Source organism: Syzygium oleosum, unplaced genomic scaffold (assembly GCF_021117445.2).
Source record: "Syzygium oleosum isolate NSW1041296 unplaced genomic scaffold, Sole_v2.1 Sole_v2.31, whole genome shotgun sequence".
Taxonomy (NCBI): Eukaryota; Viridiplantae; Streptophyta; class Magnoliopsida; order Myrtales; family Myrtaceae; genus Syzygium; species Syzygium oleosum.
Window position 1 is genome coordinate 1,993,096 of NW_026607515.1, and position 70,014 is coordinate 2,063,109.

At 38.6% G+C, this 70,014-nt stretch overlaps 7 protein-coding genes and 3 pseudogenes across 9 annotated transcripts; 8 read left to right on the forward strand and 2 right to left on the reverse strand.

The window, feature by feature from the left end:
- Positions 1-4,671: 4,671 nt before the first annotated feature.
- Positions 4,672-5,897, forward strand: LOC115663896 (receptor-like protein EIX2; annotated as a pseudogene).
- Positions 5,898-8,088: 2,191 nt separating this feature from the next.
- On the forward strand, positions 8,089-9,141 carry LOC115663080 (heavy metal-associated isoprenylated plant protein 39-like). The gene is made up of 3 exons (XM_030585133.2): positions 8,089-8,228; positions 8,384-8,462; positions 8,689-9,141. Exons 1-3 carry the CDS (start codon positions 8,220-8,222, stop codon positions 8,922-8,924), a joined length of 324 nt encoding a protein of 107 aa, XP_030440993.2. The 5' UTR covers positions 8,089-8,219; the 3' UTR covers positions 8,925-9,141.
- Positions 9,142-10,471: 1,330 nt separating this feature from the next.
- On the forward strand, positions 10,472-17,039 carry LOC115666760 (protein SHORTAGE IN CHIASMATA 1). 2 transcript variants are annotated; one of them, XM_056304261.1, is made up of 8 exons: positions 10,472-10,826; positions 11,395-11,484; positions 11,585-11,668; positions 11,754-11,825; positions 12,384-14,066; positions 14,667-16,298; positions 16,375-16,499; positions 16,602-17,039. In XM_056304261.1, the coding sequence occupies exons 1-7, from the start codon at positions 10,527-10,529 to the stop codon at positions 16,456-16,458; spliced, it is 3,945 nt and encodes a 1,314-aa protein (XP_056160236.1). In that variant the 5' UTR covers positions 10,472-10,526; the 3' UTR covers positions 16,459-16,499; positions 16,602-17,039. The 2 variants fall into 2 exon arrangements, with proteins under 2 accessions (XP_056160236.1, XP_056160235.1); XM_056304260.1 differs by having other exon boundaries at positions 16,375-17,039.
- Positions 16,545-21,043, forward strand: LOC115683110 (uncharacterized; annotated as a pseudogene).
- A 5,164-nt stretch (positions 21,044-26,207) lies between these two features.
- On the forward strand, positions 26,208-27,939 carry LOC115667647 (uncharacterized; annotated as a pseudogene).
- A 2,925-nt stretch (positions 27,940-30,864) lies between these two features.
- On the forward strand, positions 30,865-33,026 carry LOC115683203 (remorin-like). Of its 2 annotated transcripts, none has more exons than XM_030607657.2 (5): positions 30,865-31,146; positions 31,516-31,566; positions 31,703-31,790; positions 31,946-32,027; positions 32,510-33,026. In XM_030607657.2, the coding sequence occupies exons 1-5, from the start codon at positions 30,978-30,980 to the stop codon at positions 32,711-32,713; spliced, it is 594 nt and encodes a 197-aa protein (XP_030463517.2). In that variant the 5' UTR covers positions 30,865-30,977; the 3' UTR covers positions 32,714-33,026. The 2 variants fall into 2 exon arrangements, with proteins under 2 accessions (XP_030463517.2, XP_030463518.2); XM_030607658.2 differs by having other exon boundaries at positions 30,868-31,146; positions 32,513-33,026.
- A 146-nt stretch (positions 33,027-33,172) lies between these two features.
- On the forward strand, positions 33,173-34,619 carry LOC115683202 (25.3 kDa vesicle transport protein SEC22-1). The gene is made up of 3 exons (XM_030607653.2): positions 33,173-33,660; positions 34,056-34,216; positions 34,447-34,619. Exons 1-3 carry the CDS (start codon positions 33,470-33,472, stop codon positions 34,617-34,619), a joined length of 525 nt encoding a protein of 174 aa, XP_030463513.2. The 5' UTR covers positions 33,173-33,469.
- Positions 34,613-35,416, forward strand: LOC130135341 (uncharacterized). Its single transcript, XM_056304262.1, has 2 exons — positions 34,613-34,758; positions 34,983-35,416. Exons 1-2 carry the CDS (start codon positions 34,653-34,655, stop codon positions 35,189-35,191), a joined length of 315 nt encoding a protein of 104 aa, XP_056160237.1. The 5' UTR covers positions 34,613-34,652; the 3' UTR covers positions 35,192-35,416.
- Positions 35,417-40,021: 4,605 nt separating this feature from the next.
- Positions 40,022-41,488, reverse strand: LOC115683223 (transcription factor MYB10-like). The gene is made up of 3 exons (XM_030607686.2): positions 41,257-41,488; positions 40,839-40,968; positions 40,022-40,672 (listed from the first exon to the last, which is right to left on the reverse strand). Exons 1-3 carry the CDS (start codon positions 41,390-41,392, stop codon positions 40,048-40,050), a joined length of 891 nt encoding a protein of 296 aa, XP_030463546.1. The 5' UTR covers positions 41,393-41,488; the 3' UTR covers positions 40,022-40,047.
- Positions 41,489-60,538: 19,050 nt separating this feature from the next.
- On the reverse strand, positions 60,539-61,983 carry LOC115683231 (transcription factor LAF1). The gene is made up of 3 exons (XM_030607696.2): positions 61,754-61,983; positions 61,315-61,444; positions 60,539-61,139 (listed from the first exon to the last, which is right to left on the reverse strand). Exons 1-3 carry the CDS (start codon positions 61,887-61,889, stop codon positions 60,539-60,541), a joined length of 867 nt encoding a protein of 288 aa, XP_030463556.2. The 5' UTR covers positions 61,890-61,983.
- Between the last annotated feature and the right edge of the window lie 8,031 nt (positions 61,984-70,014).

A 70,014-nucleotide genomic window follows, 5' to 3' on the forward strand; every position in this document is an offset into this window, starting at 1 on the left:
TCAACTCTCCATTTGTCACAATGCTCCCAATAACTTCACTATCACGATCCACAGATTCGTATAGTGAGTAATCACCACCTACTTCGCCCTTTTTAGGAAATTCATCCTCTAAGAATGTGACATCCCGTAATTCAAATTCAATTATACTTCCGCTTTCTTGCTCACCTATGAATACATATCCTTTTGAGTGCTCTGAGTATCTTATAAAAATACTCTTTTTGCCTCTTGGGCCTAATTTTTCATACTTGTGAGAAGACTCACGAGTATAGGCAGCACAACCCCATGGTTTTAGAAAACTTAAATCAGGCTTTCTGCCTGTCCATAACTCATATGGAGTAGAAGTAACTGATTTAGAATGCACACGGTTAAGTATGTAGGCAGCAGTCAACAAAGCATCACCCCAAAAGGTGATGGGCAAGTTAGCTTGTGCCATCATTGATCTAACCATTTCCATTAAGGTTCTGTTTCTTCTTTCCGCAACACCATTTTGTTGAGGAGTATATGGAATAGTCAGTTGTCTTTCTATTCCCTTTTCATCACATAAATTTCTGAACTGATCAGATAGATATTCTCGACTTCGATCGAATCTTAATGCTTTAATTTTCTTGTCTAATTGATTTTCCACTAAGCTCATAAATCTTTTAAAACAATTTAAGGCTTCGGACTTATGAGAAATCAAATCGACATGTCCGAATCGAGTATAATCATCAATGAATGTGATGAAATAAACAGACCCGTGCCTTTCTTTTATATTCATTGGACCACAGATGTCAGTATGGATTAATTGTAAAGGAAATTCAGCTCTTGTTCTTTTTCCAAATGGTTTCCGTGTTGTTTTTCCTTCTAGGTAATGCTCACATATGGGCAAATCAACCTTTTTAATATTGCCCAATAAGCCATCTTTAGCCAATCTATTCATTCTTTGTTGGCCAATATGACCAAGTCTAGCATGCCACACGTTCACATCATTCTCATAAGAATCAGATGATGTAAATAAGGAATAACTAACATTAACTTCACAATAGTCAACATCTAATGCAATGAAACCATCTAAGAAATATCCGGAACCATAATAACTTGTACCTAAATACAAGTCTATACCATTATTATGGAAGTTTACATTAAAATCAAGTCTAACTAAAACCAACACCGAAACTAAGTTCCGATGAATCTCCGGAGCAAATAGCACATCATGTAGGAACAATGTGCGTCCACCGCGCATAAGTAGTTGACAGGTGCCAATGCCTCTGACCTCCACTCTTGAATTGTTCCCCACGTATATCCACTTCGTTCCTTGTGGAACTCGTCGAACTCCACGAAAGCTTCTCTGTCTTCGCTACATGGTCGTGAGCTCCCAGTCTACTGATCCACAAAGGATTAGATTCGTTAGAAACACCGAACTAGACACATAAGTAGCATTTTCATGAATGCTAAGGGTTTCTACCTTCTTTGGCTCGCCACGATCGCGAGCAAAGTGACCCTTCTTGTTACGGTTGAAACATTTCACTCTTGAAATGTTCTTCTTGAAAGGACGCTTTCCTTTCTCCCCGTTGGTTGAGCCTCGGCTTCTTCCCTGAAGGACTTGGCCCTTTGCCTTTCCACTTCTTTGACCCAGTAGGGTGCTTCCTCTTGGAGCCCGAAACTCCATGCGAGCTAGAACCAGCAAAGTAAATATCGGTTTGGCTTAGCCGCCATGAGCGATCCTCTTTCAGCTCAAGATGCCGCATAGCATCCTCGAAGGTTTTGATACCCTCATTGTGGGTCAAATGGATCTTCATGTGCTCCCAGCTTTGAGGCAAGGAGCGGATTACTGCCTGCACCTGCTGTTCATAAGTGAGTATGTGCCCGGCATCCTTTAGCTCACTAATCATATTCGACATCTGCCTCAAATGTTGTTTCATGGTCTTTCCATGAGACATCTTGTATGAGTCAAAACGGATAGTGAGTTGTCTCAGTTTGGTCACAGAAGTTCGACCAAATCTTGATGCCAGTGCAGCCCACATGTCTTTAGCGCTCTGGAAACATCCGAACTCTCACATAATGTCATTGTCCATGCTACTTAGCAACGTAATGCGAGCAAGAGAGTTCTTTCTTTTCCAAACAGCAAAGGCATCTTTGTCCCTCTTGTGTTGGGCAGTTGTCCCATTCTCAAGTTCTTCCATAATCTGGTTAAGAGCTTCGAGTGCCTCTTGCTCTTCCAGCACATATTGAATCTTGAGACTCCAAATCTCATAATTGTCGCAATTCAATTTTTCTCCCTTATTTAGTTCAGCCACTATGTTCTTAGTTCTTTGAAGCCATCGTATCCGAACATTTGGACACATACACACGAGTTATTAAAGCCTATCTAAATGCTTCATCAGCATCATGATTACATAAACTAATCATATTAATGAATAGTTTCACAAAAGGTCTTAGAGTCGAAAGTTCACTATGTTCCCAATCATCGTCTGAACCTAATTTGAAATTACCATTAACATAATTATTTATGTAAAGAAATTAGTTCTTCAAAAGTTATACAAACTTTGAAGAACTTCCCACATATAAAATAACACATAATATGGCAATATAAAGTGAGAAATCACAAAAAAAAAAATCATAGCCATATATATATCATAACACATTCACAAATGTTTAAGAATATGTAATATCAACTAGAAACATGTACAGAATTGGTTCCAAATCTTAAAAGAACAACATCAAGTGTACCAATCCAACACATAGACAGGAAAGGACTCATAAAATTCTTTAGAAAGTTTTATTTTCTTCGGAACATAAACAGAGGCTCCCGGAAAACCCCTAGATCCTGGCCATGATTTGCGTTGAGACCCATTCAATGCAAGGGTTGATGTTCTTCTTGCCCCGACCCTTATGTATTCTTGCATAAAATTCTCCACAAGCATCTTATAACTTGGACCATTTAAGGTTTCTTTAACCTTATCAAGCATTCTTCCCAACTCATCGGGCATAGTGCATTTTAGGGTTCCGACCATTACATATTCCGGCATTACAAAACCGTTCCAAATGATATCCTGTATTATTTTGTTGACCTTGATGATGTGTGTCATCATATCATCTCTAGCGTCCCATCGATAAAGAGCTAGCTTGACTCTTAGGTTCTCAAGCTTCTCCTTTTGAGCTGCCGTTCTTGGGATTATCGGAGTGCGTCTCAAATGTACCATTGTTCCTGCAACGAATGCAGAACGAAGGATTACTTATAATCCATGATACATTAAGATAGGGAATGCTTATTCATATACATATGATCTAGCACTTGTATTTCAAAAAATTATAGAGAAATACTAGAGAAAATACCAAAGAATATACCCCTAAGTACGTGTACATAGGGTTTATCGTGCATTTTCACATTCATAAGTGCAGCAAAAATGTAATATGAATATATCATAATGTAGATCATTCCGATACGAGCACGTCGATACCAAGAACGCCCAAATCGGAGTTCAAATGAGCTCGAACAGGCCAAAAGAAATAACGGGCTCATTCTGCCCGGTTTGAACCGGTCCGGTTCGACCGGTTTGACCGGTCCGACAGTTGACCGGTCAACGGTCAACCGGTTCGGTCAATGGTCAACGGGTCGGGTCAATAGTCAACCTAGTCGGGTCAAGTCAACGGGTTGGGTCACCGATCAATCGGGTCGGGTCAACGGTCAATCGGGTCTCGGGTCGGGTCAACGGTTGGCTCCTGATGACATCACGATGACGTCATCATCGGCGGTTAGGCGGCAACCGACGCGCCGTTTCGCACGGCCGCGCGTGGGACTCACGCGCCGTCGCGCGCACGGCCTTTGCCGGCGCGTGAGGGCGCGTGCGGCGTCCTCCGGCGACGCACCGCCCATCATTTTGCTCGTCTCGACAAGCCCTTTCTGTTTATATAATAAAATTCAAGTTTTGACGAAAAAAAAAATCGAAACATGCATGAACAGTTCGGCGACGCGACGAAAACGAACAAAAATAAGGCTGAAACGAAAAAATAAGCAGTATACACTTCAATGGTAGAGACGGTACACATGCATGATCGGGAAACAAGTAAACGTGCTCTGATACCAATGTTAGGAAAATCTCAATCCCCGATCGTCGCTCGTATTTGTGTGCGTTCCAAAAGAAAAACAGAGAAGACAACGTATTCGAAGGAGTGTGTTTACATATGAAAATCACATCTGTTTTCCAAGGGGTGCCTTCTATTATAGATAGGCAAATACCTACCTCGTGGGCCCTTGTGGCTCACGGGCCGGGTTTGGCCCATCTTGGGCGGTCCACCCATTATGTCTTTCATCAACAATTCTTTGGGAGGAGTGATTTCGGAAATCCATTTTTCTAATCTGTCGAGGCTAAAGGATTTGGACATTGGTGACAACAAGAACCTGGCTTTTAAGGCGGAACATGGCTGGATACCACACGGATGAATTCCTGTAAATTCAGATCCACATTTCCCGAATGGATGCAGACACAAGTGGACGTCAATGGCATAGATCTCTCAAATGCTTCAATCTTGGGGGCTTTGCCTAAATGGTTATTAAACATGACATATAGCCGGTTCAGTCTCTTGTACAATCATATTACCGGACCCTTCCCCAACATATCTTCTCACTGTTCCATTTTAGATCTCTTCCACAACTTTATCTCCGGACCTCTTCCAACCAATATTGGCGAGATGCACCTGGAGACCTTGTATCTCAATGATAACCATATCAATGGCACGTTACCGTTATCCTTATGTGAAGAGGGTTTGTATGATTTAGGTCTTGGCAACAATTTGCTATCCGGCAGTTTCCCAACTGCTGGAAGGGTTCAAGTTTGTCTCGCTTGACTTTGTCATTTAATAAGTTGTCCGGAGTAATTCCAAGCTCAATGGGATCCTTACAGGGACTTTCAACCCTACACTTGAATGGGAACCATCTCAATGGGGAGCTTCCACTGGCTTTGGGAAATTGCACAAACTTGATTATTTTGGACCTTGGGGAGAATAACTTCTCCGGAACCATTCCGACATGGTTCAACGAAAACTTTCGGTATTTGCAGATTCTGAGGCTACGAGAGAATAGTTTTACTAGTAGCATCCCTCTGCAGCTTTGTTCACTCTCAGGATTGCAAATATTGGATATGGCAGCGAACAAATTGATGGGAACGATCTTGCATTGTCTCGGCTATATGGGTGGCCTGAAATTCTTCATTCAAGACAATCTACCTTATCTAGATTGGAATCGAGAGCATGTGGCTGAGATCATGAAGGGAAGTTATAATGAATATACCAAAATTGTTCTAAGACTTGTGAGCAATTTGGATCTCTCGAGCAACAACTTGATAGGGCTGATCCGCGAAGAATTTACTTTCCTCGCAGGATTGCAAGGTTTGAACTTGTCACACAACCTTCTCTCTGGAGGCATTCCCATTGGCATCGGGGACATGAAGTCACTCGAGTCACTTGATCTTTCCAACAGTCGCCTCTCAGGAACAATTCTGCAGGGCATTTCAGCATTAACATACCTAGCCCACCTCAACCTGTCGTGCAACAACTTCACGGGGCAGATTCCGAAGGGCTATCAAATCCAGACCCTCATCGATCCTTCCATTTATGCCGGCAATCCTCTACTCTGCGGCGATCTTCTGAGAAGAAAATGTCCTGATGCTGAGGCGCCTCAAGCACTGAAAATCTCTCAACCTGAAGTTATACATGACGAGGATAAGGCATTGTTCTGCGTGGTTGTAATGCTTGGATTTGCGACTGGGTTTTGGGGCTTTTTCGGAATATTGCAGTTCAAGAAGGATTGGAGACGTGCATATTTCAACTTTGTGGACCAAGCAATAGACAAGGCATATGTGGCTATAGCAGTGAAGGTAGCCGAGTTGAAGAGACTGAGACAGTCAAGAACTGCTTAAGTAATGAGCAATCCCGTGTCGTTCCTTGCCTTTGATTCTTCATTTTGGATGTATGAAACTTCTTGTGCTGGTGTGATCACTTCCATTTACCAATCTCTTCCCTTCCAGAAGTTTGCTCATTAATTTATTGTAATTAGTATGCTATGAGGTTTTCAACTTTGTCCTGCGCAGTGCGCGAGAACTCTTAATAAACGGCAAGGAAGACACCTTTCTTGTGTTACGGACATGTTGGAGAAAATATTAAAAATGATCGAGTCTAGGAATATCAATAGAAATATAATGATCCAGCCCGTTCCACGTGGCCAAAGCCCCAAAAGGAAAACTTTGAGTAAACGCACACGGTGATAATCATTTAGGGGTGGGTGTCGATCTATAATCACTCAAAAGGCTTTCTCCCATCCAATGCTCGACTCGATATATCACAAGAAGTCTTTTACTAGGGACAATCAGAATGTGCGGATGTTTGGAAAGGTTGCCCAAAGCGTCATCCAAAGGCACAATGTTCTGGAACTAAAAAGAGAGGTCACGAGGTGTGATCTATCAACTATCAAAACAAAGAAAGCACGTATTGGATTTCAGGAGGTTCTGATAAAAATAAAAAAAGCATCACGCGACAGGGAGCTTGCTTTGAGGAAGTGCACCAATGGCAATGGCTCAATCTCTGTGTTTCCTATCTTTTGTTTAGGCCAAACTTTCTGTTTCCTCTTGACAGGAGGTTAAATCATCTATAGAACTCATCTCGTTTTATAAGGTGGCAAAGCACAAGTATCTGCTAAACACTCCAAGAGACAATAGAAATGTTAGCTGAATTACAGAGATCACATGCTAAGAATGCATAGACATTCCGGCACACATCGGCGAATTTGTGAAGCAGAAGATGGACAAAGGTGGGCAGAGAATGTCGTGAAGAATCGAAACAAATAGAAAACAGACAGCAGTGGTAAGCGAACAATGACCCATTCTAGCTTAAAGGCCATCATTCAAGCACCAAATCTTCCTATCTTTTCAACTCCAAGAGCTTGTGAAGCATAAATTCAAACGGGTGGGCAAACAAGAATCTGAACTAGAAAGCCATTCATTTCCCACACAATCCCGGCATCAAAACAACACAAGCTCATTACCTGATTTTATGAAGTACCATCATAAGCCATGGAAGTGAGCATTATGAGCATTTCACTGTTCAACTTTCAGTTGAAAAAGAGAATGATGTAATCTTGGTTACCTTGGTCAAGAAAGTTGGCCCCGAATTGCAGTCGCTTTAGTATACTCATGCATGACCCATACCGTTTCTTTGGCGCTTGAACCCTTGCTTTCTGTGAAATCTAAATTCCTCATAGTGCCAGTCAACTCATTAGTGCCTTTGGCATTGATCTTCTTCTTTTGACCGGTTGTTTCCAATGACCGGACTGAGTTTGTTGGTCAAATTACTAGTGTTTGGAGTCTTGAACTGAAGACGAGACAAGAAGGATTCGAGCCGCAATATGAACATGGCCATCTGCATACTTTCCAAGTCAACTAAAAGATGAGTTTATTTCACGAAAAATGAATAATTTAATAAATATTTTTAAAAAATAATCGTTTATATTGTCAAAAAAAACTAATCAACGAAAAATATGTTCATCGTCCATGAAAATATTTAGACATAAATTATTATCGATAATAAAAATATTTTTCATTAACTAATTATTTTGATCGACATAATCAATCAGGAATATGTCTTTCAAGTCATTTATTTTCTACGAAACAATTGAAGCCTAATAAGATACAAAAACTAGTGGAAGTTGTAGCTCATCACAAATCATAGACTTCTGTTTCGATTGTTTCGGAATCGTATTGAAACCTTAGTGGTCCATACTATCGATGTCCCTAGTTATGACCACGGAATACCTCCCCGAAAGTTGTGCGGAACATGAGGACACACTCGCTCAAAGAGTGAAAACGAGCCGCATTCGAGTGATATCTCCAGACGATATTCAATATACATACACGCGTGTGCGAGCGCCCGATGGTTCGTTTCTTGGGCTATTGCTCCCTCTTTTTAATTGAGAAATCACCTGAACAAGGGATGATGTGACCTGCTCACTTTTTGGGAATTTCATGTCCAAGGAAAAGGAATGATGTGACCTGCTCACTTTTTGCCTTATATTCCTTGCTTGACAGGAACGTAATTTAGAAGATCGACCGACCTCAATTTGGACTTTGCGCACGTCTCTAGCCCAAGATAAAATGCTCGAATAATGCCCATATAATCTCCCCCCACCTCATCCATCACTCTACCTCCCCACCTTCGGAGTTCCCTCTCTCTAAGCTTCTTCGTTCCCCATGGCTCAGGTCATTCCAACTTCGTATATTCTCTCCATCCACTTGACTTTCTCGTCAGCTCATTTGCATGATCTCGTTCTCTTATGAAACTGCATCTTGAAACGTTTGATATTCAACTGTTTTGAACTTCATCTTTCCTTGCTGTTCTGAATTCATTGCTGCAGAAGGTGATACTGAAGGTGTTGACGATGGCCGATGACAAAACAAAGCAAAAGGCCATTGAAGCCGCTGCCGATATCTTCGGTATTTTCCCTTTCCAATGTTGGAATTGGCACCCTTCATCCATCGAGTGTCATCTAGATGAATAGCATAATCTGTTTATTTTCACGCTATCCTCTCATGCAAGTACTTAATATTACGTGAATCGGCTGCTGTTGCTGTTATCCTGGGCTAATTAAGTTGTCATTTAGTCATATAATGATTTTCATGTGGCTTGATGGGTGTTTTTCGTTATGCGTTATGAGAAAAGGGGTGGACTCGATAGCGGCTGATCTGACGGACCAGAAGCTGACTGTGATAGGGCAGATGGACACGGTAGCGGTGGTGAAGAAGCTGAAGAAGGTGGGGAAGGTGGACCTCATATCGGTAGGACCAGCTGTGGAGGAGAAGAAGGAGGAGAAAAAGGAGGAGAAGAAAGAGGACAAGAAGGAAGAGCCCCCCAAAGTGGAGAATAAAGCAGAGCAAAAAGTTGTGGAGAATAAGTGAAAATGAAAAGAGTGATCCTCATTTGGTCAATTGCATATCACAATATATTTTTGCTTTCTCTCTTTTGTTTTCTTCTTATGATATGCTCATGCAAGATAAGAATTTCAGATCATAGTGAGGTCCTCGTTGCTACTACAACTTAAATGGAAGTTAGATGAATGACATGTATTAAATTAAGGTATTGAATAACTTACTTCTACTATTGTTCGAACTTAAATTGTGTGACATCATTTCTTTCGGGAAATTCCAAATATCCTCGAATTTCGTCGGTTTATCACTCTGCATGTCTGAATTTTGAAACTTCTAAATTTGCGTGCCCTATAAAAAAAATTTGCATGCCAAACTAGCCCAAGAGAGCAAATCCACTTTCAATGAACAAGACTCAAAAGTTAAGATGCCAAATGAGAAAAGAGAAGTGGTAAAAACATTTTCAGAAAAAAAAGGTAGTAATTTGGTCATGTACTCGTATTCGAATGTTGGTACCAGCACTCTAGGTGAACTCGGAGTTTTTGAAAGTAGAAGTTGCAAATTGATATGTGTGAAATTTATCGAGAAAATTACCAAAAAAGTCGTAAACTTATTGGACGGTAGCTAATTCAATCATAAATTTTTTAATTTTGTCAATTTAATCCTAAATATTTTGAAGATTTACCAATGTAGTTACTTTGATCAATTTTGGCCAGAAATTGTTAATATGGATGCCAAACGTCTTAAGTGGCACGGCTAGAACTGACATAGATAATTTTTGCATACTTTTCCGAAATTTCTCTTTTTCTCCCTTTTTTGATTTATTTTTTCTTTTTTCCTTCATTTAATCTCCGGTCGGTGGGGCCCCAATGCCAACCGACAATGCCCTTGCCGCCCACAGGTGAGGGCCTCCATGCCCTTGCTGGCCAATAGGGAAGGGTTGTGGCCCTTGCTTGGATTTGGGGAGGATTCGACGCCCTCGCTTGTGGCTAGTGAGGATCATCGATCCCTATTGACCGAAAATCCGAAGGAAAGAAAAAAAAAGAATAAGAAAAGAAAGAAAAGAAAAAAAAAAAAAAATTTAAAAAAATCAACCATGTCAATGCCTGCTGTATGGCCATGTCACGTAAGACAACTAATGCTAACTGAATGGCCAAGTTAAGAATTTTTCGGTCAAAATTGATCGGAAGGATTATATTGACAAATTATTAAAATGTTTTAAAACTAAATTGGTAAAATTGAAAATTTTAAAATTAAATTGACCGTTTAAGATTTTTTGTTTAATTACCCAAATTAACCTGAAATAACTTGTACTTTTAACTCTTTGTTTCTTTAATCTTGCAAAACTCATGTTTTCTCTTTTATTTAATTTGAAGCACTCGAAACCTTTTAAAATATTTTAGAAAATGACTTGTAAAGTCGCATAATGTTTATTACTTTTTCATCGAAGGGAAAGTTTAATATAAAAGTAAGAGGTAGCTATGAATCGCCCCCAGCAACCCGTTGAGCCACTCAGCTGGACTCACCGTTGCAACTCGGCCAACTCGCGCTCGCCTTCCCCTATATAAATTCCCCCCACCTCAAAAACAGAAGCGCCAAATTCAAAAATCTCTCCAGAACCATCCGTTGAACGAGATGCGAACTCGCTTCCTCAACATCGACTACTTCAGCGTCGGACCTCCTCCTCCTCCTCCGCCATCTTCTCCGGCCCAAACCCTAGCCTTCTTGGACCTTCCGGTCCCTCGCCTCCCTTCGGCTCCACCTCTCGCCTCGGGGCAGGGCCTCCTCTGCTTCGGCTCCCTCTCCACGATCGAAGCCTCCCTCGAGCTCGGCAGGCTAGAGATCGGACCCGCTCTCTCGAGGTTCCTGACCGACGTCGTTCCTCGGTTCGTCGACGCCGGAGGCGGCGAAGGTTGCGGAAATGGAAGCATCGAGGTATGTGTGACTTTTCGGCCGGGGTTTTATGCTTGAAGTAATCGGTGATCTCGCTCGTGATGCTTCGCCAGTTTTGGTTAGTTGTGTGAGAGTGAAGCTGGTAGTGTTGAGCGATCTGATAGGAGTTTGAGTATGACGTGTGATTGGTTGGGAAGAGAAACTGAAGATCGAGCTCGCGCTTTAACCTGTTGATTTCAGTTTGAACTTGGTGCGATCCTGCCCTCTAAAGCACTGTCTGTTTAGATTTTGTGCCAGGATTAGCTCTGAACTTATGTAACCATGAAGACAGTTCATCCTCCATGAGGCGTAGTAGCTTGACTTGTCGGTTTCATTCAAATTGACATGTCATTTGTACTTCTGTCAGTTGGTTTTGGTACTCCCTCGTTCAACGTTCCTTCTCGTTTTGGTTGGAAAATGAAAATTTGGAAATTATGATGGGCGAGGAAAAGCTTCGTCGCGCTGGCACCTTTTGTTGTATCTTCTTTTGGCATGCAAATTAGCAGAGTTGTTGGTAGTCAGTATTGCCTAGTCGAGTTCCATCAAGCGGATTGTTCATGCTCACTTGCAGAAAGAAGGAGAGCTAAGTCCTGAAGTGAAGGAAAGGTTGGACTACTGTTCAACTATTAAGACTGCAGCTACGGAAGATGAATTTCCCAAAGTATGAACCGATGCCTGAGGAATTTTTTGTTTCTTATCTTTTCAAAACTCTAGAAAAGCTTATGTTTGTGCTCCTGATGCTATGTTACTGCAACCATCAGATTAGCGAAAGTTTCATCAATGAAAAGGGCACACAAGGCATTGCAGTATTCCAGCTTGAGACACCGGAGCTGGCTAATTGCTCGGTATGCTGAATATCATTAGAAAATTGCAGTGAATATGCCGGAAGTGTGATGCCACAGTCCTATGTTTGTTCATTGTCATCCTCAGGAGAATGCTCATTTACTTGAGGAAGAAGCAGTAGGCATCTTCTCTGAAGTTCTTGAAATTGAAAACAATGAGGTAAATCCCGCGCTCAACTTAATTCGTAAGATCATTCCATTTTATTGTTCCTCTGGAACTTTGGTGCATTTAAGCTGAACTTTGTTCTTCAAACTGCAAGCATTAGTTTTGACAGGTAGATAATTTAAGAAAACTGGAGAAAAGTGGCAAGTCTGATTAATGAAGGAAATCCATTTTGAATCAATCTTTGATGAGTGACACCTTGTGGTTACATATTGCAACATGTTTCTCTTTCTACATGAAAAACATTGAACCAGTTTATGAATGTTAGACCCTCCCAAATGATCATAGTCCATCCCTTTATTGATGATTGGGCATTTGATTGTCTGCAAGAAGGCAAAGTCACAACTATCATCCAAGTCTGTATTTAGAAATTTGCTATTGGCAGCCACAACACCATGACCGCTGGTTGCTTTCTATTGTCTCACCAAACAGTCGTCAGATTTAAACAAGATTTTGGTCCAAGACAGTAAGGCATTTGGTGGTTTGCTAGCAAATGGATCTTGATGACAAAGTTTCACACAAAATAGGTACTTATCACTATAGTTTTACCGACAGGATGCACCCAAGCTGGGCTTTTCAGTGAACTATACTTTGGAGGCTCAAGAAGTGGTTTCTAAATTTGGAGACACAAGTATACAGTATCTCATAGAGCCAAAGGCTGTCTTTTGGGAAGATGATGCTTATGTTGCAGGCCTGTCGGACTTCCCATGTACCCAATTTCCTCTTTTAGAAGTGGAGGAGATTAGTTTGGAAGTTTTGAAGAGCACATCCGTGAAATATGAGCTTGTAAAGCTTCTTGACAAAGTTGAATCACTATATCTTAGTCAAAATGATAATTTTTCATTTGACACCAAAGAAATTTTGAACTTGCTCGAGAAGGACCTTTTGGAATTTCCTTCACACCATTGTCTGTCTAAGGACTGCCTTGAATCAGACTCGGTAATAGGGGCCACTTTTCTGGAAATGGATTTTGTGAGCATTGTGGACAGACCTTATCTACGAGGCAACTCACCTTGTCAAGGACCATCAGACAGAGATTATATATCGTCAATTAGCCCAGTTGTCCTTGAGGACTTTCAGATACTTGACATGGGGACAGCTGTATTTTGTGAGGTCTTCAGCTTACAAGAAGTCCATGAACCTGAGTTCTGCAATGAGATGCTGCAGGAAAAGGTGAAGTTCAAGAATTTTGAGGAATTGGTAATCAGTCGGGAACTTGCTCTTGTTGATGAGATGTTCAAATCACTGCCCGTGCCAGTTCTCCCCGACTCTGTATTAGGAACTTTGTATGCAATTGTTGCAGAAGCACTGATTGATTTGAAGCCACAGCCTCCATTGGCATCTGATGGGATCTATTTAAATTGGCATCTATTGGAGGAAGACAACTGCAGCTCTGCAATCTATTCCTTTTATCACAATGTGGTAGCGGAGCTGAACAGGAGTGTTGACTTCGATTTAAATACTGCCAATTATGGGAAAGTCGTTCTTGACTTCATCCTTCTTGATCACACTCCTAGCAGGCCTAAATCCGAAGAAGGCAGTGGGCCATTGGACATGCTTTCTGACGGAGTCTCTTTGCTGAGGGAGGGACTGACTGAGGCTGCTTCCAGGACGTCTACTGATACTGAATACCAAAAGCCAGCAAGTCAAAGACTAGTTTCCGAGTATGATTCTGAGAGGGCTTCTTCACTATTCAAATCTATGTCACCATTTCATGACCTGGAGTTCTTCTTGAATCCTTCAAAAGATAGAGCTGAAGAAAATAGTGTACCTGCAGGCAAGATTCCCAGTGGAATGAACGATATACATGCAGTCAAGATTCCTGGTGATATTACTTGCAAGGTTTCGACTAGTAGCCCAGGGGCAGGAAATGCATCTTGTGAGCCACCTGTAGTAGGATCGGGCCATATCGAGCTAGGGATTGTTTCTTTTCCTGACTCGGTCATTATTGTGAACACACAAAACTCAAGTGAAGTAATGTTGGTGTCCAGAAGAAGTACATATCAAAAGATTTTGGCTATGGAGAAAGAAGGAATTCAAGTAATTGAGCGTGATACAACCCTGCCTGTTGATATTATAATCAGCGCTGCAGTTTGCCTGGTGTGGTATACTCGCAAGAACATTGGGAGAAAAGCATCTGGTTTCAGTGAAGGATCTTCAGTGTTACCATGTCATATTGAGAATATTGCAGCAAATATTCTTACGAACTTGAGCTTCGCTTTTAGGGCCTGCATTCTGGTAAATATCATACATTATTTCCTTGTCGTTAGACTTTTCTCAACCAGTTGAAAAGAAAACTTATTTCTCTCTAGGGACAAAAGTATCATTTCTGTATTTTTCTGGATAATTAAAGCAGGAAAAAGTCTAGCAGTTGAAAAGAAACATTCTGTATTTTTCTGGATAATTAAATCAGGAAAAAAGTCTAGCAGTTGCAAAGAAACATCTGCAGTAATTACATTTATATTCTAGCAACTACTGCTGTTTCAGCTCCATCTCATCCTTTTATTTGAGATTTTCTGTGTCATGTTGAAGATGAACTTAAATTGTTTCTGCATGCAAGCAGACGGTGTGATGATTATTTGCTATTATTTACTGTGCCCTGTGCATATTGTTATGAAGCCAATAGAGATGCATAAAGCAACTGTAAATTTGTTACTCTCAATGGGTTTTTGCATTGGGCTTCTCCCTTTTCATACTGTTAGTGTTCTTCTTTTGTCATGTTTGCTTAGCCAAGTTGGCAGAAGCATACAACTTATATCATTCCTTACAAGAGGAAGTTGGTGCAGGCCTGTGATTTTATACTTTTCTCATTATCTTATGCTCGATTATCTCTACCAGATATTTGAGGGAGAATCTGACTTCCTTGCTTCAGTAATGGAATCATCAGATGGACTTTATGCCGCGGCAGCTAGTCTGGGAATTGATTTGCAACTCTTTTGCTCCTTTTCACCTGTGTTGACCGATGAGATCATACTGAAATCTATTGCTAAGGAAACTAGGACTATTAGGGGTCTTTATACTAAACTTCCTGAATCAGAGACACTTGCAGAATCTTTCCTGATTAAATTTCCTTCTGTTAATCCACTATCAGCTCATGCAATACTGTCTACTGAAGGCATGCTCAGCAACTTTTTTGAATCATCTCATGAATGCAGAATCTCCACGGTCCAAAAATATCAAGTTCCTGATGAAAGTGTTTCCCTATTTAGTGCTTTATGCCAATTTGGGGAACGTGAGGATTCTCGGTCTATAATGACAGACTGCTCTTCTTCAGTGTCTTCAGGCCCTGACTCTAAACACTGCCATAGTAAGCTGGATTCTGGAGGGAAAAAATGTAAGTACAAGAAGCACCCTGACAAAGGTGATGTACCTGTGGACGACCAACTGCATTTTCAGCCTTCAAAACTATGTAACAACAGTTCCTCAAAACTTCCTGGGTTTATGAATCGATATGATTCGTCAATATTCAAAGATCAGGAGATACCCAATAAGTTTAAAGAGCCCAATTCGTGTCTTGATCATTTCCTAGGTCAAAAAGGAGGGATGGATGAGTCAATTACCACATATCCTGCTAGAGTCGGCAATCGATTTGATTCTCGGATCAAGAAAGGTGTTTTCTCCTCTGATGTGACTGAACATCAAAGCCTAGCATCTGATGATGATTTCCTTTATTGGTACGCAGGAGCACACCTAGATACAACGGACACTTTTGACTGGACAAATATCAAGAACTCTGATATTGTTCATGAGGAAACTAAAGGTGAAGCTGTCAAGCTCACCGATCCATCAACTGTCAATCCTTTGGAATTTTCATTTTCATTGCCAGATCTGGAAAACGATGCCAAGGGTCGATCCATTCATGCAAGTAGATTTTCCTTCGATCAACACAATTATCCAACTTTCCCAACAGTTGCTGAGAGCGATTCTACTTCTTTTATTCATAGTCCTGGGAATCATCAAAGACAAAGTTTACAGGAAGAAACTGATTGCTTCTTATCTACGGAGCTAGTAAATGACAAAATGCCTACAGATGATCGGGAGAAACTCTTTAAGGGGTTTTTGGATGGGAGAACCATGGAGAACTTACAAGGTATACCAGTACAGGCGAACAGGGCAAGGTATAATGGAACACCACTTAGAAATGCCATTCACATGCCCCACTTGCAAAAAGGTTCACCCTGGACAATTGAGTTTCTGAACAGAATCCGGGAAAAGAGCAAGTTGCGACAGCAATCTCTTCCATCCAGTGCATCTCCTTGTTATAGCAATACACGGACTAGATCAAATACAACAAGGCGAAGAAGTCCATTTTTTGAATTTTTTAAGTATCAAGGAGATAGCGCTGTCAGAAAAACACCTGAAGAGAAGAGGCAGAAGAGATCCGCACAATCATTTGGTTCATTCAAGAATGGAAAAATGTCAGCATCGCTCGTCCCTTCGTGGACTCCTGTTGATAAAAGAGCAAGACGGGTTTGTCTGAATTCCCTATTCGATCTTTCCAGTGCTTTCTACCAAAATTTCAAATAAATAGTTCATTTTCTTGCAGAAACTTTCCTTTGCGACAAATGAATCTGAGAGCCAGACTAAGCTGGTTTGGGGTGATAAAGCCAGAGAAATTCACGACCACTGAACAATGTGTCTCTTGAGCTGAATATAATATAAAGAATTAGGGTGCGTAATCTCTCTCTCAACAAGATAGTTTCACATTTTGCGAAGATGGCAAGGTAACTGGATTCCTTGGATCATATCTAATTTTTACATAATTTTTCACAGAACTGAACAACCATGAAGAATTTCTGGGATTTCCCTGGGGATTTTCATCAAGAAATTATGCACTTGGTGGGTTCCCATTTGCATTTATTTCCTCTATCACGTCAGACTAGGCTTATGGCCGAAAAAATGTCGGACTAGGCTGGCAACTTCAGCTGCACAGATTGAACATTTATAATTGTTATCTCTTGTTAGTCAAGCAAATTCCTTTGGCATTTTGATTAGAACTCTCTAGAGAAACTAAAGTAGTCACGAATGTATAGTTCATATATTCTTATTCAGTCGCTAATTCCGACAATCAAGCAGCTGCACTGTGAATTGAAGAGCTTATTTCTGAAATCTAGAGATGGTTTTAGAAAATCTTCTCAAGGAAACCATGGTTCTCCATTATATATGAATTTTTGGTTTGCGACGATGGGGTTTACTGTAAATGTAGACAAAAGCTTCATGACACAATTGTCAATACAGCGAGTCTATGTATACAAGGGTTGATGCATATCTAAGTTTCGGCATTGTATATGCATGCTAATCTGCTAGTCAATTGTCATTCTGGACAAGAAACTGAATTGTAGAATCTCTCAGAAAGAAAGAGCGAGGACCTGAAGACACTGAAGACTCTCTGAATTTCCATCTTCAGCGTTCTCAATCTTCATGTCCTGACTGAAAACATTATCAACTTCTTTGACTGTAGAACCATCTTCTTGGTTGCTTTATTTAACTAGCCTTTAAGCATGTGTTGCTCACGGTTCTCGTGAACTAATATATATATTGAAGTCAATCATACTATATTAATGGCTCTTTCTCACTCTTTTTAAAATTCTCTTTAGATCGGTCTCGAGTCTTTTACTTGAGATCTACATGACATTCAACACAACTTCATTTGACTTTGTGAATATCCATTCCAATAAAAAAATACCAACACTTAATATACATAGGCAATATACAGCTATAAAATTCACTGTTGTGGAATTCTTAGTTGCAACAAGAAATAACAGGAGCATGGTGGACATATAAGTGAACCATTGTCGAACTTTTTTTTTACTCACTTAAGTGCTATAAATTTGAAAAATCGATCACTAAGGTGCCATTGGCGATTTGCCTCGACAGGAAATCCAATGTGGATGCTGGTTGTCCTAAGTGGCACTGCCAGCATTGAGTGGACAATTTTTGTAATTTTTTTCGCTTAATTCAGTGTCACAAATTTGAACAATCAAACACTTAAGTGTCATAAATTTGAAAAATCAATCATTGAAGTGCCATTGATAATTTGCCTCATCGGAAAATCTACCGCTGGCCTTGCCCAGATATGGTGAGGGCCTTTGTACCCTTGCGTGCGGTTGGCGAGGCTGTGATGGCCCTGGGCGAGGTCGACCGCAAGCAAGGTGGCCTCTCTTAGGTCTGGCAAGAGCTTTCACACCTGAGCAAAGGCCCATGCTCGTAGCTAGTGATGGCCTCACCCGGGGCCTCCGCGGCCTTGTCAACCGAGGGCGATGCCTTTGCGGCCAGCACACAAAAAAAAAAAAAGGACTACAAAAAAATACAAAAAATTCATGTAAGATAATTTGTCGGAAGTGGCACTCAAATGATCGATTTTACTCCGATGTGACATTTAAGTGAGCGAAAAAAACAAGTTATGACACTCAAGTGAGCATCGTACGAAAGTTATGGCACTCCTATAGTTGTTATCCCGTCTATCTTCTTATTTTGTCATGGTCTTTGCTTTGGTTAATTGGTTTTTCTATATTTGAATTCCTACCCATCAAAGAAGAGTTCCTTGATGCCCTCGTGCGCAATCATAGTTCATGAGGTGACTTGTGGCGATGGGATCCATTATGTTAGATTTGCTTTCCTGGCGAGAAACTGTCAATATGATCAACTGTTGCGCACTTTTCGGACGGGAAGTAATGTTGATGGAATTGTAAACCTATTTTAATGGTTGATTGTGCTTTAGCCCAACTATTATGAATAATTTTGCAAGTTCGTCGTGCTTTTATGTGGACGTGGGTAGACGAAATGGAATTGCAAACCGTTGGATTATGGATCATGCTTTATCTCAATGATCATGCTTATTATGGAAGTTCGTTGCTCCTTTGATGGATTGTGTGGATATAATCATAATTCATTAAAAATAGCAGATTGTGCTTTATCCCGACCATTATGCTTATTGTGGAAGTTTATTGCTTGTTGTTTACAGTTAAGCTTGTATGAGTAGATGTATAATGTTTGATCATTTATTTGGATGTATGCGGATGGAACCATAATTCATTAAAAACGTTAAAAATAGTTGATCGTGCTTTATCCTTACTGTTACTTTTGTTGTGGAACTTTGTCACTTGGGTATGTGGATCTATTTTCTCGTCTATGCGGACGTATGCAGATGGAAATATAATTAGTTAATAATGGTTGTCATGCTATACCTTGACCGTCATGCTTTTTATAGATGTTATATGTACATGTGGATGACATTATTTGATCATATCATGTTTGGTCATTTGGACATCATTCTGTTGCATTTTGTTTGGCGATTGACATGTTTCTTTATGTATATATAAATGCGTTAAAGGAGCATATCCGGCATGTCAGAATAATTACAAATGTTTGCCATCATACTTATGATTTACCAATAGTTTGGTTTAAATTTGGGGTTCCGCTAAAGTATATTTTCTACCAATTTTCTCTTATTTTAAGGCATATTTAGCCTCTTGACAATCAATGTAACATAGTGGGTTGTGTATCTGGATTTTTGCCAATTGTATTGTTTTGACAGTAGTTATTTTGACCGTATAGAGGAGGTATTGCATATGCAAAGAAGATTTGGTTAAATCTAGAGCAGGGATCAACCAAACCCCTAAGAGATGGAATGTAATAAGGATTTCAACACTAAGGATTGAAAGACAACGGCTGATGTCAAATGTGCTCTAGCACCTCTTTGTCCTATCAAGATGTCATTTCAGACATAATACAGTGCTTGCCAAACGAAGGTTGAATACTTAATCTGCTACTTAAACAAGCGACTTTGTTTCCGTGGTCCCAGCTACTTAAACCCTATTTGCTATTGAGATTCCACCTCTACTAGTAGATGGCAATAGTTCATCTAATTCAAAGGCTTTCTCTGAAGCACAATTGTATCCTAATAGAATGAGAAGCAATAAGTACGCATAAGTAGAAGGGTAGACTAATGCCATCAATGCAGGTTCAACAAGCTTTTCTAGTATTTAGTAGCTGCAAGAGCTCACTTCTTCATATGGCACATTAACCACATTTACGAGTGATAAAGGTGCCCCTGCACCTGTATCGTATTCTCCTCTCTCAGGCATGATTGTGCCTTTAGTTTGCCATGGGAAGAGGGGCCGTGAAGAGGCAGTAGCTGCAGTCAGAGAGGAGCGCTTGGAGATAATTCATATGTCTAAGAAAGCTCGTAGTGGTTCAGTGGGCATGTATTCTGATGTCAATTCCCTAGAAACTGAAGGGATTAAAAAAGGCAGGTTGATGAAGGTGGCATGAATAAGTTGTAAAGGATGCTAGCCAAGCCCCATTTGCAAACAGTACAGGAGTTGGTGCAGGAAATGCATCTGGATCTCAAAAGGGCCGACTGGAGGATTGGAGAAGGGCTATTAATTAGTTCAACAGTCTGAGGGATCTATCTCCGACAGAAACACGTAAGAAGTTGATAGACAAGAAAAGAAGGAAATTTTTAAGAAGCTTGATGAGTGGAGTAGTGAGAAAGAACCTGCAGATGGACTAATTGTTCACAAGAAAAGGTCAAGGAGAAGTACGGTGAAGAGCAGAAAGCACCTGCAAATGGTGCAAAGACTGCTGCAATTCAGCATAAGAAGCCTATGACGATAAAGACAGAGTTCCAATCAAATAGATTGTCCATGCCATTTCTAATGTTGAATATGAATTGGAGAACTTTGTCCCCAAGCAAATGCTCGTTGCAGACCCAGATTTTCATTATTTTGACAATGATCGGACAGAGGTTTCGTTTACTGATAATCAATTCTAGGCTGCTTACAGTGATGATGATGATGATGGGATGCCCTGTTACTATGCTCCGATCCATGATGTCATACCATTGAGACAATTCAGTGTGCGCATCAGTTAGCTTAGTTCCAAAAGTGACCAAGAACTGGGCCTTATGCCTTGGGTTGAATCTGGCTTTGCCCAGAACTATGGTATTTGCAGATAGGAAAATCTGTTGTCTTTAACTTTCTTAATGCTTTCTTGCATAGAATGAAGTGGACGAATGCAAGGGGCTTGATTCAGATTCATCCTCGAAGGGAGATGTTTGGGCACTGTATAGGAATTGGTCTTCTGATTGGAACGGGGATAAAGACACAATAAATGTCATGACTTTCATGCGGCACTCAATTGAGTGCCTTAACTTTTTTTTCCGACCACTTAAGTATTATAACTTCTGGAAAACATTTATTTTAGTGCCATAACTTTCTATCGATCACTTAAGTACCAAAACTTTTTAAAATCGTTCACCCAAGTGTCGAAAATCTGACGTGGCATTACACTTGTGGTGAATATTTTTTAAAAGTTGTGACATTCAAGTGATCAAATAAAAAGTTATAAGGCATTAAAGTGATTGGAAAAAAAAAGTTATAGCACTCAAGAGTGCCGTATATAAGTCTTGGCATTCAAGTGATAGAAAATTCGACGAAAAAAATGATCGAAAAATTAGTTATGGACCTCAAATGAGTGTCATATGAAAGTTGTGGCACTTGTGTTCTTTTCCCAAAAGATTAAGTATTCAAACTTCATTTGGCAAGCACTACATTGTGTCCAAATGACGTCTTATAGAACGAGAAGGGGTTGAAACACAATTGACATCAGCCACACTCTTACAATCCCTAGTGTTGAAATCCTTATTGCATTTCATCTCTTAGTTGGTTGGATGTTCCCTGCTCTGGATATCCTCGATTCTTCTTTCCTTATGTAATACCTTCTTTATACAGTTAAAATAACTTAATGTCAAACAATTCAATTGGCAAAAAATCTAGATGCACATTTGTAATTATACTAACATGCCAAATTATGCTCCTTCAATGTATTTATATACACATAATAGAACATGTAAGTCGCCAAACAAAATACACCCGTATAATGTGCAAATGACCAAACATGATACGGCCAAATGATTTAAATCCACGTACACACACAACAAACTTCTATAAAAAGCATGACTGGTCAAGACAAAGCACATTAGCGAATTATAGTTCCATCTGCATACGTCTTCGTAGATGAGAAAATGATGAAGATCCACGTATACAAGCAACAAATTTCCACAACAAGAATAATGGTAAAGATAAAGAACGTTTCACCATTTTTAACGTATTATGATTTAATTAGCATACATCCACACAAACGATCAAATGATACACATACACGTATACAAGGAGCGAACTTCAACGATAAGCATTATGGTCGCGACAAAGCTTGATTCGCCGTTTTTAGTGAAATACGATTCTATTCATAACATCTATATAAACGAGCAACAAACTTCCAATATAAGGATGATGTTGAGACAAAAAAAGATCCATAATCATACAGTTTGCAGTTTCATTTCATCTACAGACGTCGACATAAAAGAGCAACGAACTTGTAAAAATGTTCGTAACAGTTGGGCTAAAACACAATCAACTGTTAAAATGGTTAATAGTTCCATCAATATTACTTCTCATCCTATAAGTTAGGTAATAGAAAGCATGCAACAATGATCAAATTCACAGGTATCTCGCCATGAAAGCAAATCGAACACAATGGATCACGTCGCCACAAGTCACCTGATGATGAAAAGAGTGTGTTGTTTGTATCGTATATGTATGATGAATGGATACATAATACTAACATGCCTTTTTCACTGTATTTAAGTATTTTCATTTACAATTAACCCAAGTTATTTTATGCACAAGTTAAGAACCTACCTCTAGTTATATGTTAACTATAGTTAACGTTGTCAAAAGAGGTAGATTAATTGGTCGAAATTTACTTAGAGCCCGCCTTTAACGTCTCACTAAAAAAACAAAGACCCTCTTTAATGATCTTTTCCCTTTTGTTTACCCTACTCATTTTCATATGCAAGAAGGTCCAATTACACCAGATGAGTGGTTTATGTTTTTCTGCAAGGGTCCAACCATTCTTGGTCAACCAAATGGCAAATATAAATGACATGAGATACTATTTGCATGTATGGTATGATTAGTACCACAGACAGTGCAATTTTTCTATTTAATCATTTAAGTTGTTTCTAGAGAAAAATAAAGAAGAGTAAATTAGGTAAGTTTCTTGGGCCCTTGGATAGAGATTGAATTTTTAAAGACAGTCAATATCGGAAAGAGTTTCTTGGGCCCTTGGATAGAAAAGTACAACATGTATTAATTGAACCTCTCGTTTCACCCAAATCCGATATTGATTGTCTTTACGAATTTAATCTTTATCCAAGGGCCCAAGAAACTTACCTAATTTACTTCTTCTTTATTTTTCTTTAGAAACAACTTAAAGGATTAAATAGAAAAATTGCAATGTCTGTGGTACTAATCATACCATACATGCAAATAGTATCTCATGTCATTTATATTCGCCATTTGGCTGACCAAGAATGGTTGGACCCTTGCAGAAAAACATAAACCCCTCATCCCTTCTTGTATATGAAAATGAGTAGGGTAAACAAAAGGGAAAAGATCATTAAAGAGGGTCTCTGTGTTTTTTCAATGGGATGTTAACGGCGGGCTCTAAGTAAATCTGGACCAATTAATCTACCTATTTTGACAACGTTAACCATAGTTAACATATAACCAGAGGTAGGGTCTTAACTTGTGCATAAAATAACTTGGGTTAATTGTAAAAGAAAATACTTAAATACAGTGAAAAATGCATGTTAGTATTATGTATCCATTCATCATACATATATGATCCGAACCGTCAAACTCGCCCATCTGGTCGCGGATGCGCACCCCAGACGCGCACAGGTTGACCTAACTTGCGGCCCGACACCTCGATTATCAAAAAAAAAAAAAACAACACACTCTTTTCATCATTAGGTGACTTATGGCGATGTGAGCCATTGTGTTTGATTTTCTTTCATGGCGAGATACCTATGAATTTGATCGTTGTCGCTTGCTTTCTATTACGAAAATTATAGGATGAGAAGTAATGTTGATGGAACTATTAACCATTTTAACGGTTGATTGTGTTTTAGCCCAATTGTTATGAATGTTTTTGCAAGTTCATGGCTCTTTTATGTGGACAACTATGGATAAAATGAAACTGCAAACTGTATGATTATGGATCATTTTTTGTCTCAACTAGCAAGAGCCCAATCGTCAACGGTGTCGCAGTAGAGATCAAAAGCAATTGTCCAAGAGATAGCAGCAACACAGTGATCAGTTCGAAGATGAGATCTAGACGGAGCATCGAAAATGGTGTATGAAGAACAACAAAAAAATACAATAGAGCATTGGATATTTACCTCGATGAGATGCGATTATGATCACGATTGGCCAGAAAAAAAGCAAGAGAGGGAGGCGATAGTCGAGACTTGAGATGAAACCGCAAGAGGGAGGCTTCGAGCAAGAGGGTGGCGTCTAAAAGTCGAGTGAGCTTAGGCGTCCATCGAGAGGGATGCGAGCGACTTAGGCAAGAGAGTGGCATCTAAGAATCGAGCGAGAGAGTGATTGAGAGTCAAAGTCGGGCAAGCAAGAGCCGTGAAGAGCGAGAGTGTGATTTGGTGAAAGAGCAAAAGGCCTAGGTTTGTGAGGACGGCGATCGTGATAGGAGTTAGGAGGGTTTGTGGAGGATTAGGGTTTTTTACATATTTATAAGAAATTAAAAAAAAAACCGGTCCAATCCGAATGGGTGGTTCCACAAATGAAATCAGGAATCGGATCAAGAGTCACCGGTTCAAGTTTTTTGTGACTGGGAACTTGACCCATGTCCTCAAGAACCACCTAGAATCGGCCGGTTTGGTTTGGTCCGGTCCAGATGGTTGTTTTTGCTCACCCCTTGCTTATTAGTTAGATTGTTTTCCTTAATTTTTCAACTTTTCTTTATTAGCTTACCAATTTTTATCAGGCTTGATTAGTAACCCTTTTCATTTATTACCTCTTTCAGAGATTACAAATCTAAATTAGTATGATTCATCACCAACTTTTCTCCTATCAAATTTCCACATAATAATGGAGTATCAACTCTCGTTTGAATTCATTCCCGGTATTTATATTTTATAATATAATTTGCCATTTTCGCTTATCGTCTACAAACATTTTCTGCATTTCTTAGCAACGCCAAACTGCAAATCACTAGTCGAGGGTGATTTTCAACTCACTCCAATCAGAGGCAACTCTCAGCCGGTTCACTTATTGTTATTGGGGTGCACAAGCAAAAGAGTATTTATTTGTTGACCTACACGCCACATATATGTACCGCTAGTCACCTTGAGGCTACTCAGGTTAAAACATAGAATACGGATGTATCGATTTCTTTTTTTTTTTTTTTGATGACCCGACGGATGTATCGATTTCTATCTCCAAGAACTCCAAAATTTCATGAGACTATGTGTAGAGTCTCAGCAAAAGCACTAAATTTTCATCTTCCATCACCCCTTTGCATACATGGCAATGCATACATTAAGTGCACAAGGCAATGGCATGATCTGTAGATGACCAAGAAAAGAATAAACATTTACAAAAGCAATGAAATCCACCATTCATCACTCCACAAAATAATGGGGAAATCAATCATGCTCCTAATAAAGATCCTATAAATATGATAGAAATGTAAGTTTCAGCCAGATCATACAGATTCGACCAACTTTGCAATTCATATATCAATGAGGAGAATAGGACATCTTTGCCAGAAAAGCAAATACTGCGTTAATCCTAGTAAAGAAAATCAAACTGTCCTCAAAGTTACCGATAATGCTGAGATTAGTCTTTTGAAGATCTCTGACCATGACCAAATCAAGATTCTCTATCCACCCATAGTTAGCAGCCAAATCCGCAGATTAACTACTAACTATGGATATAAGATGGCTATTTGAACAACCGCCGAAAAGAAGAACTACTCCATGCTTCCTTTTTCTCCTCCTCCTCCATCTCCTCAAATTCAAAAACTACATGTCAATCTACCCGATCTAACTAGCTGCAATGGTCCAAATGCATTGGTGACTAAATTCATTATCATTGCTTTCCCTTGAGTCTGCGTTGCAATACCGGCTTCACTTTATACCTGCATCGCAACATTGGCCACATCGTCCATCTTGACATCCATTCTTTTCCATCAGTCGTTTCTCCAATTTCTGCGACTTCTTTTTCTTCGACTTCGAAGTATCAGCAAGCAAGTGTTGCTTGATTGTAGCAGCAGTGTTTTCCATTTCTCCTCCCAACTTGCGTTACCAATCGAAGAAGATCCAAGGGTGTGGATGCAGGATCAAGCTCCCAGTATCCAATAGGAGTATTCACACCATCTTGACCTGTAAGCAAGTGAGCAGGGACCTGATGAGAGAAACAGAACATTTCCTCTCTTGGAATTGTCCGTAATTTACTTGGATCAGGATGCTTTTGAAACAGAGTCCTCAAGCCACAAACTTTGATGAGTGGAGCAATGGTTACACAACTCCTCGCTGCAATCTTCAATCAATTCAACCATATTGTAGATGTGTATTACCTCACTCAGAGTGAACTCATTCCCTTAATCTGCTACTTAAACAAGCAACTTCGTTGCCGCAATCGCAGCTGCCGTTAACCCTATGTTGCTATTGAGATTCACCTCCACCAATAGATGGCAATAGTTCATCTAATTTAAAGGCTTCCTCTGAAGCACAACGTGTACACCAATGCAGGTTCGACAAGCTTCTTTGGTATTCATTTGCTGGAAAAGGTCACTTCTTCATATGGCACACTAACCAAATTTGCAAATGATAAAACTGCCCCAGCGTCTGCATCATATTCTCCTCTTTCAGACGTGTATGAGCGTGTAGTTTGGCATCGGAAGAGAGGTTGTGAAGAGGCAGCAGCTGCAGTCAAAGAGAAGTGCTTGGAGATGATTCTTTGTCTAGTAGAGGTTCAGTGAGCATGTCTTCTGATGTCAATTCCATAGAAACTAAAGGGATTAAAGAAAGGTTGGTTGATGAAGGTGGCATGAATTGGAAAGTCACAGAGGATGCTAGCTAAGCGGCATTCACAAATAGTAGAGGACTTAGAGCAGGAAGTACGTCTAAATCTCGAAAGAGCCGACTAGAGGATAGGAGAAGGGTTAATTTCAGCATGATTAATTAGTTCACCGGTCTGAGGGATCTATCTCTGACAAAAACACAAAAGATGTTGATACATAAAGCAAAGAAGGAAATTTCTAAGAAGCTTGATGAGTGGAGTATTGAGAAAGAACCTGCTGATGGACTAAATTCTTCAAAAGGAAAGGTCAAGGAGAAGTACAGCGAAGAGCAGAAAGCCCCAGTAAATGGTGCAAAAACTGTTGCAATTAAGCATAGGAAGCCTCTGGACGGTAAAGACAGAGTTCCGATCAAAAAGGCTTCCCATGCCATTCCTAATGTTGAATCTAAAGTGGAGAGCTTTGTTCCCAAGCATATGCTTGTTGCAGAGCCTGATTTTCTTGATTTTGACAACAACCAGACAAAGATTTCGTTTGCCGATGATCAAGTCTGGGCTGCTTATAAGGATGATGATGGGATGCCTCGTTACTAGGTTCTGGTCCACAATGTCATAACATTGAATCTGCGGATTGGAAAATCTGTCGTCTATGGCTCCCTCAATGCTTTCTCTCACATGATGAAGTGGACGAAAGGCGCAAGGGGCTTAATTCAAATTTATCCCTTGAAGGGAGATGTTTGGGCTCTGTATAGGAAGTGGTCTTCTGATTGGAACGAGTTCACTCCAAATGAGGTAACACAGTTACCATATGGTTGAAGTGATTGAAGACTGCAGGGAGGACCATGGTGTAACTGTTGCTCCACTCATTAAAGTTTGTGGCTTGAAGACTGTGTTTCAAAAGCATTTGGATCCACGTAAACGATGGACGATTCCAAGAGAAGAGATGTTCCAATTCTCTCATCAGGTCCTCGCTCACTTGCTTACAGGTGAAGAAGGTGCAAATGCTCCTATTGGATGCTGGGAGCCTGATCCTGCATCCACACCTTTGGTGATTCTTCACGTGGTTACACAAGTTCAGAGAGGAGAAATGGAGGGATTTGCTGATACTAGAAAGTCGAAGGGAAAAGAACTAGCTGAAACTAGGGAAACTGATGGAATAGAAATGGATGCCTAATATGGACAACGTGGCCAATATTGCGATAAAGGGGATAAAAGCGAAGCTGTAATACAAATGCAGCCTTAAGGGAAAGCAGTGATGACAAATTTAGTAATCCTTTTGCATGGTTTTGGACCATTGCAGCTGGCTAAATCGGATAGATGGACATGTAGTTTGTGCATTGGTGGAGACAGAGGAGTAGTAGGACGAAGCACCGAGACAACACCACTCGAGACCAAGTCTGTCTTCTTTTCAGGGTTGTTCAAATAGATGTTCTGATATCCGTATTTAGTTGTTAATCTGCGGATTTGGCTGGTAATAGTGGGTAGATAAAGATTCTAAATTTTGGTGAAAGTCATAAATTTTCAGAAGACCAATCTTAGCATTATGGGTAACTTTCAGGACAACTGATTTTATTTACTAGGGTCAGCTCAGTAATTGCTTTTCGGTCGAAGACGTCTGATTCTCTCTACACTAAAGCTGTCTCGGTGATACATGGATTACAAAATTGGCCAAATCTGTATGATCTGGCTGAAACTTTTCTTTACATTTTTTTATCAGATGTGCAAGATCTTCATTATGAGCATGAATGTTCTTCTTTTCTTAGCCCTCTAAAGATCGTGCCATTGCCTTGCACTTTCAATGTTTGCATTGGCATTTATAGGATGGTTGATGAAAATTCAGTGTTTCTATTGTGACTACTCATAATTTCATGAAGTTTTGGCGATAGAAATTGATACGTTCGTATTTCATTTTTTATCTTGAGTAACCTCAATGTGACTAGCAGTACATATAATTGCAGTGCAGGTCAACATATAAATGCTCTTTTGCTTGTGCACTCCAATAAGTGAACTGGCTAAGACTTGCCTCTAGTTGGATTAAGGTGGTGAAAATCATCCTCGACTAGTGATTTGCTGTTTAGCGTTGCTAAGAAATGCTAATAAATATATGTAAATGATAAGAAAAGTCGGCAAATTAAAAAACATGTCAGTAATAAATTCAAACGAGAGTTGGCAATCCAATAGTATATGGTAATTTTTTTGGGAGTGATGTAATAGTATATGGTAATTTAATAAGTGAAAAGTTGGTGATGAGTCACACTAGTTTAGACTGGTAATCTCTAAAAAGAGCTAGTGAATGAAAAAGGTTACTAATCAAGCCTAAGAAAAATTTATATGTTAATTAAAAAGTTGATAACTTAAAGAAAACAATTAAACTTTAATAAGTACCGTAAATGGAAATTTTTTACCCATAGTTGGTAATTTTATCTGACAAAAGTTGATAAATTACTCTAATTTAGGTTGGTAATTTCATGTAAAAGTTGATAAGTTCGAAAGTAAGTTATGCAAATGAAAGTTGGTAAGTTAATGGATGGATGTGCATTTTTCTCACCCTACAACACATGCAAAACATAAGCAAGAGACATACATAGTCTGTGAATATCACCATCCCGTTTGACACTCTTATCCTTCCTCTATAGGTGTAATTATGAGGCAGATCTCAGGCCCCTCCTGAAGAAGATGAGCATAGCTATTCTGCAGCTGGGGAAGAGCTTTCCATCTGTTTAAATTGTTTATTGCCAGTTGATCATGATGGAGGGTTGTGGAAGTATGCACCGTGAAACTGGCTTGGCCCAACGTTTCTAGAGATTGAGGTTTAGCACGAGAAATGCCAAGTCTACCGAGGTTGATGTATTGAGTTGATATACTAGGTGATGTGACAAGGGTGTTATTAGGTATTAAATCTGGTCCATTTATTTAAATGTCTACTTACAATCTTTGAAACACTTCATAAATCTATTTCATCGATCAATTTCAGTATACTTGACAATGCTCATTAATTTGTTCTCGGTTACATAATAAGCGAGGGGTAATGCCGTGCCGGTGAATGACCAGTTAAGAGGCATGTCAAGATTGTTTTACAAACTTCTTGACAACTTTTCTTCATATTTACCAAAAACTTCATATGTCCAGGTGTATGATCCATTTAGGCACAGTGCTTACTCAAGTGGTCCTGGTTTCTTCATTAGTGATTTTGTTGAAAAGCAAAAAAGCGGACGATGCTTCTTCCCAATCAATTATTAAAGTCATGAGAGGGAAGTTCATTAACTATTTTCAAACATTTCATCTAACTCCAGAATATATCCCGACAAAAATTTAGACCTACAATGATAATTTGAGATTAGAAGTAAAGACAACTATTATTATATGATATTGATATGCATTCGAATGAGATTTTTGAAAGCGGATTCGACATCTGCTGTGCCCCACAGGCCACGAAAGTGACGAGAGCCACAAATTCCAACATAGACAACTAAGTTGAATGGACAAATTCCTCACAACTTGCACTATATATTTAATCCTTTTTGCACCCAGTTTAGGGCAAGCTATCAGTTTCCTCCTCGTTAAATATTGTCTTGTCATTCCCAAATTCAAACGTAAACTTCACGCTCTTGCAAGTCATCTTAACTACATTGAGTTATGATAGGATATGTTTAATGTGAAATGAATGCGAGTGGGACATGACTGACGATGAAAAACAACAAACTTTTTATAGTACTATCTTGATTTCTACAAGAGCACTAGGAAGCATGGGATTAAGATGGCTATCGTTGGTGTACATGTAAGCTACCACAAGAGCTCACCTAGGGGCTTTCAAATAATTGTAGTTTGGAGAAAAATTTGGGAAAATCTAGAAAATGGATCCATAACTTAGCGATCTATACGTTGTACTGTTTTTAATTTTGAAAGGATAGACATGTACGCTAATTTAATGCGGATGAAACGTACGGATTGTTAAAGTCGTATGAAATTATTAAAGTGCGCGATCCGAGCACCCTATTCGGGATTAAAAAAAACAAAACGCTAATATGACCAAGAGTCAATATTCTCATATGGGAAAAGTGATTAAAATGACTGCGTTGTGTATGCGGTTCCGACGGCATGTGGGTCACCTGGCAAGTGGCAACTGTGCGTTTGGCTTTTGAGCTACACAGTTAACCAACTGTACCATATCTCAAGTTCTCTCAACTGCTACTCGTCTCTCTCTCTCTCATCTTCAATAATTATGTGAACTCCAAGCTCTCAAAAAGGTAAGGTCCTCGAGAAAATGGCAGAGGATGAGCCCAAGAAGGTGGAACCCGAGCCCCCTCAGCGTCAAGATCCCCCACCCGAACCCGCACCCGTTGAGGAGGAGAAGTCAGCCGTACCTCCACCTCTTCCTCCTCCTCCTGCTGAAGAAAAAGCAGAGGATACCAAAGCTCTTGCTGTGGTTGAAAGTAAGTTTCCATGTTTCTTTTTCATTCTTTGTATCTCTATCAAATATATATATCAACTCACGAGAATCTTAGTATGAGAATCTTCTTCTTTTTTTAATTATAGTTAAATCCACTGTTTTTCTCTCTTGAATTAAGTTCCTGTAAGGCTTCAAGACATTTGTTGAGTAATTTAACTGATTTGTAGCATGTCTGGTGTAAAATTTAGTTATCTTCACCATTTCACCTTGAAATTTACAGCTTACTTGAACGCTTGAGCTAGCTTAGCACAGCTTAGTTGATGGTTTAATTAGTGTTAGGACACTGAAGCAAAGGATCTGCACGGATTCTTTCTGTTGCTGAACTGGGGTTTTGAATCTTTTTTGTGGGCAGAGCCAATTGAGACCCCAGTGGAGAAAAGTAATGAAGGTTCTGTTAATCGAGGTAATTTTGATGTTCAAGTGTCTATGTTTTTTAACTTTCTCTTTCTCTTGTTCTTTATACTCTTTATGTGTTTATAATTTCACTAGGTCACTTCACTGATGGACTTTACTTCACTGATTCTATGCTTCTTGATCAGATGCTGAGCTTGCCAGAGTTGAGACGGAGAAGAAGTTGTCTTTGATTAGAGCATGGGAAGAAAGTGAGAAAACAAAGGCAGAAAACAAGTAAGAGATGCTATTTAGTCTACTGTTCCTGTTGTTATGCCATAATCTTGCTGTAAATTATGGAATTTTGGATCAAATATTATTATTACTCACCATTAGTACGTTCAAAAGAGCTAGAAATTGCATGCTAAAGTCCTGCTTCGATCACTAAACAGAGCTCAGAAGAAGCTCTCCACAATTGGATCATGGGAGAACAGCAAAAAAGCTTCCATTGAGGCTGACCTCAAAAAGATTGAGGTAATCCTGCATTTATATTGTTCTTTATCTCAGTTATTTGGATTGCTTTTCGTTAAGTCTCAAAAGTGCTACATTCTTGTATTAGTCATGCTGCTCCACACTCCCCACTCACAATTCCGGTACATCTCAAATTCATCATTTAGAGGACCTTGTAGTAGTTCTTTCTTCTTAGTTCTTCTTAGTTCCTTCGTAGCTGTATTAGACTTGTGAATTTTTCCCTCTCATTTCTCCAAGTCATGCTTCTATTGCACGTGTAATCCTTTTGTGTGCCATACAGTTGTTCTAGCCAATTTACTTCAAAGAAGTAATATGTTATATTCATAAATGAGTAACTGCGCGTGTGGAACAAACAGTCGTGCTTCTGATTGAGTCTAGATTACAGATGAGTTGCTGGTAGAAGATCCCTGGTATACTAGTAACAAGAGAAGCGGGCACTTTGATGTGCTGTGGTTTCTGTTAAAATCTCATTACTTGCCTGCTAGCAGGAAAAACTGGAAAAGAAGAAAGCCAAATATGCAGAGACAATGAAGAACAGGATTGCTTTGATCCACAAGGTCGCTGAAGAAAGGAGGGCAATTGTGGAAGCCAAGAAAGGGGAAGATCGCCTCAAGGCAGAGGAGATGGCTGCTAAGTATCGCGCAACTGGACTTGTTCCGAGGAAGCTCCTCGTCTGCTTTGGAGGCTGAACTATCCATCCTGGGGGAATGAAAGTCTTCCAAAATCTCCGTGTTCCAGCTCCGTTTGTGTCCATCTCCTTGTGGTGTGCTTAAAAGTGGATAAATAGCCATTGCTCATTGAAGTTCTTGCTGTTCATATTTATAGTTCTCGAGTGAGTGTGTCGTTTTCTTCTGGAGCATATAAAGAAATCTTGTATAGCAGTTAACTATAGCTCATCTGAAGATATTTGTGGTGGTATCAAGTTTGTATAGGTCATGTGACATGTAAGAGTGTTTACCAAAGGGTATGACTTCAATGAATGGTTTAAATTATCCATAGCAATGTCTTCTGACGTGTGTAAAAATCCAATTTTCCTAGATTTCTTCAGGAACCATATGCAGCTTGATGTCCTAATCGATCACACTCAAGCAAAATAATCAATGGTTGTTTTTTCTGCCTCTATCGGTATCTTCTTCATTCAACTTCCTCTTACCTTCTGTGAACTTTATCAACAGATTAAAGGAAATCATGTTTAAGGAAATAAATATTCTGCGGGTGCTTGAAACCTTTTTGTCTCAAAAGTATTTCGAGGTCCTTTTTCTAAAGATGGGTTTTCCTTCCCCACCGGCTAGTGTTTCTTCAGAATGACCAAAAAGCATAACTTAGTGTCCAAGCTTTTCTTTGTCATTCCCTTCTCTTTTGTGCCTTATAAAAAGAGCTTTTCTTCAATTTCTCCATACAATCACCACAGAACTTGTGATCTGAGCCAAAAATTCTGTTGAGGGATGGTTAAGCTAACAATTGTGGGAAGGGTGAAGGATGGCTTGCCTCTCGCACAAGGTCGTCGGTACGTTACCGATGACGACGGCATCTTTGGGTTTTACAAGCAACAAGCCGAACTTGTACTCGAAGAAATCGCAAGAGGAGCCTTGGAGTCTTCCAAGATGACCGTTCACGTCGATCACCATTGCTTCCAGTATTTCTTTTCATTCTTTTATCAATAGCAACGTTATTATTCATAACTTCGAACGGGTGCTTCTGAATTTTATCTATGAAGATGAAGCATTTTTTTGTGATATTAATAATTTTTTCAATGTCACTGTGCACCGCGAGAGTTAGGTCGATTACGTACAAATATTCTTGGTATACCCAGGATAGAAGAGGTTTAGTAGAGAATGTCAATGTCAAGCATAGTGTTGAGCATCTTTCGCACAAATTTTCCTTTTGGGCTTGAATTTGATGAGATAGATTGAAAATATTATTACCGACTGGAAGAATCTGTAAAACTAGTGGAGACTAATAGGGCCACTTGTTTTTTCATTCGAGGGGACATTTGTATGATTAATTTTCATTGCATTTCTTATATGTTAGCTACTTGGTGGAGGATGGTGTTTGCTTTATTGTGTTGTGCGAATCGTCGTATCCAAGAAAGCTTGCTTTCCATTATCTGCAAGATTTGCACGCGGAGTTTGACAAGTTTGACAAACGAATCCTAGACAAAATTACCAGACCATACAGCTTTGTGAAATTCGGTAAATCTTTAGAAGTTTTACATGTTCATGTTAAGAGTAATCAGCTCACAAATTTCTTTCGTTTTTCTGTTAAATTTTTTTCATTTTAAGAGAAGAAGTGGAAAAGAATTAATTGATTAGCGCTGCTATGAGTCGTTTTCGTGCCGCATCAAGAGGGTAGTAGTATAAGATGAAATGGGTCTTAATAACACGGATATATCCTTTCATAGAGCTTTATTTTTGGGTCACAGAGAGTGTGATAGGGAACATTAGGAAGCGGTACATCGATACAAGGACCCAAGCCAATCTGTCAAAGCTTAACGCGGTCCGTAAAAAGGACGTCGACATAATGACAACGCATGTTTCAGAGATTGCCAGAAGAAGGAGATATTTAAGTGAAGGTCCCTCTCATTTTCGAATCTGATTTTGCCTCATCGCCTGAACATACAATTACAAAATGGAAATAACCAGATCGACATATTTTCTTATGTCCAGAAATTCTGGAAAGTTCGATGGCGATGAATGCAACTGTTTCGCCTATCTGGGGTTCCTCACGCATGGAGGTATGTAAACTACTAAACTGTCAAGTCCTTTCACTCTATGTAGACAGATCTGGATCCCAGTTTACACGTAAATATCATCCAAATCGTGGACAGATTATATAGCTATATGATCAAGTCATGACTTCAAGGATTTGCGATTGTATAAATTGTGCAGATAACCTTTCCCCCTTTGATCTGGCATGGTCTTTAGTTAACAATGATATGATGAACTTGTTTTGCCATAGGCGATAGCGATGAAATGGACGCCTATCATTCTCCTTGTCTCGGTTGCCATTGTTCTGTTATGGGCAAGTGTGAACCTCACAGAGAGTTTCGTTGTCTAAAGCTTAGAATCTCAGTCGATGCAATCAAAATGTTTCAGTCCGTGATGCCAGAAAAATCAGCTGTGATGATGATTAGTAGTGATGATCCCATGGAAAAGAATGAAAGATGATGGCCAATCCTTAATTGATGATCCTTGATTTTGTTTGCTTCTCACTTGACACTGTATAATCACAATGAGTCACAAATGATAGGCCTACTATATATCTAGACGCGTATATACACGTTGTAAACAGATGTATTCATACATGCAAAATTCCTCATCAAAGGGGTTAGAATGACATGTTGGGGGGACATCTTGACTGCTATTGAATAAATGTAGCATTTTCCTAGTAAATAGGGCCGATTCCTTTAAAAAAAACCCCAACTTTAGGTACAACCCAATTCTAACCGAACTTTTTTTTTTGTCCAATCTATCCATGCATCCAAAAATCGTCACTAATTTTTTAAAGAAAAGCAACTTCAGGGCCAATTAGAGGTTTATTACCAAAACTTATGTCTTCATCAATACCCTCATGTTCGTACGGAACGATAATAGCTTCCTAATTTCCCAAAGAGAAATCTCGCCAAAGAAAACACGAGAGATGGCTGCAAGTCAAGGGCCGAGCTTGGCAAGTTCAATGGGCTTGGAATAGCCCAACCTTTTGGTCAAAGTAAACAAGTTCTAATGACTTAAGGGCCAGGACCATCATCTACTTTCAGCTTTCTAGCTTTTGGCCACGAATCTCTAATACTAAATAATTTATAGGGTTAATACCACGAAAAACCTCAAATTATATGATAATTTTACTCCGAACTAATTTTTTGATCACCAAAAACTCCAAACTGATACACATGTGACAAATTTACCCCGAACTATTTTTTTGACCATCAAAAACCCTATACTGGTACACTTGTGACATTTTACCCCGAACTAATTTTTTGATCACCAAAAACCCCAAATGTGACAATTTTATCCCAAACTAATTTTTTGACCACTAAAAATTCAAAACTAGTACATTTGTAACAAATTTACCCTCCGTTAGTATCCGTTAAATTGGATTAATATCACGAAAAGTCACAAATTGATAAACTTGTGACAAACAGAGGGGTAAAACCTCAAACTAGTACACCCGTCAACTACCAAGTGTCATCAAACTTAGCAATTTGATAGTAAAATTTAACGGAAACTAAAGGAGAGTAAATTTGTCACAGGTATACCAGTTTAGGGTTTTCGATGGTCAAAAAATTAGTTCGAGATAAAATTGTCACAGTTGTATCGATTTGGGATTTTTGGTGATCAAAAAATTAGTTCGGGGTGAAATTGTCACAGGTGTACCAGTTTGGTGTTATTTGTGATCAAAAAAATAGTTTTAGGTAAATTTATCACAGGTGTACCATTTTTCGTGGTATTAACCCATAATTTAATGACAGCAATTTTGTGATCTCAGAACAATCATGCTCCATACTCTTCTTCATTTCACGTGGAATAGACTTTTCTTAGCCCTATGTTTTCCCCTTTGTGACATAAAGGTCATTTCACATGGACTCGGGAGTTTCCGTCACAAAGATCATTCAAAGAAATCAATAATGCGAAGTAGACGTCCAATAAGAGAGTCAAAGACTCAACGTAAGCAGTTTTCCCCAGCTACAAAACAATTACAAAAGACTTGCTTCGTTAGGTGACAACGTAAGGCCTTATTACATATATAAACAGTAGATTCAACGGAAGTAGGTGGTGGGCTATGGTGTGTGTGAATCTCTGTTTAATTACAGTTTTCTGCACCTAGCGAAGTGGGTGAATAACTCCTCCCTTCCGTTGTGTGTACATACAAAGTCAAGGCAGAAAGTCCTTGAAGCTTTTTCCATGCCATTATTCCCTTTTCATTTTCCTGGGTGTACTATGTTAATCAATGAAAAATAAATCAAGTGTGTGGAAATTAGCAGGAGAACAAGCTCGGTCAACTGAATAACGTATGGACCAAGAGAGTCTCTGCACGCCGAGAGACATGCTCTACGCAATAGGATATGTTGGTAAGCAAATAATTACATTCATAATTGAACTAGTACGAATCACAAGTTATAGAAAAACGAATGCACTGATAAGAGTAGTATAACAGATCCATAGGTAACGGGGGATGAGCGATCAACGAAGTCCGATTAGCGAACCTGCAATGGGGTTGACGAGTTTGAAAGGTGTCGCATTGGACTAGTCGTCCCATGCACGAATGAAACGAGTCGCCCTGGTGACTAAGAATGTCCAAGTTTGTCTGAAACTTTGGGCTTTGAGTGATCGAGCTCGTGAGAGTAAATGTATCTCGATAGTGTCTAAGAGGATCGGAGTGTTTGATGGGAGAAGCAGGGCTCTGGGTAGGCTGGCGTGTCCATGCCGCACTGCCAGTACGAGCGGGGCGGTCACCGTCCATGGAAGAGCAAGAAGTCGGTGCCCATGCGGAGGAGGCGAGAACAGAAAGGCAGCCGAACTCGGCGGGTGTTGCAAAGGACAGGAGTCTGGGAAAACACAAGCACGTCTAGAACAAATACTTCGAACTTTGTCGTCAAAATTCCTCTCTTTCTCTGATGCCATTCCAGCCATTAAACTGATTTTTCGTAAAAACTCCTCTCTTTTTCAAGCTGATTTTGCAATATTTTGTGTTATATAATTTAAATGTTAGAAATAGGAACGATTCCTCTATTCATTGTAAAAAAAATAGAATCTTTTTTCCAGTGTTCTGGTAAATTTTTATGAGAGATAGCAAGTCTAAAAGAAAAACTGATGGGTATGACAAATTACGATCACCTAAATTTTATTTATAATTTGCCAGCATTTTTATGAAATTGCCAACTTATTTTTTTTTACAGCTTGCAAGTACTTGATTTTTATTATCTTTTTGCCAATTTTTATTACCAAATGCTTTAAACTTACCAACTCTAATGTGAATTTACTAATCTTAATTCTCAAACTTTTTTCCGATCAAATTATCAATATCTTTGAATTATCAATCTCATTGGAGTTAATTACCAATGTTTATTTGATCCTATTTCCAAATTATCAACTTTTGTCATCATTTTCCTAATTTTATATTTCGTTCTTAGGAAAAGCCTTGGATTTAGCAACTCTTGTATGAACTTATTGACCTTTGCTTGTATGACTTACTATCATTTCTCCCAGTAAGTTTTTTTTTTTTTTAAGAAAAGTTGGTAAATTCGAGAGTTGTTAAGAAAGGCAATCAAAAACTTGTAAACGATAAGAAAAGTTGGCAAATTAAAAAACTAATTAATGAACGTCAGTAAATAACCCAAATGTGATAGTTGGTGACCCAATATTAATTAATAATTTAAGTGAAGAAAAGTCGGCGAATCACGCATAGGTTATAATATATCTCTAAAAAGAGTAACTAAAGCTAAAGAGGAACAAATAAAAGTTGTATAACTCTACAAAAATGATTGATAAATTATTAACAAAAAAAAACAAACATTGATAAGTAACTCATATAAAACTTTGGTAGACCAAAACTAGTTGTAATTTAATCTGAGTAAAAATTGGTAATGGCTACTCTTATCTAGGTTTGTGATTTTATGTAATAGTTAGAAAATTCAAGCGTTAGTAAATTATTATAAAAAGTAGATAAGTTAGCATAAAAATTGGTGGTTTGCAAACAATCAAAAGAGTTGACACTTTCATTAAAATGTAAGTAAGTTACCAACAAGTTATTGAAAAAAAAAATGTTAGAGATCATTCTTGTTACCAACGGTTTTTTGACACTTACCAACACGTTATTAAACTTTACTTGCCCAGAAAAAGAATTCAAACTTTTTTACACAGAACTACTGAATTCTGCTAAGGATGACCATGCGAATCACATTTATTGTATTTTAATTGTCCAACTACTGCTAAGGCTCGTAAAAAAAAGGTCAAAAGCTTGATTAGGTGTAAAAAAACGAAGTCAAATTGCATGCATGAGCGAAAAAATTGTAAAAATTCTGTAGTGCGTTCTTGAGGTTCACATTACTGGTGTCAATTAGTGCAACAAGAAGTCCCACGTCAGATACTAAACATGACATATGTAGCATTAATCTATATCTAATCTGCATTATAAAAGCTCGAGATTTTAATAAGATTGGGTGTCAATATGTTCAGGAAAGTTCCAACTTGATCTCTACCTTGAATTTTTTGAAATGAGCAAGTAAAATAGGAGTTTGTTAACCGACATCCGACTTTTCATAGTCTACAGTATAAGAAGCTTCATGTTTTTGAACTGCCCTGGTTTATTAAAACGATTTCAGATGAAAGTCTCTTCTCTTCTAACTTGCAGGAGGTGCTTTTACTTACCGACGCCAATTTCATTGAGTAACATTATTTACCCATCCATTTGGCACTCTTCTAGGGTTTGTGCCATCCACTCTCTTCTATTTTTCATCCCTTTTTGGGTACGCCATGTATTTCATTGACGAAAATGAGTCAAAACAAGTCATAGCGGGTTTCTTAACCTATATTTGATGGGCTAAATTGTTGTATGAGTTAGTTATATTCAGAATGTGTTACAAGTAAGTTTATAATGGTAAAGCCTACAATAATATGGGTGTTAAATGGATTCACAACTTACTTAAACCCAACCCACCTTTATGACTCTCTCTTCACTCTCTCTTGGCCTCACTCGAGTTCACGTTTACTCATTCCACGCTCTCACCTCACTTTGGGTATGAATTTTCCTAGATTATGTTAAATATGAAAGTATTTTATCAAATATGTGTCGGGTCGGATATAGGTTTTGTCAGATATGGGTCACTAAATTTATATTGCATGACAATGGATCAAAACATGTTAAATTAAACAATTTAGGTCAGATCATTTTTTATGCAATCCGAACTATCCGTTTGAGGGGTCTAATGAAAACATACACAAAACCAAAATATGACTACGTACGGTACAATTTATTCTCCCTCCATTATTGCACGCCCCATGTAAGTACAAAGATTGACCCCCCCTCATGTGTACATCATCACATTAACATCACTGCCCATGTCGAACTGACTACAAATATCATCCCCAGAAAAATAATCCAAGTAATACCCACCTCCCGAAACCTGATCCATCTCCAACTTCAACTGTGAACTATACATGTCGCTCACACTGGCACATGCAGACCCATTACGTAGCTCATTACCAACATACTCACTGCCATAAAAATTTCCAAAATCACTTGTACAGAAATCATGCACAAGAGGGTCCTGAAGATTTGAGCGATAATCAAACGCATCGCCGTAGTTCGGAACATTGTACCCTTGATCAGCTTGATTCAGCCACTCGGCGAAGAAAATCTTTGGCAAGAAGCTGCGTGGACCGTCTCTCGGAAAGTCCAACGACATCTTTTCCTTTTGTTCCTGTGATGGTGCATGAACTGATGGGTTTTGGTTTGGGGGGATTTGATCTGGAGAAGGCGAAGATTCCACCATGTCCGAATTGGTCCATTGACTTTGGGCATGATGGTGGGCTTCTGATGATGACGATGATTCAGTCTTATTTGCCACCTTCTTCTTAAGATAAGAATGCCAGTGATTCTTTATCTCATTATCGGTCCTTCCTGGCAAATGCTTCGCTATTTGAGACCACCTAACCCACAAAAAAACAAACATATTCCTTCATCACTATTCACTAACTTTTTCAAACAAAAATTAAGCACTTCTTAAAAGGTTGATTAATATCTTGGTTATTATTATACACTGGTTAAATATTTAAGCTCTCATAATTGTTTAGGTCATTAAGCTGTTGCGCTTACTTGTTGCCTATCAAGCGATGGAGGGACAAAATAATCTCCTCTTCTTCCACAGTGAACATGCCTCTCTTTAGGCCAGGCCTCAAGTAATTGATCCATCTTAATCTGCAGCTCTTGCCATTCCTCTGCAAGCCTGCACATTCAAATATATAATCATGAACCATATATATACTGCTTGTATGCATAGTTCAACACTAAAATGAGCGATTAAAATGAAAAATTATCTAGTTGATCTAGTCGTTGAAAACAAACAACACTCTTTTCGTTGAACAATGGATACTCCATATAGCTAACTAGCTATGGCTAGTGCATGGCTTTCCAAATTATTAAGAAGGCAATGCAATGACGTTACAAGCTCTGTCGACACTAGAATTTCATTTTCCTACAATATATGATAAAGAAGTATATCACAAAAACTTACCGGTGTTAATGGGGACAGAGCTCCAGCAACCATGGCCATGCTTGAGGACATAGTTCCTGAGCCTCTGGTCTTCTTCAGGTGACCACAGGCCCTTCCTGTGCTTGGGCTTTGGCCTTTCCGATGACTTCAATGCCATAACGTTATGCTCTCAGGAAGATAGTTTTGAGAGTCAATGAGACTCTCAGATGTTTACAAAAACTTTGAGAGAGAAAGAGATGAGTTTTGGCAGTGTTTCTTTGGAATCGGAGGGGCAGCGCGCGCAGAGTCCGACCATGAGCAAGTGATATTTAAAGCAGAGGGAGTTGTTGCAAGTCTCCTCTTAATAAAATGAAAGTGCCCATACAATAATGGGCTTGTCTTCTTTGTGTTTGGATATTAAATTAAAGTGCCTTTCAACATCTATCGTTTATCAAAATGTCAATGTTACCTCTGAACTTTTCTGACCTTGCTGATCATGACTTTGACCGTAAGGTTTTACTTTCACTTTAATCTTCTGTGTGTTTTGAGCTCGTGTTTTCACTGTTCAAAACTACATGAATTTATACTTAAAAGATTTAGTGAACGATTGCTCGAAGTGCTCAATAGCAAGTCAAAGGTTAGTTTGCAACTAGACTTTATCAAAATGGGTCATATATCCATTTCTTAACGCATATTCGATGAGCTGAATTATTATATAGGTTAGCTATATTTGATAAATGGTTTATAAATGTGCTTAGAATGACAAAGCCCAACACAATATGGGTGTTAAATGGGTTTACAATTTACCCAAACCCAACCCACCTTTGTGACTATCTCTTCCCCCTTTATGAGAAAATAATGGACTCTTAGGACTATTCCAAGTTCAAAAAAGTCTTGGTGAGACCGCAAGATAGGTTCAACTTCACCCTTATTAAAAATATCAAGATGGCTTCTTTTTTCCCCCATTTTTTTATTGTTATTAATGTTGTAATTTTTGTCTGTTAGTTATCAAAGCATATCTTTCCTTGGTTGCATTTGTCATTGTTATTTTTATGTAATATTCTAATATTAGTTCTTGTCATTACAATCTATGGTTAGCATAAATCATCTTCTTCAATATTACATTCCATGTAATTAAAATTTCAATTCATCCGTGTTATTTGTTGATATAATTTTATAAATTTACTATCGAGTGGTAACTTTCTCGTATCATTCATTGTGAATCAACACAAAAATTGAAACATCTATGCAGTGTTGAAACCAATTCTTTAGCATTTTATAATTGAAATAGCGATTTTATCCAAATAACATAACTTAAAGTGGGTTAACTAGGTGGATGCGGACTTTCATAGGTTAGATTAAATATGAAAGTATTTTGGTCAATGAGTCGAGTCTTGCATGGGTTTGGTACGAGCCGGGTGTAGGTCACTAAATGTGTATTGCATATAAATAGAATAATTTGGATCGGCCCATTTTTTACCCAACCCAAACCTGACTCGAATCACCCATTTGATAGCTCTGTTTGCAACTACCTTAAAAGAAATTTAGGATTGTACTGAAAACGAGGTCCTTGAAATTGTGTGGGATTGTACGTGTACTTGAATATGGAAGCTATATCTAGGTGAGGTGGAGGCTACTAAAGAAAATAGAATAGCACAAATTCTTTGCCTCCCGAATAGTTCTTATTTCAATCGAAGAATTCGATAAAATTTATACTTACTAATAACATAATGACCATAACATATTATTTCTTATGATTTCGAGAGTTGAGATATTAAAGAGTTATGTGGAAGAGAGTAATTTTGTATATTTCAATATATCATAATGAGATTACATTAGCCTATTTATAGGCTTTATGAAATGGCTAAATAAGATAATAAATCAATCAAGATACGCATAATCAAAGAGAAATATTCGTATCTCTAACATCCCCCTCAAACTCAAGGAACATTGAAGATGTCAACTTGAGTTTGAATACTAGTCTGAACAGTGTCCAATGGTTTAGACATGGCAGATGAGGTGGCATTCGGCAGTTGTTCATGGCGAAATTTTCAGATCTTGCTGATTTGAGAGCGGCAAGTCTGGTGGTGGTGTGGCTTCTCGAAACGACACGCAAAACGTCGAGAATTGGAGGGGAAACGAAAACGGCCGATGCGGCTGGCTTGCAAAATCGTAACTGAGCAACGCGGCCTATATGGCTAGCGTCGTAGCATCAAACAACCTATATAGTTGGTATCGAAAGAAAAGCCATCACCGTGAAAGGCTCGACTGGGTGATGCGACCGTTGTGGTTGGCATCAAAACACAACCATCAACTTGACTAAGCACTTCCTCATATGAGAGGGCTCTACAAACTATCGGACCAAATGAATAATGTTGAAACCAAAGGAGGATATTAGGACTTATTGAAAAAAAAAAAGAAGAAGCTAAATTAACTCGCACCCGGTGCACTTCAAGATAGACTAAATCGCGGTGCCACATAAAAATTGTAAAAATTGTTCACATCAATATCGGTCGTACCACGTAAAACAGTCAACACCGACTAAATCACCACGTCAGCATTTTCCAATCAAAATTAGCCGGAATGAATAAATTGATAAATCGTCAACAAATTTAGAACTAAATTAGCACAATAAAAATATGTAGAATTAAATTGGCAAATCGTTAATTGGTTTGGAACTAAATTTGTCAAATTGAAAGGTTTAGGACTTTCGACAAAAAAAAGTTTATGACTAAATTGACACAATTTAGAACTTTTTTTGTAATTTCCCTACAAGAAAGCACCAGCACACACCGCACGTAAGAAAAGGGCATCTCTCGACCATCTTTAAAAAAAATTATTATTACGTAGAGGCTTGTCTTTCTTACAGCATGAATATTCGTAGTACGAGATTTCAAAGATGACCAGGCTGAGAATGTGATGTTGTAAGATCCTTAAAAAAGCTTGGCTCGAGTTATTATTGGTTTTAACTCATTTCAGTAGGAAAAATTATCAATTTAGTCTTAAACTTATTATATGGATTCCAATTAAGTAATGGACTTTTCAATTTTACCAATATAATCTTAAATCTTTATGCGAAATACCAACTTTGCCGATGAGACTAGAAAGTGCCACAAAAAAAGCTTTTATATGGTTCCCATATAATTGTTTTTGTCCATCACACGCTATCTATCAAGTGAGCCCTACCCGATACGTTTTCACTTGTGCACCTAATGTCGGTAGTTTCTCTAGAAAGATTCCTCGTTAGGGATTGACAAATGATTTACAGCTCTAACTCCAATCGAAAGTCTCACGGCTTTGATTAAGTTGAGTATTCACCCAATGAGCAGCCTTATTGACAACCATATCTACCAATCGTAACAGCTGGAGAAGAAATTAGTGACTCAGTTAGGATAGTCGGCAAAGCCCCACAATCACCCAAAAGAGAAGCAACAACTTTTATTGCCTTAAAATTCATCTCATTTTCCGTGAAATGAATAGAGATATAGAAAAGTACATAAATTCGTCCAATTCGGCTGCCCAATTTGTCAAAGATTTTCCTATATAAGGTTGTTTTCTCTTCTCTATGATTGATATCCTAGAGACTGAAATGTACGTTTTTCATTTGGGTATGTTTTTTCCCTATAATGTATTCATAACAACAAACTACAAGAGAATATCACCAACATCTATATTAAGTAAGGAACAGCACAGCAGACCAGATCAAACCTAATTTGTAAACAATATGCAATTCTTACTCACCAAATCGACATGTCAAGGGTTGGGTTCCAATGGGAATGAAAAGAACAGGATGTGGGAATTCCAGAGATTGGTGGACGAAATATGTTGTTGTGCATCATGTGTTTTTTTTTTTTTTTTGGTAAGGAAATTGTTGTGCATCATGTGTTCATCTCGCGAATAGTAGAAAATGACTTTGCTTGAGGTTCAGACAACATTAATTTATAGCATATCATGTGCTGAGCGTGATTAGAAAAGGAAAGACACGATTCTATGGTTAGCACTAACTATCATCGACTTGTCAATCATTGAGAGAATAATCCCTTTGGACACGCTAACCCATACTATATCAAGCATGTTTTCCAAACGCTAGCCCGTACACGCTAAACACTTGGATGGGACTCTATATTGTAAGAGAAAAGAATTTCTGCTAGGTTAGAAAGTGAACATTATTCAAATAAACAAAGTAGGGGAATCCTGCTACAAATGACAGAAAGGATTGCAGCAGAAACTCAAGAAATACAGCAATTCAAGTCAAGAGGCTTCAGTTACTAGGATTTGCCTACTCTGAGATTGAACTAATAATGACTGGTTTGGATGCTACCAAGCCTACACAAAACATCAAATTTAAATCTGGACATAATGCCACCACTGGAATCAAGAAAGCTATCATCATGAAGCTTTCTATTCCTCTCATATCATATGTTAACAGCACACCAGGCAATGTTGCAAGCAGCATTAGCTATAGCTTTCGCCTTCCAACTAGCACAAATTTTGCTGCAACTCATCACTCCAACTCTGCCTAATTCTTTGAACACCACAGCAACTATCAATCGAGCCCCAGACTTCACAAGAAGTAGCACATTCAGAAAACAAATGATCCCTAGATTCTGGGAAAGAATCCCAGAGAAGGAAAACATCATTCAAAGAAGGATTCCACTTGTTCAATCTGTCTCTACTAGGCAGCATATTCAAAATAATTAGCCAGCTTATAAAACTGTGTGTTGGTACGTTTGAAGAGAAACCAGCTATTGAGACTGCTCAATATTAGTCCGAATTCCACAGAATGCTGATAGTTTTAGAAGTAGGTCCTCCGACCTAGCAGTAGGCCAATTACATCGCAGACTTTTGCAGTATCGTAGACTACCCTTTGAGTTAACAGATCGAGCAAAGCCTCAAAAGACAAGTTAGTTTTCCATCACAGAGAACATGCTTAATCAAGGACTTGAATTCAGTTCTCAGCTTAAGGAGCTTCCTCCACATATAGGAAGAAGTACTGAAGTAGCAAGCATACATCAGACCACTTTGTAAGAAGAGTATAAATGCACACTGCAGGGTAAAAGTTCTATTTTCAGAGACTATCCTCACAATGCAACGAACAAGTATGTACCTCACATTTTATGTGCACAACAAGATTTTCTCTATCTACTTGTGTACGTAAGTTAACTAGATTCTCTCCCATCTAATATGAGTCGCTTTATTACACGGTTTGTAAAACTTGCTAAGATATGCATAATAAGTATGACGCTTTATATACTATACAGGCTGAGTACCTTCTTGGTCACAAAACCCATGCTTATCATTGTTAATTTGGATAGTTATAAAATTTCTAAAGCTATACATAAGTATTCATATCAATATTGTTGGAAAATGACTATGTAGCAAAAACAATAAATCCATTAAATATTTAGCCCAACAAATAAAAAAACAAATGTCCGCATGGCTAACCTTGTGGAAGAATTCTATCCATTTAAATAACCAAAGAATAAGATTTTAAGGTTAACAAAAGATCTTATTTGTCTTTGAAGATTTAAATATTTAAGACAAGAGAATACTTAAGAAATAGTGTTTTCAGTATGGAGTCAGCCAGCAAACTTTATGTTTATTAAGGCTACAAGGCATCGGTTATTGGGCGGTTCATATAATAAGGTGAATGTGGAGTTAATGTAAAGCGCAATCTCTTCCTAGATTATGAGCGTTTCATGAAAAGCTCTCGCTCTCAGTCCTTTTCTTCCTACCTACTCATTCTAAAATTTCACTGCAATTTGTCATTTTCCCTTAACAATATCATAACGGTGGTCGTGGTGACGGTGTATTCAATTTTTATAATATGGCGATTACATTTTATAAGTATCCTAGAACGGTTGTTGTTCTGTCGGTATTTGGTGATGGCGTTTTCATTCGAAATTTAAATCATGGTCGTCATCAATTTGCAGACTAAAAAAGAAGGCAGTTAACCTTCATATGACTTGTATAATTCATTCAAGAGTGGCCCCAAAGAAGAGGGAAAATTTTGGGTGCCTGTCTTTCCATATGAATATGAGGACAAAAAGGAAAAAGTCCGAATCACTCTTTAGAGATGGATTTGACAAAAAATTAAAATAAAAAAATTTTGGTGAATTTCACAACGAAAAAAAGTAAACGCTGGTATACAACTCAAATGGGAGTTGGTAACTAAAACTAACTGATAGCTTAATTGGAAAAGGAGTTGATAAATCACATAAATAAGGAAGGCGTAAAAAGGTCAAGCTAAAAATTGGTGAGAGAGTAGGGGATTTCAAATAGAAAGCAAGTTTCTAATAAGCAGTTCCTTTTAAGAAAAAAGGAAACCAAAGAGCTTGAGTTGAAAAGTACCTTAGGTTTGCTGGTGGGATAGGTATTGGTAAAAAGATAGCTAGTATTAAAATGCTATGGTCTTGCAGATTGGGCATTGGACTGACCTCAAACAACTCATTTTCTTCATTTTTCATAAGCATAGGCTATATTAAAGCAAGCTGCTAAGCTTTTGGTGGTACTTGTCTATTACTTTGACCGCTTGCCTTTCTATTGAAATTTAATTGTCTAGCTCTGGTTAGACAATAGACCTATCATGTCATTGGTACTTGTCTATTACTTGGCATTTTCATATAATTGTTGTTAAATCTAAGCCTCATTAATAAAGGTATGTGAAAGTTGGTAATTGATAAGAGAAGGTTTTTTTTTTGTCAATGATAAGATAGTAATATGTGAAAAAAACAACTTAACATCAACAATTAACTCAAATAAGAGTTGGTAATGCAAACTATTTGGTATTTTAATGGAGAAAGTTGGTAATCACTCAAATTAAAGTTTTGCAAGTAAAGCCAATAAAAGTGGCAACTCAATAGAAAAGTTAGTGAATTAAGACTTGAGTGAGCATTGATAACCCAAAAATAGGTAGTACCTCAATCGGAGAAAAGTTGGTAAGTCACTCAAATTAGTAACTTCATATCATAGTTGATAAACTTAAGCCACTAGTAAAATAAAGGATCAAATAAAAAAAATTGTTAAAGATAAGAGAAGATTTTTTCTTTTGTCAAAGATAATAGATGTTGGTAATTGGAACAAGTCAAATGAACGTCGGTAACTAACTCAAATAAGAGTACGCAGAGCAAGATCGATTGGTAGCTTAATCGAAGAAAAGATGGACATTATTCTAACTTAGGTTGGTAGTTTCTAAAAAGAATTGGTAAATTTAACTCATTAATAAACAATGAAAATCAAAGTCAGTAAATCAACAGAAAAGCTAGTAAACTTTAAAGGAATAAAAATAATTGTTGATAAGCAATACAAATGAGACTTGTTAAATCAAAACCAGTTGTTAACTTGATAGAAGAAAAACTGATAAGTCACAAAAATAAAAGTTGAAAAATTCTTTGACAATTTAAAAAAATGAGGCATTTAAAGGAAAGATTGGTAAAAAATATCAAAGGAAAGATCGGTAAAAATCATTAAATGAAATTTAGGAAAAAAAACCTAAATGAGAGTTTGTATCTCAAAACTAGTTGATAATTAATTGGAAATGAGTTCGTAAGTCACTTAAGTAAATATTGGTAGACTCATGTAAGATTTGATAAATTTAATGGGTTGGTGAGAAAGACAAATGAAAGTTAATAAAAGATTGTATAAAAAATTGGTAATTTCTATATTATCGAAAAGCATTTGTTATTTCATAAAAATTGTCACTAAGTTACCCAAAAGTTATCAAGAAATTAGGTAATCGATAACTTTTTTCTTTTGCCAATTCCTTTAAAATATTATGTTCCGTTTGTTTCACAAAAAACATTTTCCTCATTTTCCGGCTTCTGAATCGCTTAGGAAAATGAGTCAACGGAAAAGATATTCCTACCAAAGCTCAAATTTAGGAAATTGATTTTCTCTTTAAAAATCGAAAATCATTTTCCTAAATAGATTAGGTATCGGCATTTAGACCAAAAACTCTACGCTTGGGCACAATAACACTAACGCTCATTCACGGGCCCTTGGCAGCGGAGCTGGCTCTTCAGTACCTAGGCCCAAGTCCATCTAGGCTATGCCCAAGACCCCAGCCAGCGGGCCCGGGACACCGGTGCTTGTGTCGGGTCCTCAATGCCCGTGCCCTGGTCCATCCAGGCCGAGCCTCGAACCCCAGCACCCATGCTCAGGTCCTCGACTTCCAAGTCCAGGTCCATTGAGGTTAGGCCCAAGACTCCCGTACTCATGCCCAGGTCCCTTCTACCGCACCCCGGTCCATCGATGCTGAGCTTGGGCTCGAGTGCCAAGGATCAGGGTCTAGCCTCGATGGACACAGGCATGTGCACCAAGGTCTCGAGCCCGACCTCGATGGACTCGAGTGAGGGCACCGATACTAGAGTCCCAGGCCTGGCCTAAATTGACTCGAGCCCGAGCGTCAAAAACCTGGTCCTACATGCTGGGGTCCGAGGCTTGGCCTTGATGGACCTAGGCTCAGGCATTGGGGAGCCGGGCCTGGCCTCTGTAGACCCAGGCCGGGGCGCTAGGGAGTGGGGCATGAGCACCAAGTTCTCAGGCTCGGTTTTGGTGGATCCAAGACTAGTGCCCGTGCTCATGCCCGAGAGTCAAGGATTCGAGCTTGAGACCCCGGTACCCGTGCCGGGTTCTTTGCCTATCCATGCACAAGTCACTAGCTTCTGAATAATGACGGAAAATATTTTTCAATTTATTTTGAGGTCTCAAACAAACACCCAAAAATATTGTCGTTTTCCTTGAAAATGACTCTCTGGAAAATATTTTCTTGAAATGTCAATTTTTTTGCAAAACAAACAGTCTTATTGACACATAAACAAATCCGTTCTTTTAAAACTAAACAGTAGAATCGACCATCAAACGTACATTGTTGGTTAGTCAAACTGTAGATAGTGATACAGCAAGCAAAATGGATGACGTTCATCTTTCATATGCCAATACAGTACTATAATGATTGTATGTAGACTTATATTTGCATTGTATAACTCTGATTTGATTATATAACCTTCAAAAAAGATATAGGTTAATCTATTCGTGCTGGACCACTTATAGGAGAAGACAGTCCAAAATTCGTTTTAATCTCTCTTTTTTTCTTTTTTCTTAATTTGTGGAACTTTTTTCGTGGAGTCGACATGCCAATAATTAAAGAAAAATGAGAGTAATGGACTAAGATTGAGACTGACAATATATTTTTTTAAATTACTTTAGAAGTGTAAGATATGAGATGTGAACTGTCTGGCCATAAAAGCAGTTGTTTCGTCGGAATTGCTCCAGCGACGAAATATAATTCATCGAAAGTCATTTTTCGGCTTTTAATGAGAGGAGACCGGGTTTTGTAGGGACTCCGGACAGGAAATATCCAGGTGGACAAGAAAATAACTGCGAACTTCGAACCGAACTGTACGTACAAATCGTACCAGAATTTAATCGACGACAAAGCTTGAAAATACAGCCACACACATACACAAAGATGTAACGCCAGAATTTAATCGACGACGCAACACCTGGTATAGAGATACATGCCGGAATTTAATCGACAATGCGAATTGAAAAGCTACAGCTAAGGAAAGATAAAGTACGGTACAGGAAAGTAAAGATATTTTAAAGATAACATGTTATTTGATTTGTCGAGGGGGCCTTCCGAAGAGTACGATATGGCTATATAAAGCCTACAATCAATGATTATCAACGGAGGTTACAAACGGTTACTAATAGAGGTTACAGACGATTATTAACAGAAGTTACAAATGGTTACTGACAGAGGTTACAGACGGTTACTAACAGAGGTTACAAACGGTTACTAACAGAGGTTACAAACGGTTACCAACGGTTACGTTGAATCCACTATCTTGACGGTTTCTTCGACTCCACTATGTTAGTGGTTGCTTCTTTGACGGTTGCATCCTTTTTCTGCATCCTAACCAGTCACCACCGCCCACTTCCTTTCAAAATCGACAACTATACAGTGCTTTTCTGAGAAAACTCAAAACATAAAAATTGTAGATCCAGAAGTTTTCATTCTTTTGGATTTTGAATCAGGTCAATCCGACTTGTATCAACAAAGTTATGACCATTTTCCCGAACTAGCACAGAACTGAAATTTTCGCATACTGACCAGTCACGACTGTCCACTTCCTTCCCAAATCGACAACTCTACAGTAATTTTCTGAGAAAACTAAAAACATAAAAGTTGTAGATCCAGGAGTCTTCATTATTTTGGATATGGAATCAGGTCAATCCGATCTGTATCAACAAAGTTATGACTATTTTCCCAAACTGACGCAGAACTGAAATTTCTTACATCAAAAAGATCACAAAACTCTGCCCTTATTGACTAAGCCCATCACTTGTCGATAATAACCAAAAATTGATCATTTTTTGGTGTAAACATTTGCCCCCTTTAAAAGAATTGAATGATTCATCGATCATTCGATTCTTTTAAATTAGGTATTCAAGAGTTTTCATGTGCCACCTTGTCATTGGCAAATATGATTTTTTATCGCCGAATTTCATATTCTCATATGGCTCATATTTTTTCCATGAAAGACACGTCTAGAGTAAAGTCTTCATTTGGTCCTCTATCTCTATCCTTAAGTAATTTCTCATACTTAGACACTCTCGTTGCTAACTGGAATAAATCGGCAAAATTTTGGCCTTCGAATTTTTCTCTAAGATTGAAGTTCAATCCATTGAAAGCCAAATTTGTAAATTCTTTCTCTGTGAGTGAAGTAAGACATCTATTTTTAGCCCTCTTGAATCCAGAAATGAACTGCTCCACTGATTCATAATTATGTTGCTTAATATCAGCCAGATCAGCAATAGACACATTCGACACTAACCTGTAGTATTGGCTATGGAATTGTGTCTCCATTTGCTCTCAGGAATGTATAGAATTGGCCGGTAAAAATGTATACCACGTGAAGGCTGTCTTAAATAATGACAAGGGAAATAGCCTTAACTTCCAACAATTAGCATGAGATGCATCACCACATTGTACACCGAACCGACTAACCTGCTCCATTGGCGATTGATCATTTTCGCCAGAAAAAAGGTTGAAATCGGGAATTTCAAAACCTGTTGGATATGGCACTGCATCCATTCACTCCGGATATGGTTTTCTGTATGCGGCTCTAGTATTTACCGGATTATATTCCATGCGTTGCATCGCTTGGTCTAGTATTACTTGGACATGGTGGGGATCTTGACCGGGGATCACTTGAGCAGGATTATCAGGACTCGCCTGCACTTGAATTGAACGACTTGATGTTCCAAGCTCGTGCATGACCTCATGGAAGGTGTTGACAATTATGGGCTTGATCACGTCGATGACGCATTCCATCGTGCGGTTAATCGTTTCGTTCTGGTGTTCATCGAGAATCCTCCTCATAGTAGCTAACATCACAGGACTTGGCTCTAATTGCATTCTCTGCTCATCAGTGAGTTGTCTCGAGATGTCGACATCTCCACATTGCTCTTGTTCTGCCACCGATTGTGTAGTCGATGACTCAGAACATCCCACTTTATCATTTCCACGTTGCGGTGATGAGTTGTTACCACCAACTTTATCAGGATCAAGTTGTCTCCTTGTTCTCCCATCGTATCTCCTCAAATCAACCACAATGGTCCCACTAGACGTGCCAAAATTATGTTTTGCTAGAATTGCTCCCGCGACGAAATATAATTCACCGAAAGTCATTCTTCGACTTTTAATGAGAGGAGACCGGGTTCTGTGGTGACTTTGGACAGGAAATATCCAGGTGGACAAGAAAATAACTACGAACTTCGAACCGAACTATATGTACAATCCATGCTGGAATTTAATCGACGACAAAGCTTAAAAATACAGCCACACTAGTACACAAAGATATAACGCCGGAATTTAATCGTCAATGCAACACCAGGGATAGAGATACACGCGAAAATTTAATCAACGACGCGAATCGAAAACCTACAGCTAAGGAAAGATAAAGTGCAGTACAAGAAAGTAAAGATAATTAAAAGATAATATGTTGTTTGATTTGTCAGGGGAGCCTTCCGAAGAGTATGATATGGCTATTTAAAGCCTACAATTGACGGTTATCAATGGAGGTTACAAATGATCACTAATAGAAGTTACGGACGGTTACTAACAGAGGTTACGGACGGTTATTAAGAGAGGTTACAAACGGTTACCAACGGTTACGTTGAGTCTACTATCTTGACGGTTTTTTCGACTCCACTATCTTAGCGATTGCTTCTTTGACAGTTGCATCCTTTTTCTGCATCCTGACCAGTCACCACCGCCCACTTCCTTTCAAAATCGACAATTGTACAGTGCTTTTCTGAGAAAACTCAAAACATAAAAATTGTAGATCCAGAAGTTTTCGTTCTTTTGGATTTCGAATCAAGTCAATCCGACCTGTATCAACAAAGTTATGACCATTTTCCCGAACTAGCACAGAACTAAAATTTCCGCATCCTGACCAATCACGACCGTCCACTTCCTTCCAAAATCGACAACTTTACAGTGCTTTTTTGAGAAAACTCAAAATATAAAATTTGTAGATCCAGGAGTTTTCATTATTTTGGCTTTGGAATCAGGTCAATCCGATAAGTATCGTCAAAGTTACGACCATTTTCCCGAACTAGCACAGAACTGAAATTTCTGACATCAAAATGAACACGAAACTCTGCTATTATTGACTAAGCCCATCACTTGTCAATAATAACCAAAAATTGATCATTTTTGGGTGTAAATAGCAGGCCTGTGTGCCTAAGCATCATTGGATATCTAGCAATTAGATTTTACTCTAATTAAAAATCCATTCCTCCGTTTGATTTAAGTACCAAAGTTTCAGCATATGTATGAGTACTTCGGATAACTATTATTTAACTAAAGTTAAGAACAAGTTGTGACTAAGCGAATACGCCGGAGTGCTTAAGCAATGTGCCACGCCGATCTTCGTCCCATTATATAACCAGAATAATTAATCAATGATAAAATGATGATGTGTCTCTCATCATAGTCTCAATAAATGAAGGATTAGGCCACACTTGCCTCTTAATTAAAGTAATTATTGAATTGGTCTGGCCTGAAGATGACCAACACCTGTCCAGTTGTGTCCCCTGGTCCCAAAACCATGCCCAAAAGGGAATGGAAAAAACGAATCTTAATTCATCTTGTACAGGATTAAGATGGAATGAGAATCATTCTGTCGTAAGCCAGCGTTGCTTTGGGGCTGATAAATTAAACTACTGGATTAGAATCATTTTTTGGTCAATGCTTGATCAAGGGACAAAAGCTTTGGAGGTTTAGCCAGAGCTATATTGATCTGCTCTTACGAGGAACTATAGATTACAATATTCAAATGAACAATAATGACATAGAAAGATTAAAAGTTTAAAGGGTTATCTATTTCGAAAGTTCAGAGGTTTTCAAATTAGGCATCATTGAATGAGAGGTGTATCACACATATACAAGTTTAAAATCTTTTGTGTGACAGAAAAAAATTTATAATAAATGTATTACAGTGGGTATAGTTTAGGATTTTTTGTGGCTTTTGCCCCATAGGTTACGTGATACATAGGTTTTGTGTTTTCTTCCATTTTTGTTACTGGAAACTTTCTCAAACCTAGCCTATGACTGGCGCATTACAAATATGCATCACCATCGTATAAACTTAATTAAAGACAAATATAAGTGAATTCTCATATTTGTAACCCGCTGATAAAAAGAATCCAATTAGGAACCGAGGAAAACATCACGATCTTAATTCATCACAAAAGCTTATGTTACCAAGAGAGATTAAAATGTCTCACCCGTCAAAGACAATGCATAGGTGATTGGTTACACGGTTTCATGGAAGAAATATCCTTCATACTCATACATACGATCATACAATTGCAGAAAAAAAAAATCATTCCATTAATTATCGGATGATATTTATTCAAAACTTATTTCCACATACTATGGTGCTGAAACAAATTTATGGATATTAGATAATTCTCTATTAGAGAGTATTGTTAGAGATAATATTATTGTATATTTGGGATATTATTTCATATTTCATTATGTCTTAAGATAGTCGATTTCCTTGTTAGATTAGATTATTTCCTTTCCTATATATATTGTTCGAGTATAAATACCCTTCCCTTGATTTTATATTAAAAAGCGAAGTCAATTGAATAAAGATGTGGTCTCTATTGATTTTCTTTTGAAAATCCTAAAAATTTTCAAATATGAGAGGGCAAGCCTTTAAAATTAGAATAAGCCAGAGAAGATAGCTAGAAACTAGGGGCGTGATTAAACTAACGTATGTAAGTTCACGAAGACCCTTGACTTATTTTCTCTTAGTGTCACTTTTCCGTCCTTTTCATCTTCACATAATTAGCAAATCTTTAAATGATCCACTATGGTTTGATATGAAATTCGCCCGATTTATCATAATCAGTGAATGTTCTGTGACTTATTTTCATTAGCCTGATCGTTGACGACTCTAGCTATTAAGGTCGGAGCAAGAGAAGCTTCGAATGTCAACTACCATATTCTATACCAACCATCATTATCAAATTGATTACGGCAAAGTCGTGTTTCAGAAATGTTCTGCCAGACCAGACAAGGTCCATTAAAGAATTGACTTGAACCGTTTCGTCTATATTGTTTTAAAATACGTACATTGCAGTTTGATACTGTCATCTGCGTCAGCAAGTATTTTTGTAGTGGATGCATATATAAGAACCCTTATGATAAATAGCTATTATACACAAGGGGCGCATCATATCATATCGTAATATAGTAGTAAATGGATAGCAGCTCAATAATTATCTATAAGACTTGCGTTTAACGTGAATACAGTCTTAGGTTTATCCATCTTCAGGTAGAACTAATGCCCATACAAGAACAAAGCAGATGCTCTTGAAAAGTTTTCTTTTTATGCAAAATTCTCAAAGAATAAATCATCCCGATTGATAGGGATAACAAAAATTTTCCGTCTATAATTACTTGCAGTCTCGCAAGTGCAAACATAAATAATATTTAAAAAAAACAGATTTTTTTAGCTATTGGTAACTGCTACGAGACTTAGTAATATTGGGAAAAGTGTCAACATCATAAATCTATTAAATTGGTGTCAATTGAATCCTAAATCTTTTTTTGGTGCTAATTTAGTCTTAAACCTTTTGATATAGTGTCAATTCAGTCCTTCCGACTAATTTTGGCCAGATATTATTGATGTGGATGCTGGCCGGCCTACGTGGCACTGCCGGTGCTAACGTGGATAACTTTTCATAATATTTTAATATTTTTTGAATTATTTTTTAAAAAAAATTTCTTTTCTATTTTTTTTCTTTTCCTTCCCTTTCTTCTTCCTTCAACTAGTTGCCGGACCTCGGCAACTGGCCAAAGGCTAGGGTCGGCATGCCTCGCCAGCCATAGGCAAGGCTTGCCCTCGCCAGCAACAGTAAAGGCAAGCCTCGCCAAATGGCCGCAAGGTCGTGGCCTTCGACCTTGCCGGATGGCCGTGAGAGTGGCCTTGCACTAGACGAGCAAGGTTCGCCATCGCCGGATCTGGCAAGGGTCAAGCCTTGCTGATCATGAGTGAGGCTCAACCTTGCTAGATCCGGCGAGGTCGTGCCTCACCTATCTGCTGGCGAGGCTTGACCCCTTGCCGAATTTGGCAAAGGCAACCCTCGCCCAGGCCGCGAAGGTTCAACCCTCGCCAAATCCGACGACGACCACCCTTGCTCAGGCCATGAAGGTCCAACCCTCGCCTTCACCGGCAAGGGTGACCCTCCCTTGTGGCCGGCAAGGGCCGCAACGCCCTCGCTTGTGGCCGGTCGCAGGCCATGGCTAAGTATCGGCCACAGGCCCAAGGAAGGAAAGGAAGGAAAAAAAACATTTTTAAATAATTCAACATCAGCGCCAGCCATGCCACGTAAGACGACCAATATTCATGTCAACGATTTCTGGCCTAAATTAGCTAGATGGACTGAATTGATATCAATATAAAAAGGTTTAGGACTAGATTGATTCAATTAAAAGGTTTAGAACTAAATTGGTACTAATGCAATAAGTTTATGACTTTTTTTATGCTTTTCCCCCGGATGAAGAACGAGAAGTTTACGTGAACATCCTCTCATTTTTTATTCTGCTGTTGCTTCATTGCCTGAACGTACAATTATGAAAGGAAAAATTGCATCGACATATTTCCTTATGTCCTGAAATTCTCGAAAGTACGATGGTGATGAATGTGACCATTTTGCCTATTTGGGGTTTATGGCTTATGGATGTATGAAAACTACTAAGCTGTAAAGTCCTTCAATCTATTTAGAAAATTTTGGACCATAGTCTATACATCAATATGATTACATAACTATATGATCTAGTCATGACTTCACAAGTTTGAGATTATAGAACTCGTGCAGTGACATGATCTTAGTTGACAATGATACGTTCTACTTGTTTAGCCACAGGCGATAGCGATGAAATGGATGCCTATCACACACATTGGCTCGGTTGCTACTGTTGCATTATGGGCATCACAGAGAGTTTCACTGTCTGAAGCTTATGAAGCTCAGTTGATACAATTGAAATTTCAGTTTGTGAGGCCAGAAAAATGAGCTGTGATGTGATGATGATTAGTAATTACCATTGATCTGCGTTTTGAACCTACATGATGTCATGGAAAAGAATGAAAGATCATGACCACTCTATATTTGAGTTTGCTTGTTTCTCACTTGGCAGTACGACGAATTACAAATGTTAGGCCCGTTACATATTTAGACTCGTATATACATATATGTAAACAGGTGTATTCATGCATACAAGCTTTCTCATCAAGGGGGTCAATATAATTGAAACTCAGCTAAAGAAAAAGAGGATAGATTGCTGCAAGTGAAGGGCCGAGCTTGGACAGCTTATTAGGCTTTAATATAGCCCAACCCTTGGGTCAAGTAACAAGTGCTGATGATCTTAGGGCTGGATCGTCTCCTTTCAGTCTTCTAGCTTTTGGCCATGAAGCTCTTACCGTTCTAATACTGAATCTTTTAATGACATCAATTTTGTGATCTAAGAACAATCACGCTTCATACTCTTCTTCACTTCACATGCACGGAAAAAAGCTGAGCAAAAGAAGAAATATCGACTTTTCTTTGCCTTCGTTTGTCCCTTTGTGTCATAAAGGTCATTCAATGAAATCAACAGTGCGAGTACTCGTGAATTGAGAGAGTCACAGACTCTAAGTAAAGCAATTTTCCCATCTAAAACAATCACTTAGTTGACAACGTAAAGGTCTTATTATAATCAGCGCATTTTAAGGAAGTAGGTGGGCACTGGTGTGGTGTGTGTGATTCTGCTGTTTAATTACAGTTTCTACAAGTAGCGAAGCTGGAGAAGAACTCCGCCCTTCCATTGTGTACATACAAAGTCAAGGCATCCTTTCATTTTCTTCGGTGTCGTACAAGCGAGCGATCACCGGCCATGGAAGAGCTAGAAGTCGGTACCTATCTAGAGGAGGCAAGCTCGGATAGAGAGACAAACTCGGCGAGGGTTGCAAAGGACAGGAGTTAGGAAAACACAACCACATCGAAAACAAATTCCTTTCGGAAATTTTCTGTAAAATATCCCTTTTCTTATGATGCTTTTCCAGCCATATTAAACTCTCTTTGAAGTTGCTTTTGCAAGCTTTTGGGCGTTGCGGTGTAGCAACACGGTTTTCAGGTAAGTGGATGTTGTGGTGTAACAACAGGATCTCGATGGCAGCCTACATGGTTCGGTCTAGAGAAAAAGACTAGGGATGATGGTGGCCACTGGAGATTTAAATTGAGATAAGTTGATGCATAAGGATAGCTAAATTAAGATAAAGCAAACCTAACACTGAATTCACACGTGAAGGGAGGAATGTTACAATATACATGTGAGTAGTTTTAGAAAAATACCTGATATAAGTGAAGTGGTGTAGAGTAATTAATATATCTTAGTTAGATTATAACTTATTAATTTAAGCTTTTGAGTGACGATAGTTCCAACAAAATAGGGGAAATTCCAAATAAATACTTGAAGTGCCCTCCTTTTCTCAAATAAAGACCTGAAGTGGATCTTGTCTCAAATAAGGGTTTAACCTTGCTGGCTGAAGGACATTTTCATCCTTTACTTTTTTTTATTTTTTTTTCTTTTCCTTTTCTTTTACTTCTCTTTTTCTTTTTTTCTTTTCCCTCTTCCCTCCACCAGCCATCGCCAACGTCAATCGCCAGACTTAGGCGAGAGCCACCCTCGCCCACCCAGCCCAAGCGAGGGCGACCCTCACCCAAAACTAACGATGGGAACTGTCACTTGGGATAGCGAGCCAAGCGAGGGCGACCCTTGCCAGACGCCAGCGAGGAAAACCCTCGCCCTCGCCAGCCCAGCGAGGCTGGTGCTCGTTCGCCTAAGCAAGGGCGACCCTTGCCCGACGCTGACGAGGGCGACCCTCGCCCGACGCTGACGAGGGCGACCCTCGCCCTAACCTAGGCTGGCGAGGCCAGCACTCGCCTGAGGCCAGCGGAGGTTACCAGCGATGGTGGGGGAAGGAAGAGGGAAAAGAAAAAAAAAATAAAAGAAAAGAAAAAGAAAAGGAAAGTAAAAAAAATTAAAAAAATATACTTAAAAAAAATTGACTAAAATACCCCTTCTCCAATGGCAAGAATAGTCGTCGGCCGGCCAAAAGTACTTATTTGAGACGATTTGGCTATTTCGAGCCCTTATTTGAGAAAATTTGGCCACTTCAAATTCTTATTTGAGACAAGATCCACTTCAGGCGTTTATTTGAAATTTTCCGAACAAAATATGTTAACGGGCTTGAACTTGAGCCCCTTTCGGCTCCTAGAGTGAAGGTATCAGGCCTTCATTGCGCACTCCAAACTTATGTAAAAATTCATAATGCTTTCTTAATCTTCACATTATTGATGTTAATGAATATGATATATGTAGCATTAATATATATCTAGTTGGATCATAAATGCTTAAGATTTAATAAGAATGGTCCTAACTTAATGTATTCTGGAAAGTTCCAGCCTGATCTCTCTCTTGAATTTTTCCATGAGCAAGTGAAAAGGATTTTGTTAACCGATACACCATCTGACTTTCATAGCCTACTGTATAAGAAGCTTCACTCTTTTTAACCTGCCCGGGTTTATTAAAATGATTTCAGACGAAAGGCTTCTGTTGTAACTTACAGGCGGTACCTTTTTTTGGGTATGCCATGCACTTTCATTGACGAAAACACACCCTCAAAAAAAAAAAAGTATGACTACGTACGTACAAATTATTCTTTTATGCATGCTCCATGTAAATATAAAGATTGAACCCCCCTCATGTGTACATTGTCACGTTTACATCACTGCCCATGTTGAACTGACTGCAAATGTCATCCCCAGAAAAATAATCCAAGTAATAATCACCTCCCGAAACCTGATCCATCTCCAACTTCAACTGTGAACTATACATGTCGCTCGCGCTTGCACTAACAGACCCATTACTTAGGTCGTTACCAACATATTCACCGCCGTAGGAATTTCTAAAATCGCTTGTGCACAAATCATGCACAAGAGGGTCCTGAAGATTTGAGCGGTCATCGAAAGCAGCGCCGTAGTTCGGAACATCATTCCCTTGATCATCTTGATTCAGCCACTCCGCGAAGAAAACCTTGGGCAAGAAGCTGCGTGGGCCATCTCTCGGTAAGTCAAACGATGGCTTTTCCTTTCGTTCCTTTGATGTGGGGATTTGATCTGGAGGAGGCGAAGATTCCACATTGTCGGAATTGGTACATTGACTTTGGGCATGGTGGTAAGCATCTAATGAGGATGATGATGATTCGGTCTTATTTGCCCCCCTCTTCTTAAGATAAGAATGCCAGTGATTCTTTATCTCATTATCGGTCCTTCCTGGCAAATGCTTTGCTATTTGGGACCACCTAACCCACAAAAAAACAAACATATCCCTCATCACTATTCACTTACTCCTTCAAACAAAAATTTAAGAACTTGCTAAAAGCTTTATTAATATCATGGTGAATAAATGTATTACTATACACTGGTTAAATATTTAAGCTCTCATAATTGTTTAGGTCATTAAGCTGTTGCGCTTACTTGTTGCCTATCAAGCGATGGAGGGACAAAATAATCTCCTCTTCTTCCACAGTGAACATGCCTCTCTTTAGGCCAGGCCTCAAGTAATTGATCCACCTTAATCTGCAGCTCTTGCCATTCCTCTGCAAGCCTGCACATTCGTACATATATCACGAACCATATATATAGAGCTCGCATGCATAGTTCAACCGGAAAAAGAGTGAATAAAATGAACAATCATCTAGTTGATCTAGTCGTTGAAAACAAAAAACACTCTTTTCCTTGAACAATGCATACTTCATATAGCTAACTAGCTATGGCCAGTGCGGGGCTTTCCAAATTATTTATAAGGCAATGCAATCACTTTACAAGCTTTGTCAAATTTGCCTGGTCATACATTGAACACTAGAATTTCATGTTTATACAGCATATGATAAAGAAGTATATCATGAAAACTTACCGGTGTTGATGGGGACAGAGCTCCAGCAACCATGGCCATGCTTGAGGACATAGTTCCTGAGCCTCTGGTCTTCTTCAGGTGACCACAATCCCTTCCTGTGCTTGGGTTTTGGCCTTTCTGATGACTTCAATGCCATAACGTTATGCTCCCAGGAAGATAGTTTTGAGAGTCAATGAGACTCTCGGATGTTGACAGAAACTTCGAGAGAGAGAGAAAGAGAGATGAGTATTTGCAGTGTTCCCTGTGCTTGCAGAGTCCGAACATAAGGGCTAGTGATATTTAAAGCAGAGCGAGTTGTTGCAAGTCTCCTCTTAATTAAATGAAAGTGTCCATACAATAATGGGCTTGTCCTCTGTGTTTGGAAACACAGTGCCTTTCGACATCTGTCATCTATCAAAATGTCAATGTTACCTCTCAACTTTTTGACCTTGCTGTTCATGACTGTGACCGTAAAGTTTTACTTTCACTTTTGTCTTGTTTTTATTTAAAGCTCGTGTTTTCACTGTTCCATGCTACATGGATTTATACTTTAAAAATTTAGCAGATTTAGCGAACGACTGGTCGAAGTACTCGTTAAGCTAAGTCAAATAAGGTTAGTTAGCAACCGCCTTATAGAATATATATGATTGTATTGAAAACGGGGTCCTTGAAATTGTGTGGGATTGTGTTTTTGTGCTTGAATATGGAAGCTATGTCCAGGCGAGGTGGAGGCTACTAAAGAAAATAGAATAGCACACGTGCTTTGCCGGGGGAATAGTTCTTATTTCATGTTGATTATGGCTCAAAATTAATCCCAATTGATTTGAAATCGGACGCACAATTAAAATTGCAAGGAAACCCGACCGTACTAGGAAAGTCCTAATTGAGCTATAGCCAACAGAACCGTGGGTGATGCAAAAAAAGAGAAATTAGTTTCTCGCTAGACATCTTTTCCTTATTGTTGTTGAAGTCTTATGTTGGCGTCAAAGAAGGGCTATTATGTATTTGCATGTAAATATGTTGTTGAGCTTGGTCTCTAGTGTCTAGTGCGTGTGCTTAACATTGTTTGAAACTTGTGAGAGACGCGAGTATTGAGAGTAGTTATCCAAAAGCGAGAAAACTCCCTCTTGTGATTGATTCTTGTGGGTGTGGGTTTAATCTAAGATTGAGATCCACTTGTGAGTGAGTATGATTGAGCGAACATATTTCATCTTTACCGATTATAGAGGACCAATTCCATTGATCTCTCTATATGTAGTGAACCACATAAATTCCTTGTGTTTAGGTTTTATTTGTGCAGTTTTTACTTCTTGGTCGCTTCCTTTTGATTTGTTCACGCTTCCATGTTGGTCGTAACTATTTAAAAAAGAGTAAGCTCATGAGTTGGGAAAAATATCAACTCTAAAGAAAATCGAATAGCTCTTAGAAGGTGAGCATGGCATGCGAGCTAGAAGATGGGTTTAATGTTTAGGATATGCGTCAGAGATATTTCTAGAAAACATTAACCGATTTCGCGCGATAACAATTTTAAAAAGTAAGCTCACGAGTTGGGAAAATATCAATTCAATGACTACGAGGCTGAGAATGTGATGTTGTCTACCCTTAAGAAAGCTTGGCGCAAGTCGCTGCATTTTGTCGTCCGAATTTGAATTGGAGTGAGATAGAATAATATGGGATTAGAAATCTTTCAAGTATCCTCCGAATTATAGAAAATCTCATCACATGTTTGGTAAAATCCAAGATAGGATTAAAATTTTTGAAAATATTTGAAAATCTCACTTGCTTGGCCCAATTTCGGGCAATATCCAAATCTCACCGTTTGAGCTCCCTCACCATCATCTCAAACCCGCTCTCTTCAGGTTCCTCCGATTCGTCTCCTTCACCACCAGGTTTGCTAGATCTACTACCATCGCTACCTTCAAATCATAGTCCTCGCTAAGCTTCACCGTATCATAGGTGATTTAGACATCGGCGAAGATGAGCCTCAGGTCACCGACGGTGTTACGGAGCAAGCGGGGGAGGTAGTGGCTGCAGCGATCTGGTAGATGAGGCAGCAATGTTTGATGTAAATGTGAAGGGTGGTGATGGGGTGGTGGATGCCATGCACAAAGCTCAGGTTTCACTTGACATCAAAGCGACGAACTAGGGGTAGTGAAGGGCGAAGAGGAGGTGGACGGAGATCCACCAGTGGACAGCACTGGGACAACAAGTAATGAGGGCAGACATGCCTCTATTGTGGATGATGACCTCAATGGATTCGGTGCACTCATGAAAGCATTCAAATTCTTCGATAGTGGTGGCCATGTGATGTATAACTTCTCATTTTCACTCTCAGTCATCGGAGCACGATCGCTTGAACAACAATGATGATCGGCAGTGGTTAGAGGCAATGACAATTGCACGATGGTCAAAATGATGATGATCGATTGTGGGGTAGCAGGTGAAGTCGGATGCGTCACTCCATCAATCCATTGTTGGAAGAAAATAGATAAGTTATTTTTAAAAAAAAATTATCCCGTCAGGATTATCCCACGCCCTTGCTCGGATTTCTTATATGGTATTAGTATATCCGGATTTATGTGGTCTAGAGGGCATCGCCAAACACCAGATAGGATATTTTGTTATCCTATTCTGACTCAAATCAGGACTACCAAACGCTAGTTTAACTCATTTCACTAGGAAAAATTATCATTTCAGTCCTAAAATTCTTATACTTTCCAATTTTGTCAATGAGTTCTAAACCTTTGCACCAAATACCAACTATGCCGACTAGAAAGTGCCATAAAAAAGTTTTTATATAGCTCCAACACTGTAGTTCTTCTTGTCCGCCACACGCTATCTATCAAATGAGCCCTACCCGATGTGTTGTCACTTGTGTACCTAATGTCGGTAGTTTCTCTAGAAAGATTCCTCGTCAGGGATTGACGAATGATTTACAGCTCTAACTCCAATCAAAAGTCTCACAACTTTGATTTTATGCGAGTGTTTACCCAATGAGTAGCCTTATTGACACCCATATCTTCTAATTGTAACAGCTGGAGAAGAAATTATTGACTCAGTTAGGAGAGTTGACAAAACCCCACCGTCACCCAAAAGAGAAGCAACCTTTCTTTATTGCCTTCAAATTCATCTCATTTTCCACGAAATGAATAGTGATGTATAGGCGTACTTAAATTTGTCCTATTCGGCTACACAATTTGTCAAAGACTTTCCTATATAAGGTTGTTTTCTCTTCTCTATGATTGATTATCTAGACACTGAAATGTATGTTTTTCATTTGGGTATTCTTTTCCCCATAATGTATTCGTAACAACAAACTGGGTTAGAGCATCCCCCAACATCTATATTAAGTTATGGACAGCAGACCAAATCAAACCTGATCATTAACAAGATGCAATTCATACATGTCAAGTTGGGTTCGAATGGGAATGAAAAGAAGAAGATGTGGAGATTCCAGAGATTTGTGGACGAAAAAATTCCATCGTGCATCATGTGTTCATCTGGCGAATGGTAGAAAATTGCTTTGCTTGGGGTTCAGACAATATTATTTAATAGCATATTATATGCTGAGCGTGATTACAGAAGAAAAGGCGCGATTCTATGGTTAGTACTAACTGTCATCGACTTGTCGATCATTGAGAGAATGAACCCTTTGGACACGCTAACCCAAATTAAGCCAAGCATGTTTTCCACACTCCTTGATATGAACCTCTTAAAATCCTCCCCGTTGTCGAATAATAATTAGCCAAACGCTTCGATGGAACTATATGTGGTAAGACAATAAGCGACAGAAATAAACAAAGCTGGAGAATCTTGCTACAAATGACAGAAAGGATTAGAATGGAAACTCAAGAAATACAGCAACTCAGGTCAAGAGTCTCCAGTTACCACAGATTTGCCTACCCGAAATTGAACTAAACAAATTACTGCTTTGGATGCTGCCAAGACCCAAACAAAACATCACATTTGACCCTGGACATAATGCCACTACTAGAAACAAGAAAACTATCATCATGAAGCAAGCTCCAGATTTCAGATGAGGTAAACAACAGCACACCATGCAATCTTGCAAGCATCATTAGTAATAGCCTTCCCCTTCCAACTAGCACAAATCCACTGCAACTCGTACACTCCAACTCTGCCTTATTCTTTGAATACCACAGCATCTATAAAGCAAGCTCCAGACTTCACAAGAAATAGGACACTCAGAAAATAGAAAGTGATCCCTAGATTCAGGGAAAGATCCACAGAGAAGGCAAACATCATTCAAAGAAGGATTTCACTTCCGCAATCTATCTGTAGTACAGTAGGAACAACCTGCTAAAAACATTTCTGCTTTAACAGATAAGCCTGAGTCAACGACCAAAAACCAAATAAGCTTCATAGCTGCAGCCTTGTTCCAAGGATATACCCATCCATTTGGGCAAGCATACGGACCACTTTGTAAAAAGAATGTAAATGCACACCGCAAGTTAATTTTTTATTTTCAGAAACCAACCTCACAATGCGACGAACAAGTATATACGTCACATTTGTGTACACAACATGATTTTCTCTATCTACTTTTGTATGTAATTTAACTTAATTGATTCTCTCCCATCTAATATTCTCACTAGTCCCTTCGTTACATGGTATGTAAATCTTACTAAGACACGCATAATAAGTATGACATGTCATACACAATACAGGCTGAGTAACCTTTCGGTTACAAAACCCATGCCGATCATTGTTGATTTGGATAGCTAGCTAATTTCTAAAGCTACATATAACTATTCATATCAATGTTGGTTGAAATGACTAATGAACCAAAAACTCACACAGCCGAGTCTCAAAAATAAGAAATCCAATAAGTATTTAGTCTAACAAAACAAAATTATAAGTGTCGGCATGGCTAACCTTGTGGAAGAATTCTACAACTAAAGAATAAGAGTTTAAGGTTAACAAAAGATCTTGTTGGTTCTTGAAGAATTAATAAATAGTGTTTGCAATATATAATGGAGTCGGCCATCATACCTAAAGTTTATTAAGGCAATAAGGCATAGGTATGTGTGTGTGTGTATATACATATATTGCTGAGCGATTCATATAATAAGATGAATGTGGGCTTAATATAAAGCGCGTCTCTTCCTAGGTTATGAGGGTTGTATGAAAAGCTCTCCCTCTCAGTCCTTTTCTTCCTACCAACTCATTCTCGATTTTCACTGCAATTTGTCATTTTCCCTTAACAATATCATAATGGTGGTGGTGGTGACGGTGGTTTTGTTTTTATTAGCTTGGCGATCACATTATTTAACGTCCTGGAACGGTTGCTGTGCTGTCGGTATTTGGTGATGGCACTTTCCATCGAAATTTAAAACATGGTCACCATCAATTTGCAGACTAAAAATCTTCATATGATTTGTATGAATCCATTCAAGAGTGGCCTCTAAGAAGAGGGGCAATTTTTGGGTGGTTGTCTTTCGATAGGAGTTTGAGGACGAGAGTAGAAAGATCGGATACACCTCGGAGATGGACCTTAGGGAGGCTGGTGGCAGCCAGCGCCCTTGAGTGATTCTCATATATTAAATATTGCGGATCCCATATAAGACTCGCATGATCTAATAATTAAGATTAAATGGACTCACATGTGCCAGATGCATACAAAACTTACTTTTGACACACATACTAGCCTCAAAGAAGAGGGGCATTTTTGGGTGGTTGTCTTTCTATAGGAGTTTTAGGACTAGAGTAAAAAGACTGGATCACACCTCGGAGATGGACCTTTGGGAGGCTCGTCGTGGCCACCACCCTTGAGTGATTCTCAGATAATAAATGTTGTGGATCTCGTATAAGACTAGCATGATCTGAAAATTAAGATGGACTAGATTCAGATGTGCGGATACATGCGAAACTTTCTCTTTACGCACATCCTAATTAGTGTTAAGTATGACACGTACATGGAACAAGGTGCGAAAGGAAAAGGCCCAGCGGCAGTGTAGCCTCTCTCTCGTCATCACAAATCGACGTATGTAAAGACATCGAATTTTTAGAAGGTTTACGTTTATTGGGTAATATACATCACATTTGATACGAAGTTAATAAAAATTATTGTGGACAAGAAATGTGGAATGATGTAACGTCCCCCTTCGCATACGAGTTAAAAGATTGACGGGACAGGATTGTCCATACGTGAAGAACAGTTGAGAAGACCAAGAATCGGTACATGAATGGGGCTTAATAAAGAAATCTTGTCTATGATTGAATTGATATTGCGTGTGCAGGATTCCCTTACAGGTCTAAATCGCTGGATATTATTAGGTGAAGAGAAAGATTAAGAATATGCGGAAGAGAGAATTGTCTCATTTTTGTATATTTCGAACATGAGTTGTGGCTACAAATGTGTTTTTATGTGCCACTAATATTTTCTGATTGATTTCCCTGACACTACCTAACAAGCAGAATTTTATAGTTTTGTACGTGAAAATACTTTTTTTTTTCGGTGAACTATATAATAAGTATTAGTAAGGGTAAAAAAACTGTTAGTAACAAGAGTAAGTAAAAGTTTGTCCAATAAAAGAGAAGGCTAGCTTAGTTTTTATTGACAAAGATACTAGAAATTGGTACTTGGACAAAAGTCAAATGAACGTAGGTAATTAGCTCAAATATGAGTTCATAATGCAATACTAATTGGTAACTTAATCAGAGAAAACTCTGGTAATTATTCCAACTAAGGTTGGTAGTTTCTAAAAAGAGTTGGCAAAAAAAAAATTAAATAAATGTCGACAAGCAACACAAATGAGATTTGACAAATCAAAATTTGTTGTTAACTTAATGAAAGAAAAGTTGGTAAGTTACACAAACAAGGGTTAGAAAATTCATATACTAGTTGAGAAAATTGAGGCGTTTATAAGAAAGACAAGCAAAAATCGATAAATGATAACAAAGTTGTTAATTTAGGATAAGAGAACTCCAAATGAGAGTTTGTAACCCAAAACCAATTAATAATGTAATTGGAAAGAAGTTGGGAATTCACTCAAATGAATATCAATAAATTCACTCAAGACTTGATAAATTTGCTGGGTTGGTTTTAAAGATAAAAAAACATTTGGTACTTTGCATATTGTCGAAAAGAATCCGTCGTTTCATAAAAAGTTTTTTCTAAGTTACTAATAAATTACCGAAAAATCATGTGATTGATATCTTCTCTTGCTGATATATATATATATATATATATATATATATATATATATATATATATATGTATGTATGTATACACATGCCAACTCCTCCAGAAATTTACCAAAAAGGAAAGAAATCCGTTCTTTTGGAACGAAGTGGTAGACTCCGCCCTTTAACAAGCGTTATTGGTCGGTCACAATGTAGATGTTGATCGAGCAAGCAAAATGGATCGCAGATGCCAATGCACTACTAAACAATTGTATCTACACTTGTCATCGCATTTAAAACTCCGAGTTGAATATAATACCAAGAAAAAAAAGAGCTAGGTTAATCAACTAGTCCCGAACCACTTATGGGATGTCCTTGTCATTCTATTTTCCTAATTTGTGGAAATTTATTCGTTAGATTCAGCACGCGGATGATTAAAGAAAATGAGATATGAGATGTGAGCCGTCTGGCCATTTAAGCAAGGCCATGTGCCTAAGCATTATTGAAAAATACATTCCTTAGTATTTCTATAAGTACCAAAGTGTCAGCATGTGTATAATTACTTCGTATAATCATAATTAATGACAGTTAAGAACAAGTTGTGACTCAGCGATTACGCCATGGTGCTTAAGCAATGTGCCATGAGGGTCTTCGTCCCATTATATAACCAGGACATTAATGGCTGACCAAGTGATGATGAGGCATGTGTGTGTCTCTTATAGTCCAAAAGGATGATTAAGGATTAGGACACACTTGCTTCTTAATTATAGTGATTATCGAATTTGATTCGGTCTGAAGATGACCAACAGCTGTACAGTCTTGTCCCTTGGTCCCAAAACCATGCCCAAGAGGGAATAGAAAAAAAAACAAACGTTACATCAATAAAATAATGCTCCATTTATTTTGCGAAAAATGAATAATTTAGAAAATATTTTCTTTAAAATATTTATTTGTATCACTTACAAAAATGAATGAAAAAAATATTTCCATCATTCAAGAAAAATGTTTAGATATAAATTGTTGTCAATAATGAAAATATTTTAGTTAACTAATTATTTCAAGCGATATAAGCGATTATTTTTAGAAATATATTTTCCAAATCGTTCATTTTCCGCGAAATAAACGGAGCCAAGAAT

What these genes read in the sequence shown, in the direction of transcription:
- LOC130135341 (XM_056304262.1), top strand. Translation starts at nt 34,653, where the DNA reads ATGGAAATAACCAGATCGACATATTTTCTTATGTCCAGAAATTCTGGA. An exon ending in GGGGTTCCTCACGCATGGAG is followed by an intron (nt 34,759 to 34,982) that starts GTATGTAAACTA and finishes GTTTTGCCATAG; the next exon opens with GCGATAGCGATGAAATGGAC.
- LOC115683202 (XM_030607653.2), top strand. Translation starts at nt 33,470, where the DNA reads ATGGTTAAGCTAACAATTGTGGGAAGGGTGAAGGATGGCTTGCCTCTC. An exon ending in GTCGATCACCATTGCTTCCA is followed by an intron (nt 33,661 to 34,055) that starts GTATTTCTTTTC and finishes CTTATATGTTAG; the next exon opens with CTACTTGGTGGAGGATGGTG. An exon ending in ATACAGCTTTGTGAAATTCG is followed by an intron (nt 34,217 to 34,446) that starts GTAAATCTTTAG and finishes TTTGGGTCACAG; the next exon opens with AGAGTGTGATAGGGAACATT.
- LOC115683203 (XM_030607657.2), top strand. Translation starts at nt 30,978, where the DNA reads ATGGCAGAGGATGAGCCCAAGAAGGTGGAACCCGAGCCCCCTCAGCGT. An exon ending in AGCTCTTGCTGTGGTTGAAA is followed by an intron (nt 31,147 to 31,515) that starts GTAAGTTTCCAT and finishes TTTTGTGGGCAG; the next exon opens with AGCCAATTGAGACCCCAGTG. An exon ending in AAAACAAAGGCAGAAAACAA is followed by an intron (nt 31,791 to 31,945) that starts GTAAGAGATGCT and finishes ATCACTAAACAG; the next exon opens with AGCTCAGAAGAAGCTCTCCA.
- LOC115666760 (XM_056304260.1), top strand. Translation starts at nt 10,527, where the DNA reads ATGCGAACTCGCTTCCTCAACATCGACTACTTCAGCGTCGGACCTCCT. An exon ending in CGGAGCTGGCTAATTGCTCG is followed by an intron (nt 11,669 to 11,753) that starts GTATGCTGAATA and finishes TGTCATCCTCAG; the next exon opens with GAGAATGCTCATTTACTTGA. An exon ending in TTGAAATTGAAAACAATGAG is followed by an intron (nt 11,826 to 12,383) that starts GTAAATCCCGCG and finishes TTTTACCGACAG; the next exon opens with GATGCACCCAAGCTGGGCTT.
- LOC115683231 (XM_030607696.2), bottom strand. Translation starts at nt 61,889, where the DNA reads ATGGCATTGAAGTCATCAGAAAGGCCAAAACCCAAGCACAGGAAGGGA. An exon ending in CTCTGTCCCCATCAACACCG is followed by an intron (nt 61,445 to 61,753) that starts GTAAGTTTTCAT and finishes ACGAATGTGCAG; the next exon opens with GCTTGCAGAGGAATGGCAAG. An exon ending in CATCGCTTGATAGGCAACAA is followed by an intron (nt 61,140 to 61,314) that starts GTAAGCGCAACA and finishes TTTGTGGGTTAG; the next exon opens with GTGGTCCCAAATAGCAAAGC.
- LOC115683223 (XM_030607686.2), bottom strand. Translation starts at nt 41,392, where the DNA reads ATGGCATTGAAGTCATCGGAAAGGCCAAAGCCCAAGCACAGGAAGGGC. An exon ending in CTCTGTCCCCATTAACACCG is followed by an intron (nt 40,969 to 41,256) that starts GTAAGTTTTTGT and finishes TTGAATGTGCAG; the next exon opens with GCTTGCAGAGGAATGGCAAG. An exon ending in CATCGCTTGATAGGCAACAA is followed by an intron (nt 40,673 to 40,838) that starts GTAAGCGCAACA and finishes TTTGTGGGTTAG; the next exon opens with GTGGTCTCAAATAGCGAAGC.
- LOC115663080 (XM_030585133.2), top strand. An exon ending in AGCCGCTGCCGATATCTTCG is followed by an intron (nt 8,463 to 8,688) that starts GTATTTTCCCTT and finishes TTATGAGAAAAG; the next exon opens with GGGTGGACTCGATAGCGGCT.